Source organism: Triticum aestivum, chromosome 6A, assembly GCF_018294505.1.
Source record: "Triticum aestivum cultivar Chinese Spring chromosome 6A, IWGSC CS RefSeq v2.1, whole genome shotgun sequence".
NCBI classification, from domain to species: domain Eukaryota; kingdom Viridiplantae; phylum Streptophyta; class Magnoliopsida; order Poales; family Poaceae; genus Triticum; species Triticum aestivum.
Window position 1 is genome coordinate 288785198 of NC_057809.1, and position 72089 is coordinate 288857286.

Sequence of the window (72089 nt, forward strand, 5' to 3'; positions counted from 1 at the left end):
GGCCTTGCTGGAACAGTTTTATTCAAAGCAAACTGTCAAGGGGTTCCCATTATAACCCAACCGCGCGAGGAACGCAAAATCCGGGAACATAACACCGATATGACGGAAACTAGGGCGGCAAGAGTGGAACAAAACACCAGGCATAAGGCCGAGCCTTCCACCCTTTACTAAGTATATAGATGCATTAATTAAATAAGACATAGTGTGATATCCCAATAAGTAAACATGTTCCAACAAGGAACAACATCTCCATGTTCCAACGAGGAACAAACTTCAATCTTCACCGGCAACTAACAACGCTATAAGAGGGGCTGAGCAAAGCGGTAACATAGCCAAACAACGGTTTGCTAGGACAAGGTGGGTTAGAGGCTTGGCGCAACAATATGGGAGGCATGATAAGCAAGTGTTAGGTATCGTGGCATAGGCATAGCAAAAGAGCGAGCAACTAGCAAGCAAAGATAGAAGTGATTTCGAGGGTATGGTCATCTTGCCTGAGATCCCGCAAGGAAGAAGAATGAGTCCATGAAGAAGACAAACGGACTTAGACAAACGGTTCCTCACAATCACGACGTTACCGAAACCAACCCGAAGAAGCAAACACCGGAAAGAAGCACACAGCATAGTAAACAACCAACACATGAACATGGTATGATATGCGAGATGCGGTATGTGATGCATATGCATGATTGGCAAGGGAATGAATGAACTTGGCCTTAACTTGGAAATCCAAGTGTTCCACTTGAAAGATGAGATGAAATCGCTTGAAAACGATATAAAGAACGCCGGAATCGGAGTTACGGTTTGAAAATGGCGAGCAATTCAAATATGGCACCGGTCTGGGATATACAGCAAGTACCCATCTAAATGCAACAAGTTAAACATGCTACAGCACTCAAACATGGCAACAAAATACATGGCAGGGATCCATTCAAGATGCTTAACAAAAGATGAACACTGAGCTACGGCCAATTCATCCATTGACAGGTTCAAACAAGCATGGAAAAAATGCATATGGTAAATAGATCTCAGACTTAGTGAAATTAACACTTGTCTGGAATTTCAGATCAGGTAGCACACTTTGGAGCATGAAAACTAGATGCTACAGGAACTGAACATGGCAAAGTAAAGCATGGCATGAAGCTACTCAAAGAGCTTAACAAAAGTCCCTTAGTGACCTTGAGCCAAAAGGGATCAAAAAATACAATTGCAAGCATGTGAACATGGCAAAAACATAATCAGTTCTCAGACTTAGTGAAAACTGGAGAATGGTGAAAACAGATATCAAGTAGGCATGTTAACGAGCTCGATGCACTCACTACAGAGCAAGTCATGACAATCTAAGCATACACCCATCAAGAATACACATTATACAAGCTAGACATGGCAAGAACAATAACATGGCATGCACGGATCAACTACAACATCCTCGGCAAAATCGCTAACAAGTAGACAATCTGCCCAGATTCACGAAATGACAAAAGTACGGCTCAATTGACTCAAACTAGGGTGCTCCATAATTGCAAACAAAGACATGGATGGATAGAGCACCACAAGATTAACAAAACATCCTTACTGATCATCCTCAAAAGAGGCACGGATCACCAGGAAACAACATGAACATATGGCATAATGAGATAAACAGGCCAAGGACTTAGTGGAAATGCTAAGTCCCTGAAATCAGCATTCCCAAGTGCACCACTTTGCAAGCTTGTGCTAGTCACCACACACATCACAAAAATATATGGGTTGCACCTCTGGAAAGATGGCAAAACCCTTAACAAAACACATGTAGAGCTCAGGGGCATATCATGCACACAATAATCATGGCAAAAATGACAAATAGCTAAATGGAGTAGCAGATCTGACAATTATCTCAAGTAGCACTCTTCTAACAGCATTTCGGGCAATAAGATGAACTCTAATGAAAATGATGCAATGAGATGAAATGATGTGCTCTCTGAGGCGAACATTTTGATATGCTATATGCATGAAGCGGACCTACGGATGCAAAGTTACAATGCGATGAACATGGGCATATGGATATGGGAATTTCGAGGACTTAGTAGAAATTGGACCTCTCCGAGAAAGTCAACGGGACAGAGTGGTCCGGGATGGTTCGGAGCCAGAACGGAGGGGCGGCATTTGGTTCATCTCCCGGTGGATCCAGTCCACCTTCTTCTCCGGCGAGGTACGGACTCCGGCGAGGCGGGCTTGAACTCCAGCGATCACCGGAATGCAAAGGAGCGGCGGGTCTGGCGGGGCTTGGCTCCCCGGGTCCGGATCTGACCAAGACGGCGGCGCTCGGGCCCCGTGGACGAGCAGCGGCGAGAGGCGGAGCTCCGGCGGGCAGCGTCGCGGTGGCGGTCGCCGAAGTAGTTGCTCCACGGCGGAACGGCGAGGAGGCGGATGGGCGGCGCGGATCTCCAGGTGGTGGCTTGCACCGGCGACACGGGGCGGAGGAGACGCGCGGAGAAGGACGGCAGGGTGGCGGCCATGGCGTCGCGGCGGCCATGGCTCGTCGGTGCGGTGGCGGGTGGCGCCGGCGTCGTGGAAGGCGGCGCGGCGCACAGACAGGAGAAGCTCGGGCGAAGGCGGCGGCGTCTCCCGGGGGGCGGAGCGATATGGGCCTGCGCGGGCCGGCCTCGGGCCCCGCGGGCCGCAGCGGAGAGAGAGGGCTGGCCGGGTGAGGTGGCGGGCGCCGATTGGCCTGGAGCGGCGGCGGGGATGACGTGGCGTCCTCTGATTGGTGGAGGTGAGGTGGCCGGCGGAGCGGACATGTCCGGGCGGTGGGCAGTTTTTGTCCGGCGGCGCGAGGGGAAGAAGCTAGGGTTTGATCTGCGCGGATTTTTCGGGGAGAGCCACATATTTATAGGTAGAGGGAGCTAGGAGAGTCCAAATGAGGTGCGGTTTTCGGCCACGCGGTCGTGATCGAACGACCAAGAGGATGGAGGAGGTTTTGGTGGGTTTTGGGCCAAATTGGAGAGGTGTTGGGCTGCAACACACATGAGGCCTTTTCAGTCCCTCGGTTAACCGTTGGAGTATCAAACGAAGTCCAAATGATACGAAACTTGACAGGCGGTCTACCGGTAGTAAACCAAGGCCGCATGACAAGTCTCGGTCCAATCCGGAAATGTTTAATCCCCACACACAAGAAGAAGGTAGAAATGACCACCGGAGGAGAACGGAGCACCGGAATGCAAAACGGACAACGGGGAAAATGCTCGGATGCATGAGACGAACACGTATGCAAATGAAATGCACATAATGACATGATATGCAATGCATGACACGCAAACAATGGCATGGCAACAACAGCGAATAACTGGAGGACACCTGGCACATCGGTCTCGGGGCGTTACACTACCCCTCCCCTAGTTAGGGTCAGCGTTGGTTTAGCTCATTTGTGAGATAGAGCTTTGCTCATCCATACCGGATCGTCTCTTCGAGAGTGATCGCGTCCCCTCTATGGAGAAGATCCTCTTGGATTCAAGACCCCCTCTTGGGTGGCCCCATCAAGACCTCCTTCTAGGAGAAGAACCGGTTACTTTGTATCGTCCTTTGTTGACCTTGGATCATCGTGTATCTTCCTTTGTGTTCATCGGTCTAGCGCATGTGTGATCTATTTCTTGTTGGTTGAGTGTTTCTCTTGTGTTTCCCCTAGTTCTCCCCCTAGTGTTCTTCGTGTTCATCATTGGGATCCGCTCCTTTCGTGAAAGATCGGCCATCTAGGGTTCCACCCTACATCATTCGGGCCTTAGACTATATATACTCCTGCTCCACCTATGTTTTAGGGTTAGCATTATGATAGCTCATTTTGGAGATAGAGCTTTGCTCATCCACTTGTACCCCTACTCCATTGGAGACCAAGGCCTCCTAGGAAAAGATCCCCAAGTGGATTCAAGGCTCCCTTGTGGGAAGATCCCCTAGTGGATTCAACACCTCCTTCATGGAGATGAACTAGTTACCCTTATATCCCCCTTTGTTGGATTTGGACCTTTCTTTCTGAAATTGAGTGCTTGGATCTAGCACATTGTGATTGAATCTAATTGATTTGAGTGTTTTCCTCTTGTGTGTTCTTTGTGTTCTTCGGGAATCCCCCTCCAAATCGTGAAAGATCGGCCCTAAGGGTTCCACCCTACATTAGCCCTTAAGGCATCCTTTAGACTCGGGTTTTATTTAGTTAAAAGTTAGCCATTGTTGCAACTTCGTGTACTTTGTTTGTGTCCTACTAGTAGGCCAAGACCGCTTTTGGAACCCCAATTTTATCAATCTTCATCCATATTCGGAATATTCAGATTGCTTTATCATATTCTTTTTTGGTCTTAGATTGCTTGCAGGAATAGACCTTCATGGTCAGGTTGATCGTGCTCCGACGTGGTCAATAACCTCTCGGAGTTGGTTTAGCGATTGTTAAGGCGCAACGCCGTTGCACATTTGTAGTCGCATCGTCAAAGACGTCTCTGCCAAATCGATAGTTATCATCTCATTGAAAGATCGAGACCCTCACCTATGTCATTGAATCTACCGAAGTATGAACTATTTGTCTATTGTGCCTAATACTATGATGGCATACTCTAATATGCAGATGAATGAGTGTCTCATGTTACATTTACCTAATCCTGTCAATGCTAAATAAGATCAGTAGGGAGCACATGAAAAATCTGAATATTAGAGTTATGCAAAGTGTTCCTCTCGATATTAGTAGTGATGTAGGGTAGGAACCCTATCGCCCAATCTTTCACGAGAGGAGCGGAATCCCGAGAAGAACACGAAGAACACAAAGGGGAAACACAAGAGGAACACTCAACCTAACAAGAACAAGTCACAATAGTGCTAGATCCTCGGATACATGGAACTATTCACGGTACACGATCAACTAGGGACGATACACGGTAACCGGTCTTCTCCGTGAGGAGGTCTTGAATCCACGGGGGTATCTTCCCTTAGAAAGGGGTCTTGAATCCAAGGTGGATCTTCTCCGAAGAGGGGCCGCGGTCTCTCTCAAGGAGTAGATCCGATATGGATGAGTGAAGCTCTATCACACAAATGAGCTAACACAACGCTAACCCTAGAAAGTTGTACGGGGCGGAGTATTTATAGTCTTAGTGCAAAAGAGGGGGCGAAGGGGTACATGGGCTGCGGCCCAACTCGAAACGGTGCTCAGGCATCGGATGTCCGGGGGTCACCGGTCGTCCGGAGGCTCGCGAGGGTCCGGACGTCCGGTGCCTGTCGGACGTCCGTAGATTCTTCTCGGGTGGTCTTCGGTCAGACGTCCGGTCAGGGTCGGTCGTCAGAGGGTCGTCGGTCGTCCGGGTGGCGTCGGACGTCCGTCTGTTTTGGCTCGGGTGTGGCAGTGTCGGTCATCCAGAGGGGCCCGGACGTCCGGAGCCTGGAAGTCGTTGGGCGTCCGGTGCTCGTCGGTCGTCCGGAGCCTGGAGACTTTGTTCTCCTCTTCTTCTTCGTCTCCGTCTTCCCATCCATCTTCCTCTTCTTCTTGCCCCTTAGCTTCTCCATGATACCTGAGAATGCACAAAGTGTCTGTATGAGGTAGTAGCCGTGTCTCATGTGTATCAAAGTGGAAATGTGAGAGGAGAGATGTCACCTCGGTTTCAAGAGCTCTTGCACGTGCTCGTGTCATGGGTCCAAGGGGTGTTGAAGGAGATGTAGTTGGGTCCATGGGATGGCCTTGGGATGCTCCGCATCATCTCCCCTCCCTTGGGGAAGATCTGTCCTCGGATCAAGTTCTTCATCACCATGGAAGGGAGAGAGATCTTTGATGTTGAAGATGTCGCTCACGTTGTACTTGTCGCGTGGAATGTCGATCTTGTATGCGTTGTTGTTGTAGAATGCAAGCACCTTGAATGGTCCATCCATGCGTGGTTGAAATTTGGACTTGCATTCTTGTGGAAAGCGATCCTTGCGAAGGTGTAGCCACACGAGATATCCAATGTTGAATACCATAGGGTGCTTGTTCACGTTGAGCTTGGTTGCAAGGCATTGTACTTGGCGCTCGATGGTGTTTCTTGTATCTTCATGCACCTTCTTGAGATGTGTCGCTCGTGCACTTGCGTCCAAATTGATGCGTTCTTGGAGTGGTAGAGGAAGAATGTCCAATGGTGACAATGGATTGAATCCGTAGATGACCTCAAATGGGGACTTGCTGGTAGTTGAGTGTCTTGCTCGGTTGTAGGCGAACTCGGCGATAGGTAGGCACTCCTCCCACTCCTTGATATTCTTCTTGATGAGTACTCGAAGTAGAGCGGAGAGTGTGCGGTTGGTCACCTCCGTTTGGCCGTCGGTTTGAGGGTGGTAAGCCGTGGAGAATAGTAGCTTGATTCCGAGCTTGGCGCATAGGGTCTTCCAAAAGTAGCTAAGGAACTTGACGTCGCGGTCTGAGACGATAGTCTTTGGCACTCCATGTAGACGCAATATTTACCTACAAAAGAGATTAGCAACATGTGAAGCATCGTCTATCTTGTTGCAAGGAAGAAAATGTGACACTTTTCAGAAACGGTCCACAACGACAAATATTGAATCTTTCCCATTTCGAGTCCTAGGCAAACCAAGTACAAAGTCCATGCTAATGTCTTCCCATTGTTGGTATGGAATTGGTAGAGGCATATAGAGGCCATGAGATTGAGCTTTGGACTTAGCTTTGCGACATGTAGAGCATCGGTTGGTGAAGCGATTAACGTCACGAAACATCTTGGGACAAAAGTAGTTCTTCGAGAGCGTAGCGAACGTCTTGTCGCGTCCGAAGTGTCCCATTAAGCCTCCTCCATGAGATTCTTGTAAAAGCAACAAACGAAGAGAAGACTCGGGGATGCAAAGTTTGTTAGCTCTCATAAGATATCCATCTTTGATGTAATAGCGTTCTCAAGATGTATGCGACAAACACTTGGCATAAGGAGTAGCAAAAGTTGCATCATGCTCATACAAGTCTTTGATATGCTCGAAGCCAATGACATCTAACTCAAGTTGTGTAACAAGCATGCATATGCGGGAAAGAGAATCCGCTATAATGTTTTCTTTGCCCCTAATGTATTTGATGACATAAGGAAAAGACTCGATAAATTCACTCCATTTAGCATGACGCTTGTTCAACTTGGTTTGACCCTTAAGATATTTGAGAGTCTCGTGGTCGGTATGAATGATAAACTCATGGGGACGAAGGTAATGTTCCCATTCATGCAAAACACGGACTAAAGCATATAGCTCTTTGTCATAGATGGGGTAATTGAGTTGCGCGCCGGAAAGTTTCTCACTAAAATAGGCTATGGGGCGCTTCTCTTGCGTTAACACACCTCCTATGCCATTACCACTAGCATTGCAATGAATCTCAAAAGGCTTGTCTAAGTTGGGTAAAGCAAGCACGGGAGCATGAGTAAGCAAATTCTTAAGCTCATTGAATGTGGTATCTTGGGATGGTCCCCAAACAAAAGGTGCATTCTTCTTGCTCAATGCATGCAAAGGCGAAGCAGTGGTGCTAAAATCCTTCACAAAACGACGATAGAAACCCGCAAGGCCAAGAAAACTACGCACTTGATGCAAGTTGGTTGGTTGTGGCCAAGTCTTAATAGCGTTGATCTTGGACTCGTCAACATGAACACCCTTAGAATAAACAACAAAACCCAAGAAAATGAGCTTGTCAGTGCCAAAAAGGCATTTCTCCATATTAGCATGGAGTTGCTCTTTTCGAAGAGTTTGCAAAATGGTTCGAACATGGGTGACATGATCTCTAAGAGATTTGCTATAAACAAGGATATCATCAAAGTAGACCACAACAAATATACCAATGTAAGGGCGAAAGACATGATTCATAAGACACATAAAAGTGCCCGGTGCTTGCGAGAGACCCATAAGCATGACTAACCACTCATACAAGCCAAACTTGGTTTTGAAAGCGGTTTTCCATTCATCACCCTCTTGTATGCGGATTTGATAGTAACCACTCTTAAGATCAATTTTCGAAAAGATAGTGGCACCACTAAGCTCATCAAGCATATCATCTAGGCGTGGAATGGGATACCTATAGCGAACAGTGATAGCATTGATAGGTCTACAATCGGAGCACATGCGAAAGCTACCGTCACGTTTTGGCACAAGAATGACCGGGACGACACAAGGGCTTAAACTTTCACGCACATGTCCATGGTCTATGAGATGCTTTACTTGCCTTTGTATTTATTTGGTTTCTTCGGGGTTGACGCGGTAGGGAGCTTTGTTCGGAAGAGGTGCTCCGGGGATAAGGTCGATTCGGTGCTCAATGCCTCATAGAGGAGGTAGACCCGGAGGTAGCTCATCGAGGAAAACATCTTGAAATTCCTGCAAAAGAGAAGACAAGACTAAAGGTAGAGTGTGAGAGTTGTTAGCCTTTGGTGCTTTGTCCTTGCACAAGAGGACATAGTGTATCACACTAGATGGGTTCTCACACACTTCTCTTATCTCATGTTTGGTGGCAAATAGAACGAGGTTCTTCTTTTCGCTCATCGTGGAGGCACTTGATTTGGGCTTGTGGCGCTCACTCTCTTTTTGGTGGCTCGCTCTCTCACTATGATCTCCACGATGGGTGGCTTGCTAGTCGGTGATCACTTGACTTGGCGACATTGGACGCAGGACGTACTCCTTGCCCTTCATCTTGAAGATGTAGTGGTTCGTTCGGCCGTTGTGGATGACTCCTCTATCGAATTGCCATGGGCGTCCAAGGAGAAGATGGCAAACGATCATTCGAACAACGTCGCACTCCAAGGTGTCTTCGTAGGCGCCAATTTTGAAGGAGACTTGTACTTGGTGCTCGACTTGGATAGTGCCGGAGTCGCTAAGCCATTGTACTTTATATGGATGTGGATGCTTCGTCTTGGGCAATTGGAGCTTGGAGCAAAGTTCTTCACTTGCGATATCATGACAACTTCCTCCATCGATGATGGCCTTGATGGATCGTCCATTGATGTCGGCCTTTGTATGAAAGATATGGCATCTTTGGTCTTCGTCTTGGTGATGTTGGAGAGTCAAGACCTTGGAGACAACAAGGGTGGGACTTGAATCTTCATCGCAAAAGACTTGTTCCTCTTCATCGTTCACTTGCCGGTGCATGGCGACTTGCTTGATGGCATCCATTTCTTCTTCACTCATGGAATCGTAGGTGTCGTCGTCGTTGAGGATCATAGTGCACTTGTTGGTGCACTCATAGGACTTGTGGCGGCCTCCGCAAGTGAAACACTTGAAGGAACTCGTCTTGACGATCTCATTAGTTGGAGTTGACGATGATGAAGTTCTCGGCTTGAAGTTGCTCGTAGTAGGAGGATGACTTGGAGTTGACGAAGCTTTCTTGGAACTCGACTTGTCGATGGTGCTAATAGAAGGCTTGGTGGTCGGTGTTGGAGTCATTGAAGCTTGGTTGTTGGAGAAGCCGTAGGACTTGGATGAGTACTTGGCATACTTGAAATCATCTTGCACTTGGCATTCCGCTTTGGTAGCTTGGTGCACTAGCTCGATGAGGTTCGAGTATGGTTGGAAGTCGGCGATCTTCTTGATAGGATGGTTGAGTCCATTCAAGAAACGTGCCATTGTTTTCTCATCATCTTCCGTGACATTGGCTCGTATCATGGCAATCTCCATCTCCTTGTAGTACTCTTCAACGCTCTTGGTTCCTTGCTTGAGTAGTTGGAGTTTCTTGAAGAGGTCGCGGTTGTAGTAGGTAGGCACGAAGCGTGCTCTCATGACATCCTTCATTTGTGCCCACGTAGTGATGGGTGGTTCACCTCTTGCCTCTCGGCGCTCGATAACTTGTTCCCACCAAATGAGGACATAGTCTTGGAACTCAAGGGATGCCATCGCGATCTTCTTCTCTTCTTCATAATTGTGCAAACGGAAGATTTTGTCAACTTTCAATGCCCATGAAAGGTACTCTTCGGGATCGTTGCTTCCGTTGAACTTGGGCATGGTGAACTTGAGCTTGCCATAGCGTTGCTCTTCATTGTGTTGGGGTCGGGGATGATGACGCCCATGTTGTTGATGATTGTCAAGCTCGTGTCGCTCTTGGTGAGGAGGGTTATGAACCTCATGTTGCTATTGTCGTGGAAGTCCATTGTCTTCATGCTCTTGATGAACTTGATGTTCTTGGCGAGCTTGGGGAGGAGCTTGTCAACCTCGAGGAGGAACTTGAGGGAGTTGACGATGAACGCGAGCTTGAAATCTTTGTTCTTGGATTTCTTCGCGAAATGCTTCCTCTTGTTCACGGGCTTGTCGGCCTCGGTCGACTACGGCTCGACTTGAATCGTGTAGAGCTTGTTGCGCCGCAAGTGCTTGAGCGTCACGGATTTGTTCGTCTTGTCATTGTGCCTCGGCATCTTGTGCAACTTGGTGTAGACGCGCTTGTTCTTCCTCTTCATGTTGGCGTTGTCTTTGCCGTTCTCGTGCTAGCGCAAAGGCCTCTTGAGTTTGACGTTGTCGGCGTTCTTGAGAGTCGGTGTCGCGTAGAGGATTGAGGCTTGCTTGATGCTCGTTGCGCGCGGCACGGTGAAGAGTGTTGGATGTCGGTGTACTTGAGCCGGAGAGGGTGAAGTCGGAGTGTCGGCTTGAACGGCTCCTTCTTGAAGTGGAAGAAGAGCGGTTGAGCAACAAAGCGCGAATCTTGTCCATTCTTGCGTCATTCTCTTGCTTGTGATCATCGAGCTTGTGGTCTAAGTAGTCCTTTGTACGTTGCTCGGAGAGTCACAAGTCGGCGGCGAGGTTGTCGATGCGTTCACTCATGGCTTGTTGCTCTTGATGCGCAGCATGTTGTGCACTAAAGAGGTGACTCTTGGTGATGAAGGAGTTCATGTCGTCGTCTTGCTCCATGAAGAGTGGGTTGGTAGAAGTACTTGGCCTATCCATCATTCCAAGACAAATGTGAGTGGGAGAAAGAGAAGAATGAATACCAAGTGTACCTTGACCGAAGTTGAAAGTGGATCGAGGATCACTCCAATGCAGGACAAGGAAATAGCACAAGTGGTACTAGCTCTTGTCGGTTTCTCACACCTACACAAGTAAAAGCTTATGGTGGAGCTTGGTTAGGATGGTGGCACAAAATTTGATGCAATTGTAAGTGAGCTTCAATAATGTTGGAAAAGATTCGCAAGATGCAATGTAACAAGTATACCAAGCATATAAGGTACACGGAAACACACACGCAAAAAGATAAGTGGGGTTGGGCAACCAAGGATGAGCCAAAATGTGGAATCCACGAAATTCTCTTGTTGCGCAACACTAGAGAGACGCTAGCGCGATTGCACAATAGGCGGATACAAGAACTTGTGCACAACCTACTTAACAAAAATGCAACGACTTATATCCCAAGTATGCTTTATGCAAGGTGTTTCAATGATAGGATCCAAGATGATCGAGTATGACAATCTTAATGTTGTATGATGCTATGGTTCTTGCTTAAAAGCTCTTTGCTTATCTTTCCTCTTTGCTTAAAAGCTTGTTTGGCTCTTTGATGGTGGAGCTCTTTTCTTATGCAATGCTTGACGAACCAAGATAGCAATTGTGTATGCGATGACAACTTTGTGACACAAGAGATGATACCAATATATGCAAAAATGATGTATGTATGCTATGGGAAGTATGATCACTAATGTGCACAAGTCTCGTTGCCGGAAATACTCAATGGCTAGTCTTGATGGGTAAGCAACGCAAAGGAGTAAGGCTATGATGGCTATCAATCTAATGGTGATGAGGACATGACTACCTTGGATATGACCAAAAATATTGCATATATGCATATTTGTCAGGTGATTTCTAGTGCAAACTATTCAATAATCTATTTATGTTATCCAGAACAAAAATACTTCACACACTTTTGTGTTTTGTCTAATTGCAGGTGTATGGGACATTTGTACAATCCACATATGAAGATAAGGAAGAAAGAGATGTTTATTTGCTGTCCAAAAAGTTCTCTCACGTCACTTTTGGCCCAAGAGAAGATAGAGTCCAAGTCTCTCACGTTCTGGATTCAGATTCGGACTGCACAGACACACCTGACTCAAAACGGACACAAGTTTTTCATACGGACTCCGAATTGGGTGATTCTTTTTTTGTTGGAAACTAGATTTCGTGCACTTTCCAACCCAATTGGAATCACCTTCAAATTCGTCCGGAGCGTTGAGTTGTGGACGAAACAATCTGATGCTGCAGCAGAATCCGAGTCAAACTACAAGTCCAAAGGTGTTACATCACCTCCACTTGGGCCCATTGGCCTTGTACGACCTAGATTTAGTTTTAGGCTGCCTTGGGACGTCCTCCCACCTCCTTGGCCGCCACCCCTTGCTCCTATATAAGTAGATCCATCTAGTAGCTTTTCCTTGGGATTTGTTTAGTTAAAAGTTAGCCATTGCAACTTCGTGTACTTCGTTTGTGTCCAACGACCAGACCAAGACCGCTTCCGGATCCCCACCATTATCAATACCTCATATATATTTGCAATATTCAGATTGCTTTATCATATTCTTGCTCGTTCTTCGATTGCTTGCAGGAATAGACCTTCATGGTCAGGCTGACCGTGCTTCCGGCGTCGTCAGTAACCTCAGGAGATTGGTTTAGCGATTGCTAAGGCGCAACGTCGTGCACGTTTGTAGTCGGATTGTCAAAGTCGTCTCCACCAAATCGATAGTTATCATCTCATCGAAAGATCGGGACCCTCGCCTCTATCAAGTGGTATCAGTTTTCAGGTTGCTCGGTGAGAATTTCAAGAAAAAGCCACAAAAAAGAGTTAGATCTATTCATCTTTGGTCCAAGCCAGTCTGAGCCTTTGCAATTTTCTATTCATTGCTTGCATAGTTGAATTATCGGTTGCATCGTCGTGTTAGTTGCTGGTCTTAGTGTCTAGTTCTTTTAGAGTTTCGAGTTCTGTTCACATTAGTCACGCCGCCGCTGCATCATTATCCCTTCCGCTGTCCACCATCCCATCCATTAATTTTCACCACGTGCTACGCACCATTCATTGTCATAATAATAGTTGAGATCGTTCACATCTTCACTTGATCCAATCTACATCTTATCTAGTTTGTTTTGGAAAGAGGGAGAAAAAAAAGAGAGAAAAAAAACGAGAGAAAAAAAAGGAAAAAAAAAGTCAGAGAAAAAAAAAGGAGAGAAAGAAAAAAAAGTGCGAGGAAAAAAAGAGAGAAGAAAAAAAATCGGCACAAACTTTTTCAGAGGAAAGTTGGAGACAAAGTTGTTGATATATCCTGCTTGGCTGTTGTTTCACCTCATTATCTTCACTGCTGTTGTGATCTTCACTTATATCTTGCTGTCAAGAGCTACTTAGTATCCTTCATTGATGCTAGTTGTGCTACGCCGTGACCTCATTAGTGTTCTAGGCTCGCGTCTCTAGTCCGGTCTAGCCTAGGACCAGCACAGTACCGTCGTTGAGCGTTTATTCAACATTGCATCTTTGAATTGATTATTGCTAATCTTTTGCTACCATATATAGCCAACCCAGCTCCACATATTTCTACACTGTGTATACGTACGCTCCCCTGGCAATCGCTTTACTCAATATTCGGAGTTACTTGACACCGCTGGTTGCCGATCACCGCCTGCTGCATGGTAAGAACTTGTAAGACATTGATATTTGATTTACTGTGAGCGTTTTACCACCACATCCTAGTAGTTATAGGAACATTATTTTTGGGTTTTGTTTCTTGTTCTACTAATCATGACAGGATCCAGAGTCAATTCATGGGCTTTGTCGATCGCGGGAGACGTGCCACCACCTTTGCAAATACCACAACCGTCACGAGAGGTGCACAAACATCCAAATGCACATGATCAGGTTAATGTATCTATACCACCATTTAATGGCCGTTTTAAACCTGCTTTATATATTGAATGGGAGTTCGACATAAAAAATATATTTGCTTCCCATAATTTCGATGAACATCAAAAGGTTAAGGTTGCGGTTGGTTCTTTCACTGGTTATGCTTTGGTTTGGTGGAGTGAATATTGTCGGTTACACCCTGATTATATACCTACTACTTGGGATGATTTGAAACTTGCCATGCGACATACTTTCGTCCCTGCTTATTATACTCGTGACATGATTAAGAAGTTGCAACACTTAAAACAAGGTAGTGAAACTGTAACAAAATATTATGATGATTTACAAACTACCTTGTTGCATTCCTCTTTAGAAGAAAGTGAAGATGATTTTATGGATAGATTTTGGGGAGGATTAAACCGTGATATTCAAGAGATACTAATTCATGAAGAGTGTTATCCTATGGACCATTTGTTTCATCTTGCTTGAAAAGCTGAACAGGAAATAAAACGACGTGTTGGCCACGAGGAGAACAAGCGCACGGTGCACATTCCAAGAGTTGATATGATTGTTCCTTCAACTACTAGGCATACAATGACAACCACAACCGTTGTTGTCAGGACTACATCACCTCCACCATGTGACACATCGCCCCCGAGAGTGGCTAGATCATCTGAGTTGATCATAAGAGGTAATGACAAAGGTACTGATCTTCCATCTCTACATGAGAATGATGAATGCCTTGTCAATTTGAATGCACCATCTGATGAGCTACCCTCTACTTTGATCACACCACCTATTTTAGAGGACTACGTTGATAATTTGACTTTGCCATGTGATCAAACAACTGAAATACCAACAATTTTGAGTGCACCCATTGAATTAACTATTGATGCAAAAGAACCAATGTTTAATCATTTTGATATGACCTCTAATCTTGGTGATGATTCTGTGTTGAATGACTTATTGCATGTTTGCTTATTTAAGCATGTTGTAGCATGTAAATTTGATGCAAGTAAGGTTTATTCACCAATGTTGGGATGGTTTAATGATGAACATTGTCAATCTTTTGAAATGAATAAGAGCTTCACTTATATGTGCAAACTGAGTTGCAATATTTTCATGCCTTCTACTTCTTGTGCTAATTTTTTGGCTTTAGATTTTATGAACTATGCAAGTTACTCATCTATTCATGTGTCATATATGCAAAAATCAAGGGAAGTAAAAATGGATGACATATACATATACAACATGTACACCTTGTCTCTTTTGTTAGCCACATTTTAGATTAAGCAACGCCGAGGACGGCTTTATTTTCAAGAAGGGGAGGATGATGAGGACATGACTACCTTGGATATGACCAAAAATATTGCATATATGCATATTTGTCAGGTGATTTCTAGTGCAAACTATTCAATAATCTATTTATGTTATCCAGAACAAAAATACTTCACACACTTTTGTGTTTTGTCTAATTGCAGGTGTATGGGACATTTGTACAATCCACATATGAAGATAAAGAAGAAAGAGATGTTTATTTGCTGTCCAAAAAGTTCTCTCACGTCACTTTTGGCGCAAGAGAAGATAGAGTCCAAGTCTCTCACGTTCTGGATTCAGATTCGGACTGCACAGACACACCTGACTCAAAACGGACACAAGTTTTTCATACGGACTCCGAATTGGGTGATTCTTTTTTTGTTGGAAACTAGATTTCGTGCACTTTCCAACCCAATTGGAATCACCTTCAAATTCGTCCGGAGCGTTGAGTTGTGGACGAAACAATCTGATGCTGCAGCAGAATCCGAGTCAAACTACAAGTCCAAAGGTGTTACATCACCTCCACTTGGGCCCATTGGCCTTGTACGACCTAGATTTAGTTTTAGGCTGCCTTGGGACGTCCTCCCACCTCCTTGGCCTCCACCCCTTGCTCCTATATAAGTAGATCCATCTAGTAGCTTTTCCTTGGGATTTGTTTAGTTAAAAGTTAGCCATTGCAACTTCGTGTACTTCGTTTGTGTCCAACGACCAGACCAAGACCGCTTCCGGATCCCCACCATTATCAATACCTCATATATATTTGCAATATTCAGATTGCTTTATCATATTCTTGCTCGTTCTTCGATTGCTTGCAGGAATAGACCTTCGTGGTCAGGCTGACCGTGCTTCCGGCGTCGTCAGTAACCTCAGGAGATTGGTTTAGCGATTGCTAAGGCGCAACGTCGTGCACGTTTGTAGTCGGATTGTCAAAGTCGTCTCCACCAAATCGATAGTTATCATCTCATCGAAAGATCGGGACCCTCGCCTCTATCAAATGGCAAAAGTGATATGTCCAATACCAAGACGAGGTTACCGTTCTTTGGTTCCGCGTCCGTAAGCAAGACCGGTAGTCGAGGTGGTCGTTGTTGATGACGATGTAGGACGGCAGTGATGATGTAGGATGCATTTGTGGCGAATATGAGCGGCGGTGATGACGATGTCGAACCGTACCTAGATAGCCGAAACATAAAAGGATATAGTACCGCAACTCAAATTCTCAAACTTCGAAGTGGCAACACGTGTCGGAGTGCGAAATGGTCGAAATTGTGGTGGTATGCAGAAGTGGGGATGGTGTATAGTGGTAGGAGTGCATTTGCGGAAATGTGGGGCGGTGGTTGTGACTAAAACTGGAAAAAATTCAGTTTCGTCAGGGTCGGTCGGACGTCCGGTGCCTGGGCGATTTTCGGGCATGGGATGAACAACATGAGGGCGAGGTGGTGGAGTTGAAATTCGTCAATTCCAGGCGGATTTGTGGATGGGAAGGGTGGGGAAAGGGGGAAAAAGCTAGATCCACTCAAAACAAAGCAAATCCACGGATCCAAACCAACAAAATCTCAACACACTAACAAATCACAAAAAAATGGGGGCTATTTTTGTGGGGAAATTTTCGAATTAGGACGAAAAACAACAAAAAAAGGCTAGCAACACAACGGGGAGGCTCCAAAATCGTGATCAACGTGGCTCTGATACCAAGATGATGTAGGGTAGGAACCCTATCGCCCGATCTTTCACGAGAGGAGCGGAATGCCGAGAAGAACACGAAGAACACAAAGGGGAAACACAAGAGGAACACTCAACCTAACAAGAACAAGTCACAATAGTGCTAGATCCTCGGATACATGGAACGATTCACGGTACATGATCAACTAGGGATGATACACGATAACCGGTCTTCTCCGTGAGGAGGTCTTGAATCCACGGGGGGATCTTCCCTTAGAAAGGGGTCTTGAATCCAAGGTGGATCTTCTTCGAAGAGGGGTCGCGGTCTCTCTCAAGGAGTAGATCCGATATGGATGAGCGAAGCTCTATCTCACAAATGAGCTAACACAACGCTAACCCTAGAAAGTTGTACGGGGCGGAGTATTTATAGTCTTAGTGCAAAAGAGGGGTGAAGGGGTACAGGGGCTGCGGCCCAACTCGAAACGGTGCTCAGGCGTCGGACGTCCAGGGGTCACCGGTCGTCGGAGGCTCGCGAGGGTCCGGACGTCCGGTGTCTGTCAGACGTCCGTAGATTCTTCTCGGGTGGTCTTCGGTCGGGGTTGGTCGTCCGAGTGGCGTCGGACGTCCGTCTGTTTTGGCTCGGGTGTGGCAGTGTCGGTCATCCGGAGGGGCCCGGACGTCCGGAGCCTGGAAGTCGTCGGACATCCGGTGCTCGTCGGTTGTTCGGAGCCTGGAGACTTTGTTCTCCTCTTCTTCTTCGTCTCCGTCTTCCTGTCCATCTTCCCCTTCCTCTTCTCCTTGCTCCTTAGCTTCTCCATGATACCTGAGAATGCACAAAGTGTCCGTATGAGGTAGTAGTCGTGTCTCATGTGTATCAAAGTGGAAATGTGAGAGGAGAGATGTCACCTCGGTTTCAAGAGCTCTTGCGCGTGCTTGTGTCATGGGTCCAAGGGGTGTCGAAGGAGATGTAGTTGGGTCCATGGGGCTGGCCTTGGGATGCTCCGCATCAAGTAGTAAAGACAAAATCATAACGCTCATATGGATGTGCAACATGCATCTTTTTTGATCCATCATGATGAATCGTTGTTGTTTTTGTTCATGCATGACATGGCTTGCAGCTCCAGTACTGCACCTAGTTCATGAAAATATACCACTGTGTAACTTATATGTAAATAGAGCTGTAATGTATAGACTACGGAGCTGATAAATCACATACAAACATCATGATAATCTTTTGCACAGGAAAAAAGTTGTTCAACAAATTGCCCTTGTAACTTGTATGTAAATACCTTGATAATATGCACACTACCAATATGATAACTTGCACAGAAAAAATGTCAAAAATATACCCCCAGTAGCTTATGTGTAAATGGCATGGTAATGTACAAATTGTACACGTGGTAACTTACTTAGCCTACGCGTGATAACTATTGGCCCTAAAAAAGTTGTTTAAAAACAAACACCCCACCCCAGTAAATTTTGTGTTAATACCTTTGATAATATGCACACCACAGATATGATAACTTGCACATGAACACCTTGGTAACCTTTTGACCCAGAGGGGAAAATATATTGAAAATATAAACCACTAACTTTCGTTTAAATAGCATGAAAATATACACACCGTAGGCGTGGTAACTTACTTAGCGTAGGCGTGCTAACTTTTGGCCCAGGAAAAAAGTTGTTTAAAAACATACGCCCGGTAACTTCTATGTAAACACGTTGATAATATGAACACCACATATACGATAACTTGCATACGAACACCTTGATAACTTTTTAACCCCAGAGGGAAAAATGTTTGAAAACAAACCCTGGTAACTTATGTGTAAATTGCATGGTAATACATGCACCGCAGACTCGATAACTCACGGACAAACACATAGTTGAAAACATACCATGTAACTTATGTGAAAATAGCACGGTAATATACATACTGCATAAAACATCATGGTAATTTTGATCAAAGGGAAAAGGTTAATGAAGAAAATACCTAGGGGTAACTTATGTAAAAATAGTATGGTAATATAGGAACTGCATACATGATAACTTACGAACAAACACTTACGAACCGTATACCCAATAAGTTACATACAAACACGGCGGTAGCTTTGACAAAAGCTTTTGGAAAATATACCCCGGGCAACTTATGTGAAATAGGATGGTAATATACAAACCGCATATCCAATAACTTATGTACAAACACTGTGGTAATTTTGAAGGAGAGAAAAAAGTTGTTGTAAAATATAAAAAGGGTGTAAAAAGAGACACAATAATATACAAAACACACACTCGATAACTTAGGTACAAACACCATGGTAACTTTTTTGATCGAAAGAAAAAGTTGTTGAATAATATAACCTCCCTAACTTATGTGAAAATATCACGTTAATATACAAATCCATACATGATAACTTAGTACAAACACTGCGGTAACTTTTTACACCAGGAGAAAAATGTTATTGAAAACATACCTCGATAACTTATGTGAAAATAACACGGTAATAGACGAACCGCATGCCCGATAACTTACGTATAAACACCACGGTAATTTTGACCAAAGGGAAATAAAGTTGTTGAAAACATACTCCCTTTTTTGCAGTAACTTATGTGAAAATGGCACAGTAATATGTGAACCGCATACCCGACAACTTACTAGAAACACCATGGTAACTTTTTTGACCGGGAAAAAAGGTTGTTGAAAATATACCCTGATAACTTATATGAAAATAGCACGGTAATATATGAACCGCGTACCTGATAACTTATGTACAAATATCACGGTAACTTTTGACAAGAAGGAAAAGATGTTGAAAAATATCCCCCAATAACTTATGTGAAAATAGCATGATAATGTACAAATCACATACCTGATAACTTAAATACAAACACTGCAGTAACTTTTGACCAAGGGGGAAAAGTTGTTGAAAAATATATCCCGATAACTTATGTGGAAAATGCACAATAACTGGCATACCACATGCGTGGTAACTTATGTAGCTGAGGCATGGTAAATTTTGACCCCAAAAAAGTGATCGAAACATATCAATATAGGATCAAATTTTGAAGATCTCGTTGCAACGAATCTTTTATGTGATAAGGTTTTTGCATCGGACCGATGATTTGAGGTACAAAACATTTTGAAATTTTTGGAATAAGAAGAATCTAAGATGACATCATCTTTTTTGTTCTTTAGTGCATACATGTGCACGTGGAGAAGGTGGAAGAACCATGTTTATGCCCCCGATAATTTATGTGAAAATAGCATGGTAAATTGCATACCACAGGCATGGTAACTTATATAGCCAAGGCGTGGTAACTTTTGACCCGGGGAAAAAGTCATGGAACATACCAACTTAGGATCTAGTTTTGAAGATCTCGTTGCAACGAATTTTTTATGTGAAAACAGTTTTTGCATCGGACCGACGGTTTGAGCTAGAAATGCACGTGAAAGAAGAATGGTTCATCCTAATGCAATTATGCATGTAATTAAAAGAGAAGAAAAAAGATGTGTAGTAGTTTTAGCTATGTGGCACACATGTATCAAATATCACAGTCCATAAGTTACTGATGATCGCAAAAAGATACATCATATTCCTCTATTTAAAGGAGGAGTTGGCCTTCTCCCAATCCATCCCAAATATCATCACGTCAGTTTTTTCTCTTCTCTCTCCTCCCATGCGTCGCTGGATTAACGCTCCCACCACATCGAACCGTCGTCCGGCCACGCCGCACGACCGTCCGCTGCCATTGGGCCACTGCGCCGCCCGCCACCGCCCGCACATCAACTCTGCCGCCGGGCACCACTGCTGCCTGCCACCCTTGCCACACCGCGCCGCCGCCCACAACCGCCAGTTGCCGCGCCCAACGTCACCACGATACAACAACGCCGGCCGCCAGGCGCAGCAACACCCAATGTCATGCCGCACCCGCACGTCACCGCCGTCGTCGCCGCGCCGCCATTGCCATCAATAGTGTGTGTTCCCTAGTGTGAGGTTGACAAGTGGGTCCCGTATCAGTTTGCTTTATTGGGGTGGGTTATTGGGGATCTTCTGGAGCGTTCAATCTCAATAACCAGAAAAGTCTTATTAGGGATGTTAGGGGAGTTTCTTGTGAGCCGTTGGAGATGCTCTAAGGGGTATCCAAATGTCACTTTGATTGCTATATATTATCGAAATCACTAGTTAAATGGGTACCACTTACTAAGGTCACTCTCATCTTCTTTAGTTGTGACAAGCAACATATTGTATGTCCGGCACTCAAGGTTAACATTGATGCTTAGTTTGATGAGTGAAGAGTGACATGCATGCTAGGTAATGAAGCAGCGATCTTCAATAATTGCTACTTCATGTCTAGAAGTTTATGAAAGTTTTCTTCAAACATGAGAACCGAGAGGCAAACACGATTGCCCATGAACTTGCCAAGCTTGCTAGGTATAATAATTCTAGCACATGGATAGATGCCCTCCTCCCTCAATTGTATCTTTTTTAGTCAATGATGTAACCTTATCTTCTACTCCCTCCATCTCAAAATTCTTGTCTTAGATTTGTCTAAATATGGATATATCAAATCATGTTTTAATCCATATCTAGATAATAAATCAACGACAAGAATTTTGAGACGGAGGGAGTAATAAACAAAGAGATACCTTGATTGTCAAGAAAAAAAAACTGGCGTTGCTTTTATCCTTCCCGCTGCTCATACGCTATTGACCCAAATGCTACGACAATGAAAAGGAGAGCACAGTTACATCTCTGGAACGAACATACCTGATGGCATAGCACGTCAACAAGAATGGTATTCTGATTCCATTTACAGTACTGTTCAAGCTCTTTATCTTAAAGTTCACAATGTGCAACTGCACATAGCCAACAAGTTTATGAAAACACCAAAGGGGTTGAGATCACACGTGAATCTAAATTCACTGATTACAGGGAAGGAGCGCCTGGAAAGTCCTATGCCCAAGCTGTGAAATTTCCATTCACCTTGAGGCCTCACTCAGGGGAGAATATGTGCGTGCTTCCTCATGGCATGGTCCACAATTCCAGGTGATGTTTCTTTCTTTCCAAGAAGAATGAGGATCTTATTTTCCGAGTTGACTGCTCGTATGTATGCTCGACGTGCCTTAGGGACGCTTGGATCTTTCGTATATCTCCTTATGAAGTAAGAAGACATCCCCTTGATCGCTGTTGAACGCACGTAGCTCGGAGCTGCATACCGTGAGCTGCCTCAGTAACTTCTCCAGACACGAGTAAAGGCAGCTCTCTGGATCCTTCATTTTGGGGTTCGTGGACAGGATGGCAGCATTCACCGCGTCCGCTACAAATTCACGCTGTGGGGACTCCAGCAAATATCCAATGCAAGATTCTGAAGGCTTCTCATACGCAAGCAGGGCCACACTCTCCTGCAACAGAAAAATACTCCTTAAATCAACAATACAAAATATATAGCTCAACACAGTTGAAGATTCAAAGCAACGTGCTATTGCCAAGGAGGCAAAAGTCCATGGAATTACTTACCTTCAGCAACCCCTCAAAAGCTTTGTGTGCCAAAAAGTTGGCCAGGTTAGCACGGGCATATTTTACAGCACCCTCCAGTTGCTCAGCCTAGTGCATGAGAAAAACTTACAATCAACTTTGAAACAAATATATAATAAATACTCCCTCTGTAAATTAATATAAGAGCATTTAGAACACTAAAGTAGTGGTCTAAATGCTCTTATATTAGTTTACAGAGGGAGTATTAATTGCTCATACGCCCGGTACAAAATGTTTGCGTGCAAACCTAACCACGACTGAATTCAGAATATTCAGATAGTTACCCTGATGTATTCAATGAATCTCTGAGAATGAAGCAAGAAGCAAATAACTGATATTTCGTCCTGCGATAAAAATTATTTCTTTTTTAGAGTGGAAACCTTTTCCAGGATACTGATTATGGAAAACTGAAAATAGCGTGCGAAGGAACAAACCATATATCCACAATAATTCATTGGTCAGTGCACATATATAATTTTGGTCGCAGCACGAAAAAAATTGAGCAACCACAATAGCAAAGTGTGGAAAATGACAGTACAGTATACCTTTAAGACCTGTGGATACCACTCTTCAAGCCTTTTGAATGCAGAATCGATATCCCCATTCATGATGAGCTTCATAAAATCAAATAAAGTGTTTTTAGAAGGCAGGAACCACACCAGAAACTAAAAAAGGGTTTCCATACAACACTCCCCCTCAAGAGGGATGATAGATATATATCATTCCCATCTTGTCACACGCTAAGCTACATTCTCTGGTTCCCAGTCCTTTAGTCAAGCAATCTGCAATTTGTTGCCCTGAATCTACATACTCTATCTTGATATGTCACGACCTAGGTTACGGAGGGGGTAGTTGTGGGTGGTAGGAGGGCCAGGGCGAGGGAGCTTAAGCTTGGGCGCCGCGATGGCTGGGGGATAGATTGGTTCCGGAGGTAGACCTCCCCTTTTCTCTGTTTATTTCTTTGCCCTACTACACGGTGACTGCCTTTGCTTTATAGCACAGCTGGCGACTAAGAGGGAGACACACAAGGAATGACCCGCACAGAATCCAAACAACCAAACTAACAAGACTTGAAGAACAAGAAAACACTAATCTGAGGATTTATCTCCTGAAGGTGGTTCGGCTGGACCTGTGGTGGCGGCGGTAATGCCTGCCCCACATGACATCACTCCCCCCCTTCGACAAGCAGCTCGTCCTTGAGCTTGAAAGTGGGATATCTGCACTTGAATTCTGCCATGTCTTCCTGGGAAGCTTCAGAAGCAGCTGCTCCTTCCCAACGGACTAGGAGCTGATGAATACCTCAGGCCGGCCGGACTTTGAAGACTTGAAGAGGTGGTGGAATGACCCTTCCATGATGTATTGCTGGCAGCGGAGGAGGTGCAGCTAGTGGTTCGCCATGGTAGACATGAACACGTTGTGTAGACGATAGACTAGACTGGGAGGAGCTGGCTAACATGAAACACGTTGTGTAGACGGGACCGGGAGGGGGAGGGGAGGGGGGCAGCTGCAAGTTGTAAGCCACTGAACCCACTCTCACTGTGATTTTGTAAGGATCATAGTAACGTGCCGCTAACTTGCCAGAGCTAGAGCCAGTCAAAGATGCCACTGGACGGTGCTGTAGGCAGAGCCAGACCCATAGTAACGTGCCGCTAACTTACCAGAGCTAGAGCCAGTCAAGATGCCGCTGGACGGTGCTGTAGGCAGAGTCAGACCCACTAATCAACATTGAAGGAGACTTCACGGTGCTTGGCATCATAATATTTCTTGTCACTTTGTTGGGCCTGGAGAAGACGGTCCCGGACATCAGCAATAAACTCATCTCAATCTTGGGAGTAAGGAACTGTTTGTATGTGGGCTGCCCCAGTATAATAGGACCTTAGAGCTGGAGGATCACAGCCAAAAACAACCTTGAATGGAGTGGTCTTGAGGGCGGTATGAAAGGATGTATTGTAGCAGAATTCTACCCAAGGTAGCCACTGGAGCCAAGTGCGTGGACGATCGCCGGTCGTACATCGCAAATACATGGCAATTACACAATTGACAAACTAAGTTTGGTTGTCAGACTGCGGATGGAAGGCAGAGCTCATGTGGAGCTGAACCCCGGAGAGGCAGAAGAGTTCTGACCAGAACTGACTTGTAATTTGTAAACACAGGGTCTCGATCAGATACTATCGTCTCTGGTAGGCCGTGAAGCTGTATGATGTCGGTGAAGAAAGCATGGACGACTGTTGCTGCCGAATAGGGGTGACCAAGCGGAATGAAGCGTGCCATCTTGGAGAATCGATCCACCACTGAAAGAAAGACTGATTTGTCGTGCACCTGTGGAAGGCCCTTCACAAAAATCATAGAAATATCTGCCCAGATCTGAGAGGGGACTGGTAGGGATTGCAGGAGGCTGCCGGAGTGCATATGCTCAGACTTATTACGTTAGCAGATTGGGCAAGCACGCGCAAAGTCATCCACAACACATCAAGCATTTGGCACATGGAAGTCCCGACATAGGCGGTGCAACGTCTTTTGAATCCCCTCATGGCCCGTGTCATGTGCTAAGCCAATATAACACCCCCGATAATTAAGCTACAGTAATCCCCTGTTAATGGTGTCATATCATCACATTACTGTTGCTAATCCTCATTTGGTCCAAGGCAGAATTCAAATTCAAATCCAAAATTAAATTTGTCAAACATGCAAACTAAAATGTTCAAGGTGTGGCAAATAATCCTTGGATATTTATCATGTTGAAACCCATATTTTATATAAAGTATCTAAATGCCCAAAAATAAATAAAACAATGGCTAAAACATTTATTTAAATGCTATTTAATTTATAAAATATTAAACTATTTTATTTTCGGGCCTAATTGTGGCAGTGGCATAATTAATAATACTAATTTAGGGGCTAGTACTATATTTTACAAAAATTAGAATAAAATGAAACTAAAAGAAAACAGAAATTAGAAGAAACGGAAAAGAATAAAAACAAAAGGAAAAACCCCACTCACTGCCCTGGGCCTTAGGCCACAGTGGCAGGCCCAGCAGCCCAGCCCACTTCCCCCCTCGTGGTCGTCTTCTTCTTGTTCGACCGACTGAGGGCGCACGGCCCTCGCCGTCCCTGCCGAACCGCCTCGCCATCCCCGCCATGGAGGGGATAAGGGAGCCACCCCGCGGCTCCTCGGGCTCCCCCCCCCCCCCCGGCCCTCCCCCACTCGCTCACTTCCCCCTGCCTCTCCCCCATCCCCTCTCGCTACACCCCCCTCCTCCAGATCCATCGAACGCTGCCGCCGCCGTCGCTTCATCGTGGTCATGGCCAACGCCCTCACTGGGCCTCGTCGAGCCGTCCTACGGCCTCCCCGGCGTCGCCCTCGTCCTGCACAAGCCCGAGGCCGGCCGGTGAAGCTGCGCAGCAACACCTACGCCGTAATCCCTGGCGCCAACCTCCGTCGCTGCAGCTACTAACCTCCCGCCAGCCATCGTGTGCCCCACGGTGAGGCTCCCGTCCCCGTTTCCTCTCTAGGTCGCCCGCCACCGCCCGTGCCGATGACCGTAGCCGCTGGCTCCGCTCGCCACGTCCCGTACACGGCGCGGTCCCTTCCCGCGCTCGCAGCCGCTCATGCCGCCTCCAACCACCACGCCGGATGCACCCTCCCCCTTTCTCTCTTACCGTCTCTAGCTGTTGAGCCGCCCTAGTACGACCTCCAGCAGTCGCGGCCCTCGTCGCCGGCGCGCTACCGCCCCTCCCGGGCCAAACCGAGGCCGTGATTCGACACGCCACATCGTGGGCATTCGAACGGGCCCAGCCGCATGCCCCCCCCCCCAAGCCTTGTACGCGATTCCAACGAGGTTCCGGCCGTCGCCGCCGTCCTGGGTGGTCGCCAGAGGCCAGCCACGCGCGCCGGCACCTGGAGGCACCCCGTGGGCCACTGACAAGTGGACCCGCGGGGGTTAGTTACTAATCACCCACCGACCCCGAGGCCCCACCTACTAACTAAAACAACTAACCCCCAGGCCACTGACATGTGGGCCCAGGGTTATTAAATCCTAACGGACACTGACAATGCGGCCCACCCCCTTAATACTAATTCCATAGGTTTTACTAAGTTAATTTAATTAGTTAAATAGTTAGAGACTGACAGGTGCGTCATTTAGTCTAATTAACTAATTTAGGTTTAAATTAACTCTGTTTAAACCCACTATCTATGACAGGTGGGTCCCTCATGTCAGTTTGACCAGTCAGCTGACTGGTTAACTGCTGATGTCACCCTAACCTCATGCTGACGCATTAATTTGTTTTCTGAATTAATTTAATTATTAATAAATTCAGAAAATAATTAAAACTTTGAAAAAATCATATAAAATAAACTGTAACTCGGATTAAAATAATTTATATATGAAAGTTGCTTAGAAAAACGTGACAATTCTGAATACGCACTCCGTTCGTCTGTCACATGCCCCTAGCATAGCGAACATGGAACCGTCCCCTCTCTTTCATCTGACCAAAAAATGCCTAACACTGGAATGTTTTCCCCCTCCGTCCGCATCGTATAGTACCGCGTTAGAACACCCCTAGCACTGCCTGTTGTCATGTTTTACAACTGGGTTACACCTATGTGCTTTCTATTTACTGTTTCTTCCCCCTCCTCTCCGGTAGACCCCAAGACCGCTGCTGATGCTCTTGTGATCGATTACGTCATCGACGACCCTTCTTCCTTTCCAGCAGAGCTTCTAGGCAAGCAAACCCCCCTTGATCATTCCAATATCGCCCATTCCATTCTCTCTCATGCTTGCATTAGATTTTGCTACTATACTTGATTGCTCCTATTTTGATGCATAGCCTGCTTTCATAACTGCTCATTGTACCTTACCTGCTTATCCTAAACTGCTTAGTATAGGTTGGTTAGTGATCCATCAGTGACCCTCATCTTGTCCCAGTTGCCCCTGCTTCATCACCGATGACTCGATCAACGTGATCGACGACCAGAGCCCGACACATCACCTCACCCCCTTAGTTGTACGACTCTGCAGAGCTACTATCGAGTGCCGAGGGTGATACCTCGTAACGTACTCCTGATGATAACTCTGTAACGTAGCTAATCGGTCATGGTCTATCGAGGGTGATTCCTCCTTCACCACTCCTGATGACGTCTCTGTCGTGCAACCCCTCAAGTGTGAACCATCAAGGGTGATTCCTCCTAGTTCACCTTGACGGTTACATCAAGAAGGAATCCATCAAGCGTGATTCCTCGGATTTCCCCCTTGATGACACGGACACACAGTTACCTTTACCTGTAGCCCCCGTGTATTGTTACTGCGGGACTGAAGGGATAGGCGGTACCAGCCCGGTAGAGGTGGACCTGAGTTCCCGACAGTCTCTGGTTTGTCAGCTTGACCTGGAGGGTTCCCGACAGTCTCTGGTTTGTCAGGTCGACCTGGAGGGTACCCGCCAGATAATTACGAGGCACGGCCGGGCAGGTAGACCGCCCTAGAGAGAGAGGGTTGGGCCTGGCCCTTGTCGTATTTCCTCGAGACGGGGCGACGGGGTCACATGATCGTGAGTCTCTACTCGTCTCCGCGAGCTCCCAACACACTAAGGATTTGGGTATTTGATCTGAGTTGGCCACTGGCCTATACGCACTAACCACCACACAGGAACAGATATGGGCACTCGGCGTCGTACGTTTCTTCCGAAAGCTCTGTCAGACGTCCAGTTCAGCATTGCGGCACGGCTGGGGCGGCGCCATCCAGGCAAAGGTGGTGCCTGGACCCGCCCTGCGCGCAACGACCCGAAGTGCAAAGGGCGATGGGCCCAAGACCCCGGAGCGCTTAGGATACAAACCGGCGGGGACCTCTATGGAGGCTAGGTAGGACTACGACGTGTTGATCTTCCGAGGCCGGGCATGACCCAAGAAAGTGTGTCCGACCAGAGTAATCAAGCATGTTGGGTAATGTGGTGCACCCCTGCATGGAAGTCATCTATTTGAATAGTCGTGTCCACGGTAACAGACGCTCAGAGTTGTATCCCGATCTATTACAACTAGAAATGGATACTTCAGACATGTGATGGATATGTTGGCTCCGGGATTGCTTTCTCGCAGGGAGTCGAGGAAGGATATCTGGACGTTAAAACTACAACATGCTTGTTAATTATAATATGCTATTTTGTACTCTTCTAAATGCTGCAAGATGCTTGAAGATGCTAGTCTTCGATAGGCTAGGCCTTCCCCTCTATTCTGGCATTCTGCAGTATAGTCCACAGATACATCCGTTCCTTTGATATCAATGCATACTTAGTATAGATCTGATGCTTGCGAGTACTTTGGTTGAGTACTCACGATTGCTTTGCTTCCCTTTTTCCCCCTTCATTCTCCTTTCCGGATGTTGCGATCAGATGATGGAGCCCAGGAGCCAGATGCCACCACCGACGACTATTACTACCCTGAGAGTGCCTACTACGTGGAGACCGCCGACGACCAGGAATAGTTAGGAGGTCCCAAGCAGGAGGCCTTGCCTTTTCGATCGTTGTTGCTTTTGTGCTGGCCTTCTTAAGGCAGTCTTGTTTAACTTGTGTCTGTTCTTTAGATATTGTTGCTTCCGCTGACTTGTGTTCGAGCTTCTGTATTCGAGCCCTCGAGGCCCCTGGCTTGTAATATGAAGCTTGTATTATTTTAATTTGTGTCTAGAGTTGTGTTGGGATATCTTCCCGTGAGTCCCACCATATGATCGTACACATTTGCGTGTATGATTAGTGTACGGTCGAAGCGGGGGCGTCACAGCCAAGTATGGTGGAAAATAATGGAGAGGATGGCAGGATGTAGATGCATCCACCATATGTGAGAAGGCTATAGGTGCAGCCCCAAGGAGGCCCGAGGTCCCCCGCAACATGCTGCTGTTGCAACTACACCAGTGTTGGGTCTATGGCCTTAGAAGCACGCAAGGTATCAAAAAGCGTGAAGGACGGGCTGGACAATGCCATCAGCAGTCCCTGTCTTCCTCCCGAGAGTCCCGACGAAACAAGGCATCAGCCACAATGTTTAGCTTGCCCAGGAGGAACTCAATGGAAAAATCATAATCAGAGAGCTTGCTGACCCAGTGGTGTTGAGGGATAGTGGACAAGCGTTGAAACTGTAGTGGTCTGTCCGCACACAGAAAGCACAACCCCATAATATGATCTTCAATGTCAAATGGCGTGCATGAGGCCAATGAGCCCACACTCGTAGGTAGCCAGTCTGGCATGGCACTGGGCAATGGGGCGGACGAAGAAAGCTATAGCACCGTCACCTTGGTGTGCCCTAATGTTGCGTGGGGAATTCATTATGAAAGGCGCAAGGCAGCAGGGGCAGGTTAGGCTGTGGCTAGACAAGGGCAGTTCGATGTCCTAAAAGGATGCATCTGTTTTGGTAGTCTCCAGATTCTATTAAGGTAGTATTTGAGTCTGATTCCTATGAGTCTGAAGAATGTCGAAGTAATACTAGTCCATGTCCTATATAAAGGACCTACCCGTGTAAGCTTAGAGGCAAGCAATAATCAACAAGGTCTAGTTTCCCTAATCTATGTTCTCTATCTCTAATCCCTGCTACCTTCTGCTACTGCGGCGGCACCGTCGACAACCCGTCGGCCCCCATGCACCTCCAGGCCACAGAATAACCCTCAGATCCAAAGGTTGTTCCAATTTGGTATCAGATTCCATTTCTGGCCCTCGGGACAACACCGAGCATGAGATCGTGCTTCCTGGCGCCAAAACATGGGCGCCGCATCAAGAGCAACTCGAATGGCGGCCTACGAGACTCGTCCACCAGCTAGTGTTCCGCTGGCTACCAGCGTTGGCATCATGGGTCCTCTATCTACCTCTGTTGCCGAATCAATCGCATCCTCTCATGTAGCATCAGTTGTCTCCGGTAGCACCTCACTTTCAGCCACCGCCGCCACCAATCCGCCATCGCTAGTGCCTACCATGTCCCCTTTGCAACCACCCTACTCGCCATACTACTTTCCACCCCACCAGTACCCCCTGTCCTACCCAATCCAGCACAACAAACCAATTATTTCTATCCCTCCAGACCCAGCAAAACAACAGCTTCCAAACTACCCGCCTCCACCATATAGCTCTGCCCACTTCCACCCATCACCATTCGTCCCAAACCTTGCTTTATCTTTGCCACTGGAGCAAATATCTCATAATAGTCAATGTTGTAGGTCTGGTTGTACCCCCTCGCCACAAGCCTTGCTTTGTACCTTTCAATCTTTCCTTTTGCATTTTGCTTCTTAGTGTATACCCACTTGCAGCTGGCTGCCTTATTTCCTATTACAAGGTGGTAGTACCCATGTCTTGTTCTTACATAGATCCTCTAGCTACACCATGGCCATGCGCCATTTTGAGCCCTCCTTTGCCTTCTTCAAGTCAGTCGGAATTGACACAGACCGAAGAGAAGAACCAAATGCTTTGTAGGCTAGAAATAATGCTTCATAGGTAACATAATTTCCAATGTCGTTGGGGTATTCTTGTTGTTGCTCGAGTAGTTTTCCTCAAAGCAATTGGCTTATCAATTGACCCTTCAGTAGCAACTGACCCTTATCCCCATCAGAGGAGATGGACATCGCATCAGTACTACCTTGTTGCTCCATCAATGACTGGCCTAGTTGCTCACTCTGATAGCAATACCATCATCTCGCTTCTGTGAATACACCTTTAGCTGTTCCTCTTGCTCTGCTATCCACCTCGGCACACTACCAATTTGAGTAGTTGTAACACCATCACCTCGCTTCCGTGTACACCTTTAGCTACTCCTATTGCTCTGTCATCCACCTCAGTACACAACCGACCCAGATGGGAGCACCGCCTATATTTAGCTACTCATCTTGCTCTACCGTCCATTTCGGTACACAACCGATCCATGTGGGAGCATCGTCTGCCTGACTCGGCACCCCATCAATCACAATCAGTTCTTCACTTAGCCTACCACTCGGCGGTGTTATCAGTTACTAGGGCTGCTACTCGCTTCACCGTACCAGAATGTCATCCTCAATTGGTTGTTGCAGCATTGAATCAGCACCACCACAACTACCACCACCCTCTTGACCTATCAAGGTAGATTGAGTATGGTCAAGACTTTCAGATAATCCACTAAGATCAATTTTCTCACCATAAAATGGTTTGGATTCCTGAAGGTGACATCCATGCTCGCAAAGGTCCTTCGTTCAGAACTCCCACACTTGTAGCCGCACTGCCTAGAAGAATGTCCAATGAAGATACACTTGATGGCCCATGGATCCAATTTGCCCACGGATGACATGTGATCGCTGACAAAGAAGACACAACCGAACAGCTTGGAAGGAACCACGAAATCATTTTTTCCCCTGAGTAACTCGGAAGGTGATTTCATACCTAGTACTCTCAATGATGTGCGATTGATCAGGTATGTCGCAGTCATCACAGCTTCAGTCAACAAGAATTTCGGCACATTCATAGTAGTAAACATCAGTGATTGAGCAACAACCAAAATATGTCGATTCCTCCTTTCTGCCACTCCATTCTGAGGAGTTTCCGAACATGAGGTTTGATGCAAAAGCCCTTGCTCTGACAAAAAGTCCCAAACACTTTGTTCACATACTCGGTGTCATTATCATTTCTTATCACTTGTACCTGAACAGTGAAGTGATTTTTCACATAGGCATAGAACCTCCTGAAGCATTGGAAAGTTTCGTCCTTGTGACGGATCAAATAGACCCATGTCATAGGCGAGTGACAATCAATAAAGGTCAGAAAATACTTTGCAGACTATCCGACACCACATGACTTGTCCACACATCCGAGTGAATACATATGAATGGGGATATACTTCTAAGTCCCTTGCTCACATAAGACGTCCTTGTGTGTTTAGCAAAGTTTTGCAAACTCACGCACATCACATTTCAGCTTGTTCTTGTCTACTTCATTCATTACATCAGGAAATAGCTTGTACATTTCAACAAAGGATACATGCCCCATTCTGTAATGATGTTTCGTCACCAAAGACTCTTTCTTCCACAATTGTCGCAATCACTGAGCTGTCCATCCGATCAAGCCCCTCACGGTACATGTACCACAGTCCCCTATGCCTCCCCTATGCCTTATTCCAATCCCCATCCTCCTTCCAAACGGCATGTCCTGAATCAAACACATCCTCTGTCAAGTGTTATCCTACAGTCCACCTGGTCATTAGAGTACTCAGAGACAGCAGATTGACCGGGAAAGCTAACACATGTAGGACTAAAGATAACTTAATAGCAGGTGTACATTGAACTGTCCTAATACCCTTAATAGGCTGCAATGTCCTGTCAGATGTGCATAAAGTGCTACTTTGTGAGGGAGTGTGAGTGACTTGATCATATGACTCAAATTCCCTGAAGTCACCAGCAACATGTTGAGATGCACCCGAGTCTAGTACCCACTCCGGATCAGTTCTCTGAGCAGCTATTATGGCCTTTTCAGTGCTGCCTCCATTTGTACAGATAAAATGAGCCAAACTGGGAAGACTAGCATCCTCCTGGGTATCCTTTTGTTCGATCTCACCCGTATCCTCTACTTCCTGCATCACTTCGCCGAGGAAAAGCAGCAAAGCACACGTGTGCTGCCACATACTTGTTGCACATGTTGACAACAAACCAACGACATTCGCCGTTGCCTCCTCTGCCTCGTGCAACTCACACCTGCCTGGCACATGTGTGTCCTCTTCAGGTCATGGTCTCCTCCCAGCTTTCATCTCCTACGTGCCTTCCTCCTTCCTCAGCGTCACACAAACATCCACCATCCGGCCACACGGAATCCATGACTCTGGTCTCCTCCGCCAAGTCGTTGAACATATCCACAACCCCACCACCTGCCATCTTCTCCCAGGCGCCACATGCAGCAGCTAGCCCTCCTCCTCGAACAGCCGCACACAGCAGCAACACCTCCAGCAGAAGCAGCAGCAACACAGGCACCACCAGCTCCTACTCTACACTCCAATACAGCAGCAGCAGTTCAGCCCTCAGCAGTGCACACCACCACCAGCAGCAGCTCGTCGCCGCCTCCAGCACCTCTTCTTCCACCTCCTTCTCACCAATCAGCAGAAGCAGCTTCAGCACCAGCAGCTCTCTCAGTGCTGTCTCCTCTTCCCTTTCCAATCAGCAGCAGAAGCACAGCCACACAGCACCAGCAGAGACAAGAGCAGCACAAGCCTCCAGCTCGTGCAGCACCCCTAGCTACCTCCGCATCAGCAGGAACGAGGCGCAGGAGTTTACTCCTTCCTGCGCCTGGACACGCCATCGCGCTCCCGCTCAGTCCTGCCGCCGCCGCTGACTGATCTCCGACAAGAGCACCTGCTGTCCTGCAGCCCCCTCTCGCGCAGCCCGACAGCGCCGCACGCCCGCACACGCGCGCACAGCCATGCCCAGATATAACGCCGCCTCCTCGCCGGACCCTGCCACCAGCCATCCGGCCAACGACTAGACCACCGTTCCCGCCGTCTTCAGTGCCCCGCCTGCGACTGATTCCATGTGGAGCATCTAGGAGACGTAGCAAGGTGGCTGCAACGGCTCTAGCGGTGCTCAGAGGCAGACAGCATCATGCCTCTCCTTGTCTAGGTCAGCTAGTCACTTGACTGAATGGGCCTGAGCCTGGGCCTCATGGGCCAATAGTGATGGGCTTCGCATACAACAGTACTGTACAGAAAAAATATGGAAAATGACAAGCCTAAGGCAATCTAAATAACAGCTGAGAGGAGTGGGCAATAATTGTTTCATAATTTAAGGATATTCTCCTGAAGCTTGCAACCATACCATTTTCAGAGGCCAATCAAATGTAAAAATGAACAACTTCAAAAGAATAAAATGTGTTGAATTATAGTAAACAATAGTCCGGTTACCCCACCACGGCACACAAAGACAATAACTACACTAAAACACACATGGGCACAACGGGTTCATCCATCTGGCTAGTAACTGATCTTTAGCTGTTAAACTATTGCATAAAAGGTTAACCAAGAGATCAGATTCTCTGGAGCTGCTAATTAAGGGGACAAAATATAAACAAATAAGACTTATCGCAGAAACACAGTTACATGTGATGTAATGTATCAGCTTACCTGACGCAACATTTTTCTGTGGCTAAGACCATACATTTCAGGAGGTTCCCCATAACCAGTTTGATGATTCGCTGGAGGGTCAGTTTCACTTGCCGCATCAAAAGAATTCAATGTATCTTGGTAGCCGTAATGTAGGAGATATGAACGAACAATCCTGCCATAAGTGCATGGTACATAAGCATAAGACGCGTCAGCCTAGAAATGATTTTAAATATTAAGAAAGGAATGATCTATGCAACACAATGTTTAAACCAGCTTAGTGGAAACAAAGCTCGACATAAGGTTGGATGGGAAGATGGCAAGCTACGAAGTAGATTGTACCAAATGGTAAACCTCAAGAACAACAAAACAGCACCCAAAATAAGTAAACAGTGCATATCATTTAGTGCATGTGAAATGGCTAAATCATATCCATGTTGACCTTAATTCTGGATCCACATCTAAGATCGTGTGATGCAACACTAAACATAATGGGCTGTCATTTAGTATATGGAGGCATACCAATGACTGATATCAGGTTGCAAGTACAGTTTGTCGCTAATAGATTGTTGCGTCATTTTCTGCTCAAGAATATAACCCTGCCAAACAGGAGTGAATTGCATCAAACACAAAAAAATCTATAGTGTATACACCAAGTGAATATTTGTGTAGTGTTTATCTATCACAAGCACATTCCTCAACAAAAAAATCTATCACAAGCACATCATTAGTTTGCAACTATATCAACTATGTTAGAAAAAAAATCAACCAATTTTTTATTAACAGTGTATGTGATTATTATTATTCCTTTCAGAGTACATAAAAATCGTTGCACCTAAAGATGCAGCAAATCCAGCAAACTGGGATGGATAATCATAATACAGTGAAACATGTTCCATGGATGCAAATACTGTTGGTGTACAGTTAGGCCATGGAAAGAGGAATTGCAGATGAGATAAGAAAAATTAGGACAATTTTAAGTAGCAGCAATATCTTGCCTCACCTCAATATCAAAACAGAACTGTTCTTTTCCGAAGTTTACTGTCAACCTGGTTTGCAAAAAAAAAATCAAATAATCAGATCTGACAAAAAAAGCAATCACGGCAGGTATATGCAGCAATGAAACACAAGGAATAGCTTCTGTTAGGTGGTTGATAAATAGATGAAGACGGGATCGATAGAATAACCAATGGTAAATGAATATATATTACCCCTCCCCACTCTTTAATGGTGTGTCTGTTTAAACCTTGAACTACAAAACAGGTATTAAGCCTCCTGATCTTTTAGAACTGGAGCAAACAACAGCCTTATGTGTTTTGTGGAGGCAGTTTTTCCAGCTTAGGTTGTAGCGTGCCAAGGAGGTCAGCTTTGATATAGCGCTCTCTGTGTGTCCTTTCTCACTGGAAACTTTGAGGACCTGCCACTACAGCGCCTGATGACAGACAGCACCACAGGCTGCTCCTGCTGTGGCCATGGTGCTGGATGTCCTCCACTGACACCCTACCCCTCTGCACTGTTGCAGGGGACGGGTTGGCAACCTCGCCCTCCAGATAAGGAGAGGGTCGAGATAACTTTTACCTGGTGAAGATTTTTCTTTTGTACGTCATGTTATCCGTCACATTGGCAAAACCACCTCAGGGACTATTTGCAGTTTTACAATATCAAGGGGCATAATACCTGGTTTTGCAGTCTATCAAAGCTCGTATGGTATTATAGACTTTTTTCTTGGTACTAACTACTAAGTCCCCAATTCAGTAGCACTTATTAGCTCCTAAACTAATCATAAATTTTCCCTGTGAGAAAATACTTACTAATGTTATATTCAGAATGTCAAAATCTAAAATTCAATCAATTAATTTTTGCATAGAAGTTATATATAAGCATTAAACAAAGAGTCATTACCAAGTGTTACTAATAAAGTATATGATTTGGAGGCACAAAGGAAAATCACCTTCAATTTGAAGCTATTATGAATGAAAGAAACAAAATAAACGAGTGAATTGTGCTTTACGTGGGTCTGTCAAGTAAAGATACAGAAAAAAAAACTTTGTTCAGCAAATATTTTAACTAACTTTGAATACCAACTCAGATGCTTTCATTGCTAAATAAGCATAGGGGTTATTTCATTTAATTTCTTGGTCAGAGCTCTTGTGATTGGTCCACTTGGCCTGTAATTACTGATTACTACAATCCTTCCTATAAAATGTGGCTTAACTAACGAAGAAACACAAAAGCTGATGATTCTATAGAAGGAGCCTAGTTAACAATTGCTGAGACCAAAGTGCACTAAGGGCATCTCCAACAGCCGCGCCAAACTAGCGCCGCGCCGCAAAATTGCCCGTTTTAGCGCGCGCGCAACCGGTATAGTTGCTCCAGCGGGCGCGCAAAAACAGCGCACGCGGCATATGTAGTTCAGTGCGCGGGCCGAAACTCAATCGCTCGCCGCTTATTTGCTGCGCCCGCTCCCGCGCGCTGGACTCTCGCGCGCTCGCTCGCAACTCCCACCCCCCATCCAGCCGCGCCGCCGCCGCCGCCCGCGCCACCCGGCGACCGTTCCGGCGTTTCATCGGCCTATCCCCGCGCCGCGGTGGCTTCTCCGCCCCCCCTGTAGTCCCGCCGCCCCTCGCGCGCGTCCGTCCTCCAACGAACAGCGCCCGAGCGCTCGCTGCCGCTCGGCGCCCGCAAGGTGTTCGACAAAACGCCTAGAAGGTATGTATTGCTCAAACTTCATGAATTTGGTGCATTTTGATTGTAGTTTTTATAGCATAGTATTGAACATTGTAGATGAGTTCGTCGTATGATTCTTCCGAAGAAGAATTTGATATGGAAGAGGAGGAGGATCTTGCAATGATCCTAGCTATGCATATCAATAAAAAACCGAAGCACGATGGTTCGGTTATGGGTCGGCAGAAAATTTGGAGAGATAGGATCGATGCCCATAACAGATTGATGAGGCACTATTTCGTGGAGAATCCCACATACCCGGAGTCGTATTTTCGTCGCCGGTTTAGGATGAGCACCGACTTGTTTAGGCGCATTGCAGAGAAACTAGCGAGCCATGACCGGTTTTTTCAGCAAAGGAGGAATGCCACCGGAGAGCTCAGGCATAGCACCTTTCAGAAGGTGACAGCCGCTTTGCGTATGTTGGCATACGGTATCCCGGCTGATCTAGTTGATGATCACTTGGCTATGGGTGAGAGCCAAGCCATCATGTGTGTCAAGCGCTTCGCGGTCGGAATTGTGCAAGTGTTTGGCGAGGAGTATTTGAGATCTCCCAATGCTGAAGACGCCGCAAGGCTATTGGCGATGAACAAAGCTCGCGGCTTTCCTGGCATGCTTGGCTCAATAGATTGCATGCATTGGAGTTGGAAGAATTGTCCAAAGGCATGGCATGGGCAATTCCACGGCCAAAAAAAGGGTTCCACTATAATCCTTGAAGCGATGGCCGATCAAGAGACTTGGATTTGGCATGCATTCTTTGGAATGCCTGATCTTTGAATGACATCAATGTTGTCAACCGGTCACCACCGATGAATAAGATTGCGACCGGTGAGTTGCCACCGGTGCAGTTTGTAGCAAATGGTCGTACATACAACTATGGCTATTATCTAGCGGATGGCATCTATCCAAAGTGGCAAACCTTCGTGAAGCCGTTGAAAAAGCCGGAAGGTAAGAAAAATCTTGATTTCCACAATGCTCAGGCGGCGGCTAGAAAAGATGTGGAGAGAGCTTTTGGGATTTTGCAAGCCCAATTTGCTATTGTGAGAGGACCGGCTAGATTTTGGGATCAAAAAATGCTTTGGTACATCATGCACGCTTGTGTGATCATGCACAACATGACCATCGAGAATGAGCGTGGCCAAGATTTAGACTACTCACAGTATGAGCTCTTGGGACATCCCGTGCGAGTGCGACGGAGGGCTGAAAGGGTGGCCCGTTTTGTTGCCTCCTATCATGCCATTCGGCGTCCCGCAGCGCACAATGATCTTCAGAAGGATCTCATTGAGGAGTGGTGGGCATGGCATGGACGACAAAGAGCATGATTTCTGCGTTCGACATTGTATTGTTCATGAACTATTTGTTGTGTTTATTGCACTATTTGTTGTACTGAACGATAAACTATTTGTTTGGGTTGTAATAACGAAATTGAACTATTTATTGTTGATTTATTTTGTTTAGTTTGATCATTTTTGCTTCTATTTGAAATGTATATGTTGTTTGTGCGAGTCGCGCGCGCTGCATTTTTTGCGCGCTGCTGGAGCGGCGCGCGCGCGCTGCATTTTAGCGCCGCTGTTGGAGCCAGCGCTGGCGGCCGCGCAAAACCAGGCGAACGGCGCGCGGCAAACTAGTTTTTAGCGTGTGGCGCGAAGCGCGGCTGTTGGAGATGCTCTAAAGCTGTGGAACGGTTTAAAAGATGTCCACTGGTCTTGTCTCTTTATTATAATCATGAGAGATTAAAAATAAATTCCTATAGCAACATTTATTCAGTAAATCAGGACAGGAAGGCTTGATATAAATGTAAGGGAGAATTCGCTTCAATAAGTATGCATGTTTTTGCAACTAAGGTTGAAATATTGGGGGCAAATTTTAGTTTCTATTTAGCATGTACAAAACCAACATAATAATCACTATAGAAAGAGACAGCTTACTCTTCATCCTGGCTATGGACCGCAATAGTAGGATATAGTGGTCCTTTAATATCTTTTGGAAAGGCTCCAATGAGAGATCCATTTTTTCTGCAAGATGCTACAACTAGTTAGATCACAGCACAGCACAATATTTTAAATAAATTAAACAGGTGACGGACTTAATGCAGAGAATAAGAGATAAGCATATGGTGCATACAGCATTCAACATGAGTGCATAAGAGGAAGATATGTCCATTCATAAAGTTATGGTGGCAGTGCAAATCCAAAACTATCATTTTTTTATTAAAGTTAAATGACAAAAGTACCAACAAAATGCATTTATTCATCTTCAGAAGAAAACAAAAAATATTAAGGATGGTAACTGAAAATGTAATGTTATGTAATAATACAAAACCTCGTAGAAGAGTAATGGTCTGCGAATCAAATAAACAAACAGTGTAATCAACAACACTTACGTGAAGAAAAGAAGTTGTTCTATGTAGTTAATTCCAGCGCCAATTATGTCGCCAGATGTGAATTTGGGACCAAAAGACTCACTTTTCCCTGGACCCCGGTAAAGATAGCCATCATCGCCATGGTATCCACAACTTTGAGATTCCCAACTGGAATGAAGAAAGAACAGAAAGAATAATCAGCAGGTAATTGTCGTTGAGTAGCAAGTAGCAACCACTAAAATAAAGTGTTATAGCAGGTCAAATTTCAAGTCAGTTCAAATGAACAGGAGACAGGTCGCATAAAATATATGAAGCATTACATAGAAATAGAGATCATAGCAAGCAACGCTACAACTAACAGACTGCCTGAAAAAGACATGCCCACCAGGGCAAACAACAATGGGAAAGTTCATTAGATTCACAAAACCTCTTTTTAGCATGAACGGTATAGGAATTACAACAAATAGCCACATACAACTACTAAAAACTACATACTCCCTCCGTCCGAAAATACTTGTCATCAAAATGGACAAAAAGGGATGTATCTAGAACTAAAATACATCTAGATACATCCCCTTTTATTCATTTTGATGACAAGTATTTCTGGACGGAGGGAGTATTATTTGGCCTTCCTCGCCCAGATTGTGCAATTTCAGCTATCACACGTCATCTCAGACTCAGACAGGTTATGCAGCTAGCACGAATACCACAAAGTAGTACATTTTCACAAAATGAGACAAGTTTGGAATTGCTAATTGCTAGCAGAGCACTAAACCCAGGCTAGAGAGACCAAAATAGCAGCAAGAGCCAAGAAAAGGTGGCTCACCCAGGTTGGCGGCGCATCTTGAAGCTCTCGGTGGTGAAGCCGATGGAGGTCTGGCCCTTGAGCCCAGCATTCCTCACGGTCATCTCAAAGTAGTAGACGGCTCGGTGCATGGGAGCGGGGCAGTCGGCCTGCACGACTCCGACGTCATGGCCGTGGTGGTTGACGCCGAGGTACTTGACGGACATCTTGTCGACGGAGACGACTGCAAAGAGGCCCGAGCTGTTGGCGGTGTTCAGCTCGGATGGCATGGGCTCCGAGTCCAGTGCCGCTGCGGTGGCAACCCACTCCGCCGGGGACCGCCACCGCGACGCCAGGCGCATCGGGTCCACCGTCGTCGTTGTCGTCGCCTCCGCCTCCTGGTGCGCCACCATTCGCCAATCCAACTTCTGGCGAATAAATCATCAGAACAAAACAGTCTAGACAAGTAGTGGAGAAAGAAAGATTTCTAGACTGCTCCAACACAAAATAAGGATCTCTAGCACGCAAAAGAAGAATTGCGGGAAAATCTGGGGGAGCAAGAATTGGAGGAGCTTACCCAGAGGCGGATCGAACCGCGCTAGGATAGCAGGCGGCGGGGAAAGTGATGAACCGGCAGGTCGCGTTTGCGGCGCGGGGCTGGGGAACGGGGCGAGAAGCGTGCCAGGATGGGGGGTCGCGTCCCGTGAGGGTAACGTATAGAGAGCTTTTCTTTTTTAGCAACACTCACAGACTACACATCTCTTACTGATAGTCTCGTCTCACCTTCCATTAACCCATTGACAAACCTTATATTACGCCCGCAAGCGTGTTTAGACGACTTTTCGTTCATCCTCAGCCAACTTTGGCCGGTCCATTTTAATACATGCATTAATTCAATCAAATCTATACTTTCTCAAAACAGTATCATACATTAACTCGTTCAAATCAAATCACTACTTACCAAAATCGTTCAAGTCAAATCACTATTTACCAAAACATATGTATATCTCTACCCCTAAAGCGCAGTTCATACATTGTTCATTCGTCCCAGGTTCTGTTGATCGAAAAAAATCGCCACCCCACATCCCGTCGTTAAAAAGGAGAAAAAAGGATGTGATAATTCCCCATCCAGTAATCTCAAGAACAAAAAGATCGCCCCCGTTGTTCCCTCCTGCGCCCACCGCCATGCATGGCTGGATGACGAGGGACGGAAGCTAGGTTTAGGGCGTCGCCACCAAGTCCCTTCTCCGCAATCCAACTTCCGTCCACTTCCATTAGCCCCATCGCCAAGCCACGTCCTGTAGGCAGCATCTATCCACCGCCTACCTGGGCATGGCCAGGGCCGCCCGGTCATCGACCGCAGCGCGACTCCATGGTTTGCCTCGTCTCACTATCAACGACGCCACGCCACTGCCCCATTATGTTGTCGGCCCACTCGACGCCTGTGTCTAACTGGCCAGTTCGTCGATCAACGCATCAATAACGACTGACAGGTCGTGGTCATAGAGCTCGAGAAGCACATCATGGATCCGGCAACCTTGACTTGGAGGACGAGCTGGAGGTTTGTATTGCGGCAGTGGAGCTTGTGCGACTCCATGGTATGGTCCTCTTATGTCGCGAGGGTTGTTTTCCAAGGGTAAGCAACAAGGACGACAACTCGACAAGCACCATATCTACCCACAAGTACTCCAATGGATGATGATGTAAGGACATGTATAGAATTGCAAATACTAAAGAGCATAGACCAGGTTCAGAAGTTTCATGCAGTTGAACAAAGTGATGCTAAGGGCATAATTCCGTTGATAATGAATCTTTAATATCTGGTGGTGAATTTTGTCATGAAGGAAAATCATCTGCAAGACAAGGTAAAAAATGTGGAGAAACTTCACTTCGTCCCATGATAATAATGATCTTGATTGCATGGTATGTCCATGTCCAGCAAAACTATTTCTCATTAATAATTATGTTCAAAAGTTTGGCTGCGATTTTTTTATGAATATGGAGCTTGGAAGGTTCATTGTGGTCTTTCTGCAGTCGTTATATATGCAACATCTGTACACATGAGTCTACATGCTATCCTTCTCAACAGATTGAAGGATTTTGCATCGTATTATTGTAGCACATATTGATCTCAAAAGGATAGAGATGTACATGAATTGCACCCAAAGGTGTGGCTGATTATACTAAATGTTGTTTCCTTGCTTCCTTCACATATAGGTGTTTTTGTTTTTCATCTCATCTAATTAGGAGCACACCATGATGAAATAATGCAGAACTGGGACTTGCTACGAGTTGTTCTTACTATCTTTTCCGATGATATTGTTGATTGGCGGATTTTTTTTTCTGGGAGGGTGATGGTCATCAATATGCAGCTTGTTGATAATGGTAGCTGGTATTTTAATTATGTGCCATTTTGTAGTTCCATGAAGCAACAAAAAGAGGATCGTCTGTTTTTGACGTGATTAAAGGAAATAGATGACCCAAATAAATGCTCGATTGCGCAATTAACTAAATATGTAGGCTATAACTTACTGTTTTTCATGGAACCATGGCTCATCGATTCACACGATCCCCCTCCCCCTCTATTGATAAAGGTTTGTAGTTTTCGCCCTATAACTAGATTGCACTGAGAATTATGTTATTGTGTGTAAATTGGAGGCTGGAGAAATTGGTTGGGTGAGGCAGACAAAAAAGCAGAGTGAACTTATGGTGCGGCACTCAGCGGAATGAAGGGAGAGACAATATGTAATTTAACAACCTCCTGTGGTGTGTGTGGGTGGGAGGGCGCGAGGCCAAGGTGATTATCGTCTATCGCCATACTGCTTCAGTCACAACCTCTTGGACCTGAGCAGCAGCTTTATTAGCCATGCATGCGCCTTGCCCGCTGTGAAAAGGTATTCCTTGTGGGTGCACCAGGATAGTCAATGATGAGGACATCAATACAATTGTTACACCCACAGCCCCTGCTGCTATACATACTGGACCAATTACTAGAGCTCGTGCACGCCAACTAAATTACCAGGTACTTTCGTTTCTTGGTAATGATTCTAATGTTCATGAGAATATGATGCTGCCTAAATTGGATACATTTGTTTTGCTTACAAATGAAGGGCCTAGCTTGGAGAAGGATGAACATTGGAGCAAGAACAAGCATGGAGATGATGGCATGCGCAAGGGGAACAAGAACGGAGTTACAAGTGATGATTTCAGGACTTTGAAGCCACCATAATGGGTGCATGAAGCCTTGGACGAAATATACAAGATGCCACTTCATAAATTTCGTCCCGAGGCTATTTTAGGTGTTGCGTCACCTTATTATTGGGCCAGGCCCATGTAATTTCGAAATACATAAGTATAGGCTATTTTTAGAGTCCGTATGTGTGGGGAAACAAGAGATAGGGTTGATTTCGGACCCCTCCACCAAGGGCCACGAAATTCCCCCTCTTCCTCCATATATACAGCCCTTAGGGCATCGTTTAGACTTTGGGTTTTGTTTAGATTAAAAGTTTGCTATAGCTGCAACTTCGCGTACTTCGTTTGTGTTCAACGACCAGACAAAGGCGTCACAGAACCCCACCTTGATCAATAAAGCTTTCATCTTATATTCGCAATATCCAGATTGCAATCTTAGTTTCTTGCTTGTTCTTCGTTTGCTCGCAGGAAACAGACCCTCGTGGTCAGGTTGATCGTGCTCCGGCGTGGTCAATAACCTCTCGGAGTTGGTTTAGCGATTGCTAAGGCGCGACGTCCTCGCCCGTTCGTAGTCGGATCGTCAAAGTCGACTTCCACCAAAGCGATATCCATCATCTCATCGAAAGACGGGACACCTTTGCCTCTATCAAGTGGTATCAGATTTCCAGGTTGCTCGGTGAGATTTTACAGTTTTTCGTAGTTTAGATCGAGTCTGTTCTTCATACCTAGAGTCCACGAAAAAGCCACAAAAAAATTAGGGTTAGTTCATCATATCCGAACCAATCTGAGCCTTTGCATAATCTTTTTAGGGTTTTGCTTTGTTGAATTTGCGGTTGCATCGTCGTGTCTAGTTGCTGGTCTTAGAGTCTAGTCTTTTAGAGTTTCGAGTTCTGGTCATAAGTTGTCACGCCGCCGCCGCACCATCATCATCGCCCCTGCCATCTACCACCATCGCTTATCCGCCACCGCTCCGAATCCGTATCCATATACCACCACCAATCCGTGTCCATATACCACCACCGATCCATATCCATATACTACCACCGCTACCACCACCGCTGCCATATACCACCACCATATATCCACCACCAATCCGAGTTCCTTGCATATTAGGTTTGTTTTCGAGATCCATCTAGATTCCGATTCGTGTTTCCTTGCCGGAGTAGGTTTCGAAAAAAAAAAGAGTCGGGTAGCCACGCTCCGTTTAGGCCCAAAATTTTTCAAAAACGCATTTTTCGAAAAAAAATTCTGGCTATCCTATTTTTAGGTGTTTCTGAGTGTTTTGAGACAGGTGCCATTATAGGAAGTTTTTTTTGACCCGTTTCCAGTTTTTGGGTCCGGGCAGTCGAAAAAAAAAATTGGTCGAAAAAATTTCGTGCCCATCCTGTCCGTTTGAGCTAGGACGAGTTTTGAGACACTCGCCATTATAGTGATTTTTCGCAAAAAAACAGCGCAAAAAAAGGGAGCGCAAAAAAAAAGAGCGAAAAAAAAAATTTCAGAGTGTGCTTTTCCCTTGTTTACGTGCCGCGCCGTGATTTTGTTGGTGTTCTAGGCTCGCGTCTCTAGCACAGTCTAGCCTAGGACCAGCACAGTACCGTCGTTGAGCGTTTATTCAACTTTGCATCTTTGAATTGATTATTGCTGACCCTTTTTGCTACCATACTATAAGCCTTCCCAGCTCCACATACATCTACGTCGTGTGTTTGACTCTCCTTGGTAATCGCTCTATCCAAGCTTTGAGAGTTTTTGACTACAACGGTTGCCGATCACCGCCTGCTGCTGGGTAAGAACTGGTAAGAATTTGAGATTTGCTTGACGGATTTGTGATACACCACCATCACTTCTTAGTAGTCTGTAGGATCATATTCTTGTGTGTTTCTATTGCTGCTAACCATGCCAGGATCACAAGCCGACGAGATTGACTGGGAGAACTTATCGAACAAGGAGCTTCATGATAAGTTTCAGCAAATGATGACTGAACAGGTACAAGATGTGCTGAACAATTTTGAAGAGGCCATGGAGAAGATCACTGGCCTTGAGAAGACGTTCGAAACAAAGCTCGATAACAGATTTAATGAACTGCTTGCGCGTCTTCCACCACCGGCTGCACCTGTCGCACCTCTGCAACAACAACAACTACGCCCCCTTCCGAATCAGTATGGACGAGCACAGCGTGTTCCTATTGAGCCAGGACAAAATTCTAGTGCCGCTACTACTGCTGTTGGTGTTTCTTTGGCTCCTGCTACTGCTGCTGCTGGTACCCAGGAGGATGATGAGTATGCGGGCGATTATGAGGATGAGGTTGATCAAAATCAGATCTACGAGCAGCCACCGGCACCACCACCAGCAGGTTGACCTCAGGTATATATTCGTAATGGTAGGCCTGCACCACCACCTCAGGTACGAGATGATCTCTATATTCCTAAACTGAAATTGAATATTCCACCATTTGAGGGTAGATATGTTCCTGATATATATCTTACTTGGGAGTTAGAAACTGAACAACGATTTACATGTTTACAATATCCCGAGGAGAGACGAGTTGTTGCTGCTGTTTGTGCTTTCACTAGTTTTGCATGTGTATGGTGGTCTGAACATTGTAGATTATATCCTATTCCAACTACTTGGGCTGCTTTGAAAACTGCTATGCGTACGCGTTGGGTTCCACCATATTATCAACGTGAATTGCTTCAAAAATTGCAGCGTTTAAGACAAGGGAAAAATTCTGTAGAAGAATATTATCAGGAATTACAAACTGGCATGATTAGATGTGGTATTGTTGAGGAGAATGAAGCTATGCTTGCACGTTTTCTGGGTGGATTAAATAGAGAGATTCAGACCATTCTAGACTATAAGGAGTATACTAATATCACTCGTTTATTCCATCTTGCTTGTAAAGCTGAACGTGAAGTGCAGGATCGACAAGCATTGGGGCGAACTAACTTTTCTGCAGGCCGACCTTCATCATGGACACCACGTGCATCTTCTACTTCAACTACACCAGCACCTCCATCCGGTGCCACCTCTAGCCGTGATACAAGAAAACAGGCACAACCACCATTATCTGCCAAGAGCGCACCTGCGGGGCCTGCACAGCGTTCGTCTTCTTCCATGGCATCAACAGGGCACACAAGTGATATTATTTGTCGTCGTTGTAAGGGAGGAGGTCATTATGCGAGGGAATGCAAATCTCTGCGTGTGATGATTGCTACCGCGGATGGTGGATATGAGTCCGCTAGTGACTATGATGAGGAGACTTTGGCTCTTATTACACGTGAAGAACATGGTGGAGATGATTCTGATCATGAGACGCAATACATGGCTCCTGAAGACGCTGACAGGTATGAATGTTTAGTTGCTCAACGTGTTTTGAGTGTGCAGGTCACACAAGCTGAGCAAAATCAGAGGCACAATTTGTTCCATACCAAGGGAGTTGTGAAGGAACGTTCTGTGCGTGTCATCATAGACGGAGGGAGCTGCAACAACTTGGCTAGCATCGAGATGGTGGAGAAGCTTTCTCTCACCACAAGACCACATCCACATCCTTACTACATCCAATGGTTCAACAACAGCGGCAAGGTTAAGGTAACACGTACTGTTCGTGTGCATTTTAGTATCTCTACATATGCTGATTATGTTGATTGTGATGTGGTACCTATGCAAGCATGTTCCTTATTACTTGGTAGACCATGGCAATTTGATAAAAATTCTGTACACCATGGTAGAAACAATCACTATACTCTTGTTCATAAGGATAAAAATATTACTTTGCTTCCTATGACTCCTGATTCCATTTTGAAAGATGATATTAATAGAGCTAATAAAGCAAAACAGGAGAAGAATAAGAGTGAAAATCAGATTGTGGCAAAAGAATTTGAGCAACAAATGAAGCCTAATAATAAACCATCTAGTGTTGCTTCTGAAATTAAATTGAAAAGTGCATGTTTATTTGCCACCAAATCTGATATTGATGAGCTAGATTTCAGCAAATCTGTTTGCTATGCTTTTGTGTGCAAAGAGGCATTATTTTCATTCGAGGACGTGCCTTCCTCTTTGCCTCCTGCTGTCACTAACATTTTGCAGGAGTTCGCTGACGTCTTTCCACAAGACGTGCCACCGGGATTACCGCCTATTCGAGGGATTGAGCATCAGATTGACTTAATTCCCGGTGCTTCACTGCCAAACCATGCACCATACCGTACCAATCCAGAGGAGACGAAGGAGATTATGCGTCAAGTACAAGAGCTTCTCGACAAAGGTTATATACGCGAATCCCTTAGTCCTTGTGCTGTTCCTATTATTCTAGTGCCGAAAAAGGATGGTACATCACGTATGTGTGTTGATTGTAGAGGCATTAATAATATTACTATTCGTTATCGTCATCCTATTCCTAGGCTAGATGATATGCTTGATGAATTGAGTGGCTCTACAATATTCTCCAAAGTTGATTTGCGTAGTGGCTACCATCAAATTCGTATGAAATTGGGAGATGAATGGAAAACAGCATTTAAAACTAAGTTTGGATTATATGAGTGGTTAGTCATGCCTTTTGGGTTAACTAATGCACCTAGTACTTTCATGAGATTAATGAACGAAGTTTTACGTGCTTTCATTGGACGATTTGTGGTAGTTTACTTTGATGACATATTGATTTATAGCAGATCTTTGGAAGAACATTTGGAACATTTACGTGCTGTTTTTATTGCTCTACGTGATGCACGTTTGTTTGGTAACCTTGGGAAGTGCACCTTTTGCACCGACCGAGTATCTCTTCTTGGCTATGTTGTTACTCCACAGGGAATTGAAGTTGATAAAGCCAAGATTGAAGCTATTGAGAGTTGGCCGCAGCCCAAAACGGTCACACACGTGAGGAGTTTTCTTGGCCTCGCTGGATTCTATAGGCGTTTTGTGAGAGATTTCAGCACCATTGCTGCACCTCTCAATGAGCTTACAAAGAAATATGTGCCTTTTCTTTGGGGTACCGCACAGGAAGAAGCCTTCTCCGCATTGAAAGATAAGTTGACACATGCTCCTTTACTCCAACTTCCTGATTTTAATAAGACTTTTGAGCTTGAATGTGATGCTAGTGGAATTGGATTAGGAGGTGTGTTATTACAAGATGGCAAACCTGTTGCATACTTTTCTGAAAAATTGAGTGGGCCTAGTCTGAATTATTCTACTTATGATAAAGAATTATATGCTCTTATTCGGACTTTAGAAACATGGCAACATTATTTATGGCCCAAAGAATTTGTTATACATTCTGATCATGAATCTTTGAAACATATTAAAAGTCAAGCTAAACTGAATCGTAGACATGCTAAATGGGTTGAATTCATTGAGACTTTCCCTTATGTCATTAAACACAAGAAGGGAAAAGAAAATGTTATTGCTGATGCATTGTCTCGTCGCTATACTATGCTTTCACAACTTGACTTCAAAATATTTGGTTTGGAGACCATCAAAGATCAATATGTGCATGATGCTGATTTTAAAGATGTAATGCAGAATTGTAAAGAAGGAAGAATGTGGAACAAGTTTGTCGTTAACGATGGATTTGTGTTTCGTGCTAACAAGCTATGCATTCCAGCTAGCTCCGTTCGTCTTTTGTTGTTGCAGGAGGCGCATGGAGGAGGATTAATGGGACACTTTGGCGTGAAGAAGACGGAGGACGTACTTGCTACACATTTCTTTTGGCCAAAGATGAGATGGGATGTTGAGCATTTTATTGCTCGATGCACTACATGTCAAAAAGCTAAGTCAGGACTCAATCCTCATGGTTTATATATGCCTTTGCCTGTACCTAGTGTTCCTTGGGAGGATATATCTATGGACTTTGTTTTAGGTTTACCTCGAACAAAGAAGGGGAGGGATAGCATATTTGTTGTCGTGGATAGATTCTCGAAAATGGCACACTTTATACCATGTCATAAAAGCGATGATGTTGTTAATGTTGCTGATTTGTTCTTTCGTGAAATTATTCGCTTGCATGGTGTGCCAAATACTATTGTTTCAGATCGTGATACTAAATTTCTTAGCCACTTTTGGAGATGTTTATGGGTTAAGTTGGGGACTAAACTGTTTTTAGTACTACTTGTCACCCCAAAACTGATGGACAAACTGAAGTAGTCAATAGAACGTTGTCTACTATGCTTAGGGCTGTTTTTAAGAATAATAAGAAAATGTGGGAGGAATGCTTGCCTCATATTGAATTTGCTTATAATCGTTCATTGCATTCTACTACTAAGATGTGCCCTTTTGAAGTTGTGTATGGTTTCCTACCTCGTGCACCTATTAATTTGTTGCCTCTTCCATCTTCGGAGAAGGTTAATTTTGATGCTAAACAACGTGCTGAATTGATTTTAAAAATGCATGAGTTAACTAAGGAAAACATTGAGCGTATGAATGCTAAATATAAACTTGCTGGAGATAAGGGTAGAAAACATGTTGTGTTTGCACCTGGAGATCTTGTTTGGTTACATTTGCGTAAGGATAGATTTCCTGATTTGCGCAAATCAAAGCTAATGCCACGTGCTGATGGTCCTTTTAAGGTGTTAGAGAAAATAAATGATAATGCATATAAACTTGAGCTGCCTGCAGATTTTGGGGTTAGTCCCACTTTTAACATTGCAGATTTGAAGCCTTATTTGGGTGAGGAAGATGAACTTCCGTCGAGGACGACTTCATTTCAAGAAGGGGAGGATGATGAGGACATCAATACAATTGTTACACCCACAGCCCCTGCTGCTATACATACTGGACCAATTACTAGAGCTCGTGCACGCCAACTAAATTACCAGGTACTTTCGTTTCTTGGTAATGATTCTAATGTTCATGAGAATATGATGCTGCCTAAATTGGATACATTTGTTTTGCTTACAAATGAAGGGCCTAGCTTGGAGAAGGATGAACATTGGAGCAAGAACAAGCATGGAGATGATGGCATGCGCAAGGGGAACAAGAACGGAGTTACAAGTGATGATTTCAGGACTTTGAAGCCACCATAATGGGTGCATGAAGCCTTGGACGAAATATACAAGATGCCACTTCATAAATTTCGTCCCGAGGCTATTTTAGGTGTTGCGTCACCTTATTATTGGGCCAGGCCCATGTAATTTCGAAATACATAAGTATAGGCTATTTTTAGAGTCCGTATGTGTGGGGAAACAAGAGATAGGGTTGATTTCGGACCCCTCCACCAAGGGCCACGAAATTCCCCCTCTTCCTCCATATATACAGCCCTTAGGGCATCGTTTAGACTTTGGGTTTTGTTTAGATTAAAAGTTTGCTATAGCTGCAACTTCGCGTACTTCGTTTGTGTTCAACGACCAGACAAAGGCGTCACAGAACCCCACCTTGATCAATAAAGCTTTCATCTTATATTCGCAATATCCAGATTGCAATCTTAGTTTCTTGCTTGTTCTTCATTTGCTCGCAGGAAACAGACCCTCGTGGTCAGGTTGATCATGCTCCGGCGTGGTCAATAACCTCTCAGAGTTGGTTTAGCGATTGCTAAGGCGCGACGTCCTCGCACGTTCGTAGTCGGATCGTCAAAGTCGACTTCCACCAAAGCGATATCCATCATCTCATCGAAAGACGGGACACCTTTGCCTCTATCAGTCAAGGTCTCCTGGATGTGCTTAGGTGGTTTATTTTTCAATTTTTATATAATTCTGATTGACAGACTTTGTCAGCTAATGAATGTATTTCTAATTACCAAAGAGATGCAAAGCAACGTAACAAATTATGTTAGTTACTGACTTTGTTGTGGGGATTTCAATTTATACTTTAATACGATGTAGTTTTGAGGATCAAATAACAATTTTATCATTTTTCATATTAACTAGGGCTAAAAATAGTAGTACTAATTTGCTTTTTTTAGGTTGTTTCGGCTAAAAAAATATTTTCTGAACTTTCAATTTGTTGGATTAGAAATGGTTTTGTTTGTGTGAGTGTTTTAAAGAATTAAACACTCTTGTGAACACTAAGGTTTTTGAAAAAATATTCCAAAAAAAATGTGAGTAAATTTTTTGAGTCAGGCCTCCAAGTACTCACAGCCGTCTGGAGCTACTTCGCCCTCGGCATCAAGGACTGTGTGGGCCAGAGCTCCTGCCCTCCCAGAAAACTGTTGGAAATATGCCCTAGAGGCAATAATAAAAGCATTATTATTATATTTCCTTGTTCATGATAATTGTCTTTATTCATGCTATAATTGTGTTATCCGGAAATCGTAATACATGTGTGAATAACAGACACCAACATGTCCCTAGTAAGCCTCTAGTTGACTAGCTCGTTGATCAACAGATAGTCATGGTTTCCTGACTATGGACATTGGATGTCATTGATAACGAGATCACATCATTAGGAGAATGATGTGATGGACAAGACCCAATCCTAAACATAGCATAAAGATCGTATAGTTCGTTTGCTAGAATTTTTCCAATGTCAAGTATCTTTTCCTTAGACCATGAGATCGTGTAACTCCCGGATACCGTAGGAGTGCTTTGGGTATACCAAACGTCACAACGTAACTGGGTGACTATAAAGGTAGACTACGGGTATCTCCGAAAGTATCTGTTGGGTTGACATGGATCAAGACTGGGATTTGTCACTCGTATGACGGAGAGGTATCAATGGGCCCACTCAGTAATGCATCATCATAATGAGCTCAAAGTAACCAAGTGTCTGGTCACGGGATCATGCATTACGGTACGAGTAAAGTGACTTGCCGGTAACGAGATTGAACGAGGTATTGGGATACCGACGATCGAATCTCGGGCAAGTAACATATCGATTGACAAAGGGAATTGCATACGGGGTTGCTTGAATCCTCGACATCGTGGTTCATCCGATGAGATCATCGTGGAGCATGTGGGAGCCAACATGGGTATCCAGATCCCGCTGTTGGTTATTGACCGGAGAGTCGTCTCGGTCATGTCTGCCTGTCTCCCGAACCCGTAGGGTCTACACACTTAAGGTTCGGTGACGCTAGGGTTGTGAAGATATGTATATGCAGTAACCCGAATGTTGTTCGGAGTCCCGGATGAGATCCCGGACGTCACGAGGAGTTCCGGAATGGTCCGGAGGTAAAGAATTATATATAGGAAGTGCTATTTCGGCCATCGGGACAAGTTTCGGGGTCACCGGTATTGTACCGGGACCACCGGAAGGGTCCCGGGGGTCCATCGGGTGGGGCCACCTGCCCTGGGGGCCACATGGGCTGTAGGGGGTGCGCCTTGGCCTATATGGGCCAAGGGCACCAGCCCCAAAGGGCCCATGCGCCTAGGGTTTGGGGAAACCCTAAAGGGGGCGCCCCTTGCTTGGGGGCAAGCCCCCCACCCCTTGGCCGCCGCCCCCCTAGGAGATTGGATCTCCTAGGGCCGGCTCCCCCCTAGACACCCCTATATATAGTGGGGGAGATGGAGGACATCACACCTCAGCCTTTTGGCGCCTCCCTCTCCCTTGTTACATCTCTCTCTCGTAGTATAGGCGAAGCCCTGCTACTGTGACGCCCTGCATCCACCACCACGCCGTCGTGCTGTTGGATCTTCATCAACTTCTCCTTCCCCCTTGCTGGATCAAGAAGAAGGAGACGTTACGCTGACCGTACGTGTGTTGAACACGGAGGTATCGTCCGTTCGGTGCTAGGATCTCCGGTGATTTGGATCACGTCGTGTTCGACTACCTCATCCCTGTTCTTTGAACGCTTCCGCTCGCGATCTACAAAGGTATGTAGATGCATCCGATCACTCGTTGCTAGATGAACTCATAGATGGATCTTGGTGAAGCCGTAGGAAAATTTTTGTTTTCTGCAACGTTCCCCAACAGTGGCATCATGAGCTAGGTCTATGCGTAGTTCTTCTTGCGCGAGTAGAACACAATTTGTTGTGGGCGTAGATGTTGTCAACTTTCTTGCCGCTACTAGTCTTATCTTGCTTCAACGGTATTGTGGGATGAAGCGGCCCAGACCAACCTTACACGTATGCTTACGTGAGACCGGTTCCACCGACTAACATGCACTAGTTGCATAAGGTGGCTGGCGGGTGTCTGTCTCTCCTACTTTAGTTGGAGCAGATTCGATGAAAAGGGTCCTTATGAAGGGTAAATAGAAGTTGACAAATCACGTTGTGGCTTTCACGTAGGTAAGAAAACGTTCTTGCTAGAACCCTAATTCAGCCACGTAAAACTTGCAACAACAATTAGAGGACGTCTAACTTGTTTTTGCAGCAAGTGCTTTGTGATATGATATGGCCAAAGTTGTGATGAATGATGAATGATCTATATGTGATGTATGAGTTGTTCATGCTATTGTAATAGGAATCACGACTTGCATGTCGATGAGTATGACAACCGGCAGGAGCCATAGGAGTTGTCTTTATTTTTGTATGACCTGCGTGTCATTGAGAAACGCCATGTAAATTACTTTACTTTATTGCTAAACGCGTTAGCCATAGTAGTAGAAGTAATAGTTGGCGAGCAACTTCATGGAGACACGATGGAGATCATGATGATGGAGATCATGGTGTCAAGCCGGTGACAAGATGATCATGGAGCCCCAAGATGGAGATCAAAGGAGCTATGTGATATTGGCCATATCATGTCACGTTTATTATTTGATTGCATGTGATGTTTATCATGTTTTGCATCTTGTTTACTTAGAACGACAGTAGTAAATAAGATGATCCCTCATAATAATTTCAAGAAGTGTTCCCCCTAACTGTGCACCGTTGCGACAGTTCGTTGTTTCAATGCACCACGTGATGATCGGGTGTTTGATCCAAACGTTCACATACAACGGGTGTAAGACAGATTTACACATGCAAACACTTAGGTTGACTTGACGAGCCTAACATGTACAGACATGGCCTCGGAACACAGAAGACCGAAAGGTCGAGCATGAGTCGTATAGAAGATACGATCAACATGAAGATGTTCACTGACGTTGACTAGTCCGTCTCACGTGATGATCGGACACGGCCTAGTCGACTCGGATCATGTTATACTTAGATGACTAGAAGAGGGATGTCTATCTAAGTGGGAGTTCATTGAATAATTTGATTAGATGAACTTAATTATCATGAACTTAGTCTAAAATATTTACAATATGTCTTGTAGATCAAATGGCCAACGTAGTCCTCAACTTCAACGCGTTCCTAGAGAAAACCAAGCTGAAAGACGATGGCAGCAACTATACGGACTGGGTCCGGAACCTGAGGATCATCCTCATAGCTGCCAAGAAAGATTATGTCCTACAAGCACCGCTAGGTGACCCGCCTGTCCCACAGAACCAAGACGTTATGAACGCTTGGCAGACACGTGCTGATGACTACTCCCTCGTTCAGTGCGGCATGCTTTACAGTTTAGAGCCGGGGCTCCAAAAGCGTTTTGAGAGACATGGAGCATATGAGATGTTCGAAGAGCTGAAAATGGTTTTTCAAGCTCATGCCCGGGTCGAGAGATATGAAGTCTCCGACAAATTCTTTAGCTGTAAGATGGAGGAAAATAGTTCTGTCAGTGAGCACATACTCACTATGTCTGGGTTACATAACCGCTTGACTCAGCTGGGAGTTAATCTCCCGGATGATGCGGTCATTGACAGAATCCTCCAGTCGCTTCCACCAAGCTACAAGAGCTTTGTGATGAACTTCAATATGCAGGGGATGGAAAAGACCATTCCTGAGGTATTTGCAATGCTGAAATCAGCAGAGGTAGAAGTCAAGAAGGAACATCAAGTGTTGATGGTCAATAAAACCACTAAGTTCAAGAAGGGCAAGGGTAAAAAGAACTTCAAGAAGGACGGCAAGGGAGTTGCCGCGCCCGGCAAGCAAGCTGCTGGGAAGAAGCCAAAGAATGGACCCAAGCCCGAGACTGAGTGCTTTTATTGCAAGGGAAGTGGTCACTGGAAGCGGAACTGCCCCAAATACTTAGTAGACAAGAAGGCCGGCAAAACAAAAGGTATATATGATATACATGTAATTGATGTGTACCTTACTAGTACCCGTAGTAGCTCCTGGGTATTTGATACCGGTGCAGTTGCTCACATTTGTAACTCAAAGTAGGGGCTGCGGAATAAGCGGAGACTGGCAAAGGACGAGGTGACGATGCGCGTCGGGAATGGTTCCAAGGTCAATGTGATCACCGTCGGCACGCTACCTCTATATTTGCCTTCGGGATTAGTTTTAAACCTTAATAATTGTTATTTAGTGCCAGCTTTGAGCATGAACATTGTATCGGGATCTCGTTTAATTCGAGATGGCTACTCATTTAAATCCGAGAATAATGGTTGTTCTATTTATATGAGAGATATGTTTTATGGTCATGCTCCTATGGTGAATGGTTTATTCTTAATGAATCTCGAGCGTAACGCTACACATATTCATAGTGTGAGTACCAAAAGATGTAAGGTTGATAATGATAGTCCCACATATTTGTGGCACTGCCGCCTTGGTCACATAGGTGTCAAACGCATGAAGAAGCTCCATGCTGATGGACTTTTAGAGTCTCTTGATTATGAATCATTTGACACGTGCGAACCATGCCTCATGGGTAAAATGACCAAGACTCCGTTCTCAGGAACAATGGAGCGAGCAACCAACTTATTGGAAATCATACATACTGATGTGTGCGGTCCAATGAGCGTTGAGGCTCGCGGTGGCTATCGTTATGTTCTCACCCTCACTGATGACTTGAGTAGATATGGGTATATCTACTTAATGAAACACAAGTCTGAAACCTTTGAAAAGTTCAAGGAATTTCAGAGTGAGGTTGAGAATCAACGTGACAGGAAGATCAAGTTTCTACGATCAGATCGTGGAGGAGAATACTTGAGTCACGAATTTGGCACACACTTAAGAAAATGTGGAATAGTTTCACAACTCACGCCGCCTGGAACACCTCAGCGTAATGGTGTGTCCGAACGTCGTAATCGCACTTTATTAGATATGGTGCGATCTATGATGTCTCTTACCGATTTACCGCTATCTTTTTGGGGCTATGCTTTAGAGACTGCCGCATTCACTTTAAATAGGGCTCCGTCGAAATCCGTTGAGACGACACCGTATGAATTATGGTTTGGGAAGAAACCTAAGCTGTCGTTTCTAAAAGTTTGGGGATGCGATGCTTATGTCAAGAAACTTCAACCTGAAAAGCTCGAACCCAAGTCGGAAAAATGCGTCTTCATAGGATACCCTAAAGAAACTGTTGGGTATACCTTCTACCTCAGATCCGAAGGCAAGATCTTTGTTGCCAAGAATGGATTCTTTCTAGAGAAAGAGTTTCTCTCGAAAGAAGTAAGTGGGAGGAAAGTAGAACTTGATGAAGTATTACCTCTTGAACCGGAAAATGGCGCAACTCAAGAAAATGTTCCTAAGGTGCCTGCACCGACTAGAGAGGAAGTTAATGATAATGATCAAGATACTTCTGATCAAGCTCCTACTGAAATTCGAAGGTCCACAAGGACACGTTTCGCACCAGAGTGGTACGACAACCCTGTCTTGGAAATCATGTTGTTAGACAACGGTGAACCTTCGAACTATGAAGAAGTGATGGCGGGCCCGGATTCTGACAAATGGCTAGAAGCCATGAAATCCGAGATAGGATCCATGTATGAAAACGAAGTATGGACTTTGACTGACTTGCCCGTTGAACGGCGAGCCATAGAAAATAAATGGATCTTTAAGAAGAAGACAGACGCGGATGGTAATGTGACCATCTATAAAGCTCGGCTTGTCGCTAAGGGTTATCGACAAGTTCAAGGGGTTGACTACGATGAGACTTTCTCACCGGTAGCGAAGCTAAAGTCCGTCCGAATCATGTTAGCAATTGCCGCATTTTACGATTATGAGATATGGCAAATGGACGTCAAAACGGCATTCCTTAATGGTTTCCTTAAGGAAGAATTGTATATGATGCAGCCGGAAGGTTTTGTCGATCCTAAGAATGCTGACAAAGTGTGCAAGCTCCAACGCTCGATTTATGGGTTGGTGCAAGCATCTCGGAGTTGGAACATTCGCTTTGATGAGATGATCAAAGCGTTTGGGTTTACGCAGACTTATGGAGAAGCCTGCGTTTACAAGAAAGTGAGTGGGAGCTCTGTAGCATTTCTCATATTATATGTAGATGACATACTTTTGATGGGAAATGATATAGAACTCTTGGACAGCATCAAGGCCTACTTGAATAAGAGTTTTTCAATGAAGGACCTTGGAGAAGCTGCTTATGTATTAGGCATCAAGATCTATAGAGATAGATCAAGACGCCTCATAGGTCTTTCACAAAGCACATACCTTGATAAGATATTGAAGAAGTTCAATATGGATCAGTCTAAGAAGGGGTTCTTGCCTGTGTTACAAGGTATGAAATTGAGCTCAGCTCAATGTCCGACCACGGCAGAAGATATAGAAGAGATGAGTGTCATCCCCTATGCCTCAGCCATAGGTTCTATTATGTATGCCATGCTGTGTACCAGACCTGATGTAAACCTTGCCGTAAGTTTGGTAGGAAGGTACCAAAGTAATCCCGGCAAGGAACACTGGACAGCGGTCAAGAATATCCTGAAGTACCTGAAAAGGACTAAGGAAATGTTTCTCGTTTATGGAGGTGACGAAGAGCTCGTCGTAAAGGGTTACGTCGACGCTAGCTTCGACACAGATCTGGATGACTCTAAGTCACAAACCAGATACGTGTATATTTTGAATGGTGGGGCAGTAAGCTGGTGCAGTTGCAAGCAGAGTGTCGTGGCGGGATCTACATGTGAAGCGGAGTACATGGCAACCTCGGAGGCAGCACATGAAGCAATATGGGTGAAGGAGTTCATCACCGACCTAGGAGTCATACCCAATGCATCGGGGCCAATCAAACTCTTTTGTGACAACACTGGAGCTATTGCACTTGCCAAGGAGCCCAGGTTTCACAAGAAGACAAGGCACATCAAGCGTCGCTTCAACTCCATTCGTGAAAATGTTCAAGATGGAGACATAGAGATTTCTAAAGTACATACGGACCTGAATGTAGCAGATCTGTTGACTAAACCTCTCCCTAGGGCAAAACATGATCAACACCAGAATTCCATGGGTGTTCGATTCATCACAATGTAACTAGATTATTGACTCTAGTGCAAGTGGGAGACTGTTGGAAATATGCCCTAGAGGCAATAATAAAAGCATTATTATTATATTTCCTTGTTCATGATAATTGTCTTTATTCATGCTATAATTGTGTTATCCGGAAATCGTAATACATGTGTGAATAACAGACACCAACATGTCCCTAGTAAGCCTCTAGTTGACTAGCTCGTTGATCAACAGATAGTCATGGTTTCCTGACTATGGACATTGGATGTCATTGATAACGAGATCTCATCATTAGGAGAATGATGTGATGGACAAGACCCAATCCTAAACATAGCATAAAGATCGTATAGTTCGTTTGCTAGAGTTTTTCCAATGTCAAGTATCTTTTCCTTAGACCATGAGATCGTGTAACTCCCGGATACCGTAGGAGTGCTTTGGGTATACCAAACGTCACAACGTAACTGGGTGACTATAAAGGTAGACTACGGGTATCTCCGAAAGTATCTGTTGGGTTGACACGGATCAAGACTGGGATTTGTCACTCCGTATGACGGAGAGGTATCACTGGGCCCACTCAGTAATGCATCATCATAATGAGCTCAAAGTAACCAAGTGTCTGGTCATGGGATCATGCATTACGGTACGAGTAAAGTGACTTGCCAGTAACGAGATTGAACGAGGTATTGGGATACCGACGATCGAATCTCGGGCAAGTAACATATCGATTGACAAAGGGAATTGCATACGGGGTTGCTTGAATCCTCGACATCGTGGTTCATCTGATGAGATCATCGTGGAGCATGTGGGAGCCAACATGGGTATCCAGATCCCGCTGTTGGTTATTGACCAGAGAGTCGTCTCGGTCATGTCTGCCTGTCTCCCGAACCCGTAGGGTCTACACACTTAAGGTTCGGTGATGCTAGGGTTGTGAAGATATGTATATGCAGTAACCCGAATGTTGTTCGGAGTCCCGGATGAGATCCCGAACGTCACGAGGAGTTCCGGAATGGTCCGGAGGTAAAGAATTATATATAGGAAGTGCTATTTCGGCCATCGGGACAAGTTTCGGGGTCACCGGTATTGTACCGGGACCACCGGAAGGGTCCCGGGGTCCATCGGGTGGGGCCACCTGCCCCGGGGGCCACATGGGCTGTAGGGGGTGCACCTTGGCCTATATGGGCCAAGGGCACCAGCCCCAAAAGGTCCCATGCGCCTAGGGTTTGAGGGAAACCCTAAAGGGGGGCGCCCCCTTGCTTGGGGGGCAAGCCCCCCACCCCTTGGCCGCCGCCCCCCTAGGAGATTGGATCTCCTAGGGCCGGCTCCCCCCCTTAGACACCCCTATATATAGTGGGGGAGATGGAGGACATCACACCTCAGCCTTTTGGCGCCTCCCTCTCCCCTGTTACATCTCTCTCTCGTAGTATAGGCGAAGCCCTGCTACTGTGACGCCCTGCATCCACCACCACGCCGTCGTGCTGTTGGATCTTCATCAACTTCTCCTTCCCCCTTGCTGGATCAAGAAGAAGGAGACGTTACGCTGACCGTACGTGTGTTGAACACGGAGGTACCGTCCGTTCGGTGCTAGGATCTCCGGTGATTTGGATCACGTCGTGTTCGACTACCTCATCCCCGTTCTTTGAACGCTTCCGCTCGCGATCTACAAAGGTATGTAGATGCATCCGATCACTCGTTGCTAGATGAACTCATAGATGGATCTTGGTGAAGCCGTAGGAAATTTTTTGTTTTCTACAACGTTCCCCAACAAAAACCAGAGTACTGTTGTTTTTCTGTTGTCATGTTTGTTCACTCTTGATTCTGTTCTTAAGATCTAGCAAGTAACTTCAAATTTGTTCCTATTTTTCTGAACCATTTAAAAGTGTGTGCGCAAGCTTTAAGTATGTACGATGCTCACAGTTTTGTTTTTACGAACTGTGACTGTGCACTGTTATCACTACAACTGATACTTATTTATTTCCAGTCAGTACAAATTCACATATTTTCCAAGGAATGGTCTTATAGAAAAAGACAATTAGGAAGAGAATTCATTGGAAGTCTATTATTTTCCTTTCTTTAACTTGTACCTTCATGTATTATGATGCTAATTTCAAGTAACATTACTCCCCGCACTGGTTATCAACCCGTATGTAGTTTCAGTGTGATTTATTTTGCTGAATTATGAGGTTTTTAAACAAATGTTGAAAGCAAGATGGATTGCTGTTAAAATAGTATTCATATTCATATGTCAAGGAGAATAAAAATCATTGATGAAGATGCAATTTCCTGAGAGAAAGTAGGAGTGCTTTTGAGGATTGATGTTATTAGGGGATGAGGGTAATATCAAGAAATTCGTAGGTAGTGAAATAACTACCTCATAGAAGAGATAATTGGACTTATTAATGGTTCATAAGCATCGTGTCAAGTTTGCATTAAGTTAGGTTTCATACAACTTAACATTTTGTATATTTTTGCAATGTACAACCAACTAGGAGTAAGAATGTACTATTGTCGCATTACACAAAACCTTGTATATATGAAGGTTTGGTTCAATTCTTTTCCTACATATTTCTGCATCAACTATTTGGATTGTGTGTTTTTTGCCCATCAGTTTTCTAACGTCATAAATGTGTATGTGGTTGATAGGTATATATAATAGCATGTTCCATGGTATATATGTATGCAATTGCTTATATGTTTAATGTATATCATATAATGGGGCTAGCTCTATCAAGCATCACAAAGAGCTACTCGTGTATTCTTATCTGAGAAATTGCATGTGAAATACTCAACCTTCCATGATGGTGGAAGTGTCGCTTTTTTCAGGAAACCTACTAAGGAATAGAGTTCTAGTTTTTATAAGAAATGGATTTGGCCCTTCTTAGAAGGGAAACTGAATTGAAAACTTTATGGTGCAACTACCACTGAAATACACCTAATATGTTATCAAATATTCAACTTATATTCATTAGGAACTTCATTTAAGTTGTACTGACCTCATGAGATTCTGATCTATGTTTGACCTCATGAGATTCCGATCTATGTTTCATAGTTTATTCTCCTTACTATCATAAACTCATAGACTCAAGAATTTGTTGTATATGTTTATTACACGAGCATTGCAATACACTACACTCGAGTGATTTTGTTGATAGAAAATTTGAAGCTCCATCAATTGGCAAGAGGATTTGTGCAAGAAATGTTAGTCGTGTTAAAGTTTTGCATCTCTAATTTGGTACCTGTGTTGAATAGGAGGAATCCTAGAATTCTCTTCAAAGACAAAACTTGTCAATATAGTGATGCGGAGCATCCTACGGTCATCCCCATGGACCTGCCTTCGTCTCCCAGGACGCCACATGGACCGATGACACGAGCTTGTGCAAGGGCTATCGAGAACGTGGTTAACTCTCTTCTTGTTGAACTCCCCTTTGACCCACTTGAGACATGGCTACTACCTCAAACGGAGATGCTTTGTGTGCTTAGGTACCAAGGAAGCAACCAAGGAGAAGTTACGGTGCAAGATGGACATCAAGCGCATGAAGAGAATCTTCCCAGTCCAGAAATACTGGTACAACCGCCCATGTACCGCCCAACTACCGCCCGAGCGGTACAATCGCTCGACTACCGCCCAACTACCGGTCACGCTTCTGTGATTGAGTGGTGCAAAGGCCGGTACAACACCGGTTTATCCCCGTAACAGCCACCATACGGTACAACCGCTCCAAGCACCGGTACAGCCACTAAGCACATCCGGAAGCACCTCCAGGAACCAGTACCTAAGCGCCCAGCGGTACAACCGCCCCCATGGCTGGTACTACCGCCCTGCTTGTGCGCAGTGAAAGGGGTGTCACCCCATGTATCCCCAACTTACCCCTTGGACTATATATAATTGTCCCTTAGCTCCGTACTAGGGTTAGCATTGTGTTAGCTCATATGTGAGATAGAGCTTCGCTCATCCATCTAGATCCACTCCATCGCGAGGGACCGTCGCCTCTTCGGAGAAGATCCACTTGGATTCAAGATCCCTAACGGGAAGACCTCAAGACCTCCTTTCGGAGAAGAACCGGTTACCTATGTATCGTCCTTTGTTGGATTCGGATCATGCATCTCTATGTGTTTCGAGGATCTAGCATATGTGTGACCGTATCTTGTTGGTTTGAGTGATTCTCTTGTGTTCCCCTTCATGTTTTCCCCTTGTGTTCTTCGTGTTCATCGCGGGATCCGCTCCTTTCGTGAAAGATCGGCCGTATAGGGTTCCACCCTACATCATCTTGGTATCAGAGTCACGTTGATCATGATTTGGAGTCTCCCCTACCATTTTTCTAGCCTTCTTTTGTTAGTTTTTGTCCTAAAATTCGAAAATCCCCACAAAAAATAGCCCCATTTTTTTGTGATTTGTTGGTGTGATGAAGTTTTGTTGGATTTGATCCATGGATTTTGTGTGTAGTAGGTAGATCTAGCTTCCCCACAAGTTTCCCCACTTTCCATCCTCGAAATCTTCGCAATTTGGCCACTGAAATCATCCATTTCCACCCCAAGTTCATCCCCGATCCAGATCTGAGAATTTTTCCCGGCAAAAGGGGTACAACCGGCCCCTGAGGCGGTACAACCGCTCCCCCATGACCTGATACTTCTGCCAGCCAAACCTAGAACTCCAGGATGCTCCAGGAGCGGTACAACCGCCCCTCCCAGTTTCAGCCATGGCTGATTGACAGTTTTGACCATAATTTTCACATATGGACTCAGATTTTCGTGTTCTTTAGCTCGTTGGATAGCTATTGACATCCCCCATCCACTTAGATAGGTTCCAACACCATTTCTGTAACGCCCCGGACACACCCGCCGGTAGTCGTTACTCCTGGCGGGATCTAGACTGGCCCCACAGATCAATACTAGTCTTTTCTGCGCACTTTGTCCTCACGCATGCGCACTCGGGAGAAACTTCCCGGTCGGTCACCCATCCTGACACTACTCCAAGCTGAGCACGCTTAACTTTGGAGTTCTGTCAGAATAGGCTCCCGGAAAAGAAGTAATTCCTTATTGATATGAGTAGTCTATCATCCCTAATAAGCCAGATTATCACATACACCCCCATCCACTTAGATAGGTTCCAACACCATTTCTGTAACGCCCCGGACACACCCGTCGGTAGTCGTTACTCCTGACGGGATCTAGACTGACCCCACAAATCAATACTAGCCTTTTCTGCGCACTTTGTCCTCACTCATGCGCACCCGGGAGCAACTTCCCGGTCGGTCACCCATCCTGACACTACTCCAAGCTGAGCACGCTTAACTTTGGAGTTCTGTTCGAATGGGCTCCCAGAAAAGAAGGAATTCCTTATTGATATGAGTAGTCTATCATCCCTAATAAGCCAGGCTATCACATACACCCCCACTCAGAGGAACCGACGTCCTCGTCGGGCCACAGAAATGTTCCCTCTTGGCAGATACGTCTGTGCTTCCAGTCCAGTACATGTGCCATGACGTGTGCCATGACGGGTCACAAACATCATGAACAACATGACCACACACCTATCCGCAACCATCCGTGTAACCGCGAGGGTCGGTTTTGATACCAACTTGTAACGCCCCGGACATACCTGCCGGTAGTCGTTACTCCTGGCGGGATCTAGACTGGCCCCACAAATCAATACTAATCTTTTCTGCGCACTTTGTCCTCACTCATGCGCACCCGGGAGCAACTTCCCGGTCGGTCACCCATCCTGACACTACTCCAAGCTGAGCACGCTTAACTTTGGAGTTCTGTCCAAATGGGCTCCCGGAAAAGAAGGAATTCCTTATTGATATGAGTAGTCTATCATCCCTAATAAGCCATGCTCTTTTAACCTGGAGACATCTCTTATTGGGAAGAAAAGTGGACATCTTCACTGATCATAAGAGTCTCAAGTACATCTTCACTCAGCCAAATCTCAACCTCAGGCAGACTCGTTGGGTCAAAATGATTCAAGAGTATAATCCGAGTATCGAATATACTCCAGGAAAGGCCAATGTAATTGCTGACGCATTGAGCAGGAAGGCTTATTGCAACAGTTTGATTCTCAAGCCTTACCAACCCGAGCTTTGTGAAGCTTTCCGCAAACTCAATCTGCAAGTTGTTCCTCAAGGATTTCTGGCCAACCTCCAAGCCTCTCCTACTTTGGAAGATCAGATTCGCGAGGCTCAACTTCTTGATGCTATGGTGAAGAAGGTGAATATTGGGATTGCCAAAAGTCAACCCAAGTACAAGTGCTATCGTCTTGATGACAAGGATACTCTATTCTTCGAGGATCGCATTGTTGTGCCTAAAGGTGACCTTCGTAAAGTCATTATGAACGAGGCTCACAATTCACTCCTCTCTATTCACCCTGGAAGTACAAAGATGTACCATGACCTCAAGCAGTCATATTGGTGGACTCGAATGAAGTGCGAAATTGCTCAGTTCGTGAATGAATGTGATGTATGCAGAAGAGTGAAGGCAGAACACCAACGGCCAGCTGGTCTCCTCCAACCTCTTGCCATTCTAGAATGGAAGTTTGACCACATTGAGATGGACTTCGTGACTGGATTTCCAAAGTCCAAGCGTGGTAATGATGCTATCTTCGTTGTCATCGACAAACTCACTAAAGTGGCTCATTTCCTTCCTATCAAAGAATCGATCATAGCTGCTCAGTTGGCAGAGCTATATACCTCCCGGATTGTCTCTGCATGGCATTCCGCAGTTGATTTCTTTAGATCGTGGCAGCATCTTCACCTCCAAGTTTTGGGATTCTTTTCAGAAGGCCATGGGCACCAACATTCGCTTCAACACAACTTTTCATCCTCAAACTAGTGGCCAAGTCGAGCGAGTCAATCAAAATTTTGAAGATATGCTCAGGGCTTGTGTCATCTCTTTCGGTATGAAGTGGGAAGATTGTCTTCCATATGCCGAGTTCTCCTACAACAACAGCTTCCAAGCGAGTTCGGGCAAGGCCCCATTCGAATTTCTCTATGGCAGGAAGTGGCGTACTCCTCTTAACTGGTCAGAGACTGGTGAACGCCAACTTCTTGGCAATGACTTGATCACAGAGGCAGAAGAAATGTGCAAAGTCATTCATGATAATCTCAAAGCCGCGCAATCGCGCCAGAAGAGCTACTATGATAGCAAGCATCGTGACTTGGCTTTCGAGATCGGAGACCATGTCTACCTCCGCGTCTCCCCAATGAAAGGTACTCGTCGCTTCGGTATCAAAGGGAAGCTTGCCCCTAGATACATGGGTCCTTTCAAAATCATCAGCAAGAGAAGCGATCTCGCCTATCAACTCGAGCTTCCCTCCAACTTTGCAAATGTGCACGACATGTTTCACGTGTCTCAACTCCGCAAGTGCTTCAAGACTCCTGACCGCACCATCAACTTCGAAGACATTGATCTCCAAGAAGACCTGTCTTATCGTGAGCACCCCGTTGCTATCCTTGAAGAAACTGAGCGCAAGACTCGCAACAAGTCTATCAAATTCCCGAAAGTCAAGTGGTCACATCATTCCGACCATGAAGCCACCTGGGAACGCGAGGATCACCTCCATTCTGAGTACCCGGAGTTTTTCCAGTCCTAGATCTCGGGACGAGATCCTTTCGTAGTGGTGGAGTGTTGTAACACCCCGGATGTAACCTACCTTATATGTATTCCAACTCTTGCCGTTTCTGGCACTAAGTTATTCTATTTCATCGTTGTCGGGTTTTTGTCTCCATGTGTTTTTGTCTTTGTCATGCATCTCATATCATGTCATCATGCGCATTGCATTTGCATACGTGTTCGTCTCATGCATTCGAGCATTTTCCCCGTTGTCCGTTTTGCATTCCGGCGCTCCTATGTCCTCTGGTGTCCCTTTCTACCTCTTTTCGTGTGCGGGTGTTAAACGTTTTCGGATTGGACCGAGACTTGTCATGCGGCCTTGGTTTACTACCGGTAGACCGCCTGTCAAGTTTCGTGCCATTTGGACTTCGTTTGATACTCCAACGGTTAACCGAGGGACCGAAAAGGCCTCGTGTGTGTTGCAGCCCAACACCCCTCCAAAGTGGCCCCAAACCCACCTAAACCTCCTCCATCACCTAGGTCGTTCAATCACGATCGCGTGGCCGAAAACTGCACCTCATTTGGAGCTTCCTAGCTCCCTCTACCTATAAAACTAGACCCCCCCCCCCCCCCGAAATTTTCGGGTCATTCTACCCTAACCCTAGCAAAACCCGCTCCTCTGCCGCGCCGGACATGTCCGTTCCGGCCGGACATCCCGCCGCCGCCGCCCCGGACCAATAGACGAGCGCCACGTCATCCCGCCGGATCCCGCGCCGCCGAAGCCCTCCAGGCCCGCGCACGGCCCTCCCGGCCCACGCGCGCCCCGCCTCCCGCAAGGTTGCGCCGCCGCGCGGAGTGCGCGTCGGCCGCCGCGCGCCATCGTCGGCCTCGCCGCTCCGGCGACCACCGCACCGACCCCGGCGCCGCCCCGTCCTCGCTGCACCACCACCGAGCCCGCATCGCGCCTCACTGCCGCTTCTCCGACGCCGTCGAGCGTAGCTCCTCGCCGTCCTCCGTCGCCGGCCTCTCCCCCAACCTCGCCAGCCCTCTTCTCCGGTGAACAGCTCCGGCAAGCACCCGCTGCTACAGTGCCCGCTACAGTGCCCGCTACAGTGCCGGTGGGTCTAGATCTCGGTTGACTTTCCCCCGAAACCCTAATTTTTTTGCATTCTTCCATATGCCGTAACTCTGCAACCATTGCTCCGATTCGTGCGTGTAGCGTACCAAAATGTTTGTCTCGATGAGTACATCATTTCATCTCATTGCATCATTCTCATTTGAGCTCATCTTAATGCCCGAAATGCTATTGGAAGAGGGCTATGTGATGATAGTTTCAGATCTGTTTCAGCAAATGCACTTTGTCATTTTTGCCATGATTAATGTGTGCATGCTATGATCCTGAGCTCTACATGTGTTTTGAAGTATGCCATGCCATCTTTACAGGGGTGTATGCCATGTATTTTTGTGATCTTTGTGGTGATTAGCACAAGAATGCAAAGTAGCTTACTCAATGATGCTGATTTCAGGGACTTAGAATTTCACTAAGTCCTTGCCCTGTCATTATTTTTATGCGATATGTTCTTGTTGTTTTCTAGTGATCCGTGCCTCTTTTGAGCATGATCAGTAAGGATGTTTTGTAAATAATGTTGTGCTCTATCCATCCATGTCTTTGTTTGCAATTATGAAGCACCCTAGCTTGAGTTAATCGAGCTCTATTTTTGCTATAAAATGTTCCTGGCAGATTGTTAACATGTTTAGCGATTTTGCCGAGCTTGTTGTAGTTGATCCGTGCATGCTATGTTGTTGTTCTTGCCATGTCTAGCTTCTATGCCATGTCTATTTGCTGGGTGTATGCCTAGTTTGTCATGCAATGCCTCGTAGTGAGTGCATCGAGCTCGTAAACATGCCTACTCGTTATCTGTTTTGCCATGCTCCAGTTTTTCGCTAAGTCTGAACCTGTTTATGTTTTTTGCTATGTTCACATGCTTGCAATTGTATTTGCTGATCCCTTTTGGCTCATGGTCACTAAGGGATTTTTGTTGTATGCTTTGAGCAGCTTCATGCCATGCCTTGCTTTGCCATGATATGTTCCTGTAGCATGTAGTTTTCGTGCTCTAAACATTGCTTCCTGATGATAAATTCCTGACATGCTGTTAATTTCACTAAATCTGAAACCTGTTATCTTTTGCATTTTTTCCATGCTTGTTTGAGCTTGCTATTGAGTGAATTAGCCGTAGCTTAGTGTTCATCTTTTGTCAAGCATCATGAGTGGATCTCTGCCATGTATTTTGTTGTCATGTTAGAGTGCTATAGCATGTTGTTCTTGATGCATTTAGAAGGCTACTTGCTGTTAATCGCAGACCGGTGCCATATTTGTTTTGCTTGTCATTTCCAAACCGTGCATCCGATTCCGGTGATCTTTATATCGATTTTGACCGAAATCAACTCACCTTTCTAGTGGCACTCTTGGTTTTCCAAGTTGAGGCCAGGTTCAATCATTCCTTTGCAAATCATGCTTATGCATCACATATCGCATCCCGCATATCATACCATGTTTGCATCATGTTGCTTGAGCATTGCACGTGGTTGATTGTGTTCCTTTTGCTTGTTGTTCTTTCTTGGGTAGAGCCGGGAGACGAGTACGTGAACGAGGAGCCCGTAGTACGATTACGAGGATCAAGTCGACTCTGAGAACTTTGTAGGCAAGATGACCATACCCTCGAAATCACTTCTATCTTTGCTTGCTAGATGCTCGCTCTTTTGCTATGCATATGCTACGATACCTACCACTTGCTTATCATGCCTCCCATATTGCCATGTCAAATCTCTAACCCACCATGTCCTAGCAAACCGTTGTTTGGCTAAGTTACCGCTTTGCTCAGCCCCTCTTATAGCGTTGCTAGTTGCAGGTGAAGATTTGGAGATCGTTCTTTGTCGGAACATATTTATTGTTGGGATATCATAATATTATCTTGTTTATCTTAATCCACCTATATACTTGGTAAAGGGTGGAAGGCTCGGCCTTATGCCTAGTGTTTTCTTCCACTCTTGCCACCCTAGTTTTCGTCATATCGGCGTTATGTTCCCGGATTTTGCGTTCCTTACACAGTTGGGTTATAGTGGGAACCCCTTGATAGTTCGCCTTGAATAAAACTCCCCCAGCAATGCCCAACCTTGGTTTTACCATTCGCCACCTAGCCTCTTTTTCCCTTGGGTTTCCGGAGCCCGAGGGTCATCTTTATTTAAACCCCCCGGGCCAGTGCTCCTCTGAGTGTTGGTCCAAACTAGAGCCCTGTGCAGCGCCCCCTCGGGGAAACTCGAGGTTTGGTTTTAGTTGTACGGAGCGCTCATCTGAGTGTGCCCTAAGAACGAGATATGTGCAGCTCCTATCGGGATTTGTCGGCACATTCGGGCGGTGTTGCTGGACTTCTTTTACCATTGTCGAGATGTCTTGTAACCGGGATGCCGAGTCTGATCGGATTGTCTTGGGAGAAGGAATATCCTTCGTTGACCGTGAGAGCTTGTGATGGGCTAAGTTGGGACTCCCCTGCAGGGATTTGAACTTCCGAAAGCCGTGCCCGCGGTTATGGGCATATGGGAATTTGTTAATGTCCGGTTGTAGTAAACCTGAAACTTAACTTAATTAAAATGCACCAACCGCGTGTGTAACCGTGATGGTCTCTTCTCGGCGGAGTCCGGGAAGCGAACATGGCGTTGGAGTAATGCTTGACGTAGGTTATTCTAGGATCACTTCTTGATCATAGTTGTTCGACCGTGCTTTTGCCTTCTCTTCTCGCTCTCATATGCGTATGATAGCCACCATATATGCTAGTCGCTTGCTGCAGCTCCACCTCATACCTTTACCTTACCTATAAGCTTAAATAGTCTTGATCACGAGGGTGTGAGATTGCCGAGTCCCCGTGACTCACAGATTACTTCCAAAACCAGATGCAGGGACCGATGATACCACTCCAGGTGATTCAACTGAGCTCAAGTGGGAGTTCGATGACGACTCAGGACGATACTACGTGTCTTTCCCAGATGATCAGTAGTGGTGCCCAGTTGGGGCGATCGGGGACTATGTTGCATTTGGGGTTTATCTTCATTTTGGTTCCGTAGTCGGACCTTAAGTGTATTGGGTGAATGTAATGACTTATTTATGTATTTGTGTGACGTGGCGAGTGTAAGCCAACTATGTTCCTTTCCCTCATTGTATTACATGGGTTGTTGTGAAGATTACCTCACTTGCGACATTGCTTTCAATGCGGTTATGCCTCTAAGTTGTGCTTTGACACGTGGGAGATATAGCCGCATCGAGGGCGTTGCAATTTCACTCCATCAAAGTTTTGTCATTTAGACATCTTTGCTTAGGTCCTCCACCATATCATCCACATTACCATTTCCACATTCCGCATACGCACTTACAAACCACCATCGCTTTCCGCAACCACCATCGCTTACCCGCTCTGCACTCCGGCAAAATTTTGACACATTTGGTTTTGTGAATTTGAGTTGTGGTTCATGGTTTCCTAGGGTGTTTCGGCTAACTAGGAATAGTTCAACATCGACATCACCGCCACTCATCTTCGCCACGGACTCGTCATCAACGACGATCACTTTGAGTATCATCTTGGTATCGTGATATATCATCATTGTACATTCTTGCCATTGAATTGATAACCCCATAGACCATTTTGCGTACCTTTCCTATCGAGACTAGCCTTTGAGTATTGTCGGCAATGTTACTTGTGCACATTAGTGATCATAGCTCCCATTGCATACATACCATACCATCGTGGTGCATATCTTGGTATCATCTCTTGTGTCACAAGGTTGTCATAAGCATACACAATTGCTATCTTGGTTCGTGAAGCTCTGCATGAGAAAAGAGCTCAAAAGAGAAAGAGACAAACAAGCTTTTAAGAAAAAAGGAAAGATAAGCAAAGAGCTTTTAAGCAAGAACCATAGCATCATACTACATTAAGATTGTCATACTAGATCATCTTGAATCATATCATCAGAATACCATACATAGAGCATACTTGGGATAGAAGTCGTTGCATTTTTGCTTAGTAGGTTGTGCACAAGTCTTCGTATCTGCCTTTTGTGCAATCATGCTAGCGTCTCTCTAGTGTTGTGCAACTAGAGCATTTTCTTGGATTCCATATTTTGGCTCATTCCTTGGTTGCACGACCCCATTTATCTCTCCGTGTGTGAGTTCCCGTGTACCATATCTTGCTATTGGTCTACTTGTTGCATTTGCAAATTTGTGCATCTTTTCCGACATTATTAAAGCTCACTAACAATTGCATCAAATTTTGTGCCACCATCCTAACCGAGCTCCACCATAAGCTTTTACTTGTGTAGGTGTGAGAAACCGACAAGAATCGGTACCGATTGTGCTATTTCCTTGTTCCACATTTGAGTGATCATTGATCCGTCTTCAATATCGGTTAAGGTACATTTGGTATAAGTTCTTATCTTTCTCCCACTCGCATTTTTGCTTGTAATGATGGATAGGCCAAGTACTTCTACCAACCCATTCTTCATCAAGCAAGACGACGACATGTCCTCCTACGTCACAAAGAGCCACCTCTTTGGTGCACAACGTGCTTTGCATCAAGAGCAACAAGCAATGAACGAACGCATCGACAACCTCGCCACTGACTTGCGACTCTCTAAGCAACATACAAGAGACTACTTCGACAACAAGCTCGATGACCACAAACAAGAGAATGACGCAAGAATGGACGAGATTCGTGCTTTGTTGCTCAACCACTCTTCTTCCACTTCGTCCTACTCAAGACGGAGCTGCTCAAGTCGACACTCCGACCACACCATCTCCGGCTCAAGTACCCGACATCGAATACTCTTCGACGTGCCAGGTGCCAAGATCATCAAGCAAACTACAATCCTCTACACGACAACGACTCTCAAGAGCAATGACACCGTCAAAACCAAGCTACTTCTGCACAAGCACAAGAACGCCAACGCCAACGCCATCAAGAAGTGGAAGAGCGAGCAAGA

General features: G+C 45.5%; 1 protein-coding gene across 4 annotated transcripts; it reads right to left on the reverse strand.

Annotated features, from left to right (window-relative positions):
• Positions 1-21525: 21525 nt before the first annotated feature.
• LOC123127447 (ran-binding protein M homolog) lies at positions 21526-41030 on the reverse strand. 4 transcript variants are annotated; one of them, XM_044547155.1, is made up of 11 exons: positions 40832-41030; positions 40297-40682; positions 39492-39638; positions 39037-39123; positions 35391-35436; positions 34910-34986; positions 34409-34562; positions 22857-22925; positions 22596-22655; positions 22294-22380; positions 21526-22178 (listed from the first exon to the last, which is right to left on the reverse strand). In XM_044547155.1, exons 2-11 carry the CDS (start codon positions 40665-40667, stop codon positions 21900-21902), a joined length of 1377 nt encoding a protein of 458 aa, XP_044403090.1. In that variant the 5' UTR covers positions 40668-40682; positions 40832-41030; the 3' UTR covers positions 21526-21899. The 4 variants fall into 4 exon arrangements, with proteins under 4 accessions (XP_044403090.1, XP_044403092.1, XP_044403091.1 ...); XM_044547157.1 differs by having other exon boundaries at positions 40297-40652; positions 40832-41001; XM_044547156.1 differs by having other exon boundaries at positions 40297-40679; positions 40832-40991.
• Between the last annotated feature and the right edge of the window lie 31059 nt (positions 41031-72089).

Excerpts from the sequence above, each read along its gene's own strand:
- LOC123127447 (XM_044547155.1), bottom strand. The coding sequence starts at position 40,667 with ATGGTGGCGCACCAGGAGGCGGAGGCGACGACAACGACGACGGTGGAC. Across the intron at positions 39,124-39,491 it reads GAACAACTTCTTTTCTTCAC|AAAAAATGGATCTCTCATTG; the intron begins GTAAGTGTTGTT and ends AGCATCTTGCAG. Across the intron at positions 35,437-39,036 it reads GTCCATAGCCAGGATGAAGA|GTTGACAGTAAACTTCGGAA; the intron begins GTAAGCTGTCTC and ends TTTGCAAACCAG.